Raw genomic sequence first — 72,089 nt, forward strand, 5'->3', positions numbered from 1 at the left:
CATGCATTGTTATCTGTCTATTTTAAGCTTGATGTAATTTGGATATACTTTTTAGTAAAGGTTTTTAAGTATTTACTAACAAAACTTGAATTAAATCGGTGATGATGAATATGACAGTTAATGCCCCTATAAGCCGAGTCAAAAATTAAATTGCTAGAATTGTATGTACTCAAACCTATATTTGAAACAATTCAAAAAATGATAATATATAATGTTATATGTTTACTACCTGACGTTGTGGTATGGCATTGCCAGGTGTTTATTTTCGACTTATGCGTTTGAACGTCACTTTGGTATCACTTATCTTTCTTCTATTGTAGGTTTATTCTTTCCATTTATTGGATTGGAGTTTAAGAATGGCGGAAGTTATGTATGGCAATCTGGAAATACAACAGAATCCAACATGTTTGATAACTGGGCAAATAAAGTATTCCCTGAAGGAGGGAGTTGTGTATATATAGATTCTAGACCGAATACATACAAATGGCGTGACCGTTCTGAAGATTCTTGCAATTACACTAAAAATTTCAATTATATATGTGAATCAAGGTATGATTTGATTATTATCTATTAAGTGACTAGAAAACAACTTTCTTTCATTGTTTCTCGGGAAGAGAAAATTAAGTTCTTCCTACGAATTTGCACAATGAGTAAACAAATTTAATATCAGGTTAAGCGTGTACCCAACAAGCCTTTTATAAATTATATCAGCGGTTTTAATTGGATAAGCATTTAAACTACGACTATTAAAAACGGATTTTACAAACGCTCTCAGATTAACAACAGACGACAATAGTAGACACTTATTATTAATGACGTGATGACGATAAAGATTTTAAAAAATAATATTAAAGAATATCTTGCTATAGTTACTTATTGTAAAGACTTCCGTCAAAATATAACTGAAATTTCATAGACATTCTGATTTTACATTTCATTTCGAGATAAAAACAAATCTATTCAACGTTCTCAAATTAATGAATATAATGCTTCATACCAGAAATGACATCATCAAACATTCTCGACAATACGACTGACGGCATAAAATTTCAATTTCCTAATCTGAGGGAAATTGGAAAAGGCTTGCAAACTTTTAATATCACTAAACAAAATTGGAATTATTTCGTTTTGATTTTTTGTTTGTTATCTGTGTCTATTTGTTGTATTCCGTTAAGTCAGGGCAAGAGAATACCAACATCGATAAAGAACTTTTTCCCTTCTCACTACATAGAATTAAAAACGACCAATATATTTGCACCCCAAATAATATTTTCAATATTCAGGTAGTAATTATAAATTCTTGGTTAATATGAGAGAACAATTAATTATACATATAAAATGAATACTTTGTAAGAGGATTACTTATGGTTTTATGTATAAACATGATAGATAAATAATTACATTAGATGAATGTTTCACTATAATACATAATTCTGGTTGGCTAACTGCACATCACATGTTATTCCTTAAGCAATTGCACAACTCAATAACATTTGTCATTCATGATTACACGAGGTCCCACAATAAAGTGCTAAAAATATGTAATTATACGTATCTAATGCTTCTTTTAGTAACTTGCTTCATTCTAAAAAATATACGCATGTTCAATGCCTTTACAACCCTATTACATCCCAATGAGGAACAAAGTAAAGCATTCAATTCTTAAATAAATAGAAAATGATAATTGCAACAATGATTATAGGAGTCGTTTACTTTGTAAGCCATGGGGTTGTAAGTCATCTTCGATATCAATTTTGTCTGTCCCTCTGGTCTCTTTCGACCCTCTTTTGTCTCGTTTGCATTTATCAGTGACAAATGATTGATTGATTGTTGGTTGCTTAACGTCCAATGGCAAATATTTCATGCATATTCAGGACGAGAACAAGTTCACAATAAATACAATAGGTAGATTGATACAATAGAGGCCATTCAGGGACTATGGTCGGAGAAATTGTGACTACCACCGAAAAAGGAGGGTATATGGATAGGGACGGAAATTTGGCGTTTCAACAGGCCACCTACGGACCCCTCAAAGAGTTGTTGCAAGGGTTCTTAACGTGCACAGAGCGTGGCACTCTCTTTACACAAGACATCGGATTTAACGTCCCCCTTCTGACCGGACGTGACTGCGAACTTGATACATCCCGCACAGCCAAACGGACGCCCCACTTCGGCAAGCGTTTTACTGCCGGTCGGGAGAAGACCAGGCGACCATATTTCTATACCCCAGTCACCCTTGGGGTTCAGTGACAAATATGATTATGGTATAATGTCAGAACTGCAAATAAGATCCATCGGGAAAGGATTTTGATATTAATAAATTAGGTTTAAAATTGAAGTGGGAAATGACAAAAGTGTAAATATATGCTTGTTTTAGTAGAGCACATAGAACTACTCATATATACTAATAACATTAACAATATCAGTGTGTCAAATATTACTTTCAACTAGTTAAAAAAAAATGTCAATAAACACCTATGTTAAAATGGGGACTTTTAGTGTCTTGTGGTTTACAATACAACACAAGATAATACACTGTGTTTAAATATGTACACTTGACCATGTATTAACCATTTCAATGAATACATTAAGTCAATACTGTTAACAGTTAATCTGCTCTAGATGTGATATTATTGACATTAAATGTATGGAATACTATAGCTTATTGTTTACTTATAACTCATTTCCGATTTGTACTTACCATGACAACAATGAAACGACAAGAAGAAACTTATCGCTTTAATAAAATCTTAAACAAGAGTGCATGTAGCTTTTATGTCTGCCAAACATAACTCCGTTCGAGTATTTGCAAATACACATTGTCGGGATAGTTGAATCAACGGAACTATCAGTCTTATCACTGTATTGTTTAACTAATCAAAAATGAAATAGGAATTTGAAGGTAACACCCAAGTAGATTCTAGATGGTCTTTGTAAAAAAACAATAATAAATGTCTACCTGTGCGAATTTCAAACGCGCATTTTTAAACCAGTAATGAAACCTTCTATCATTATGGGTAGACTTTACATAGATAAATTCAGCCGTATAAGAAAAGCAAAATGAGAATGTTAAATTAATGTATGCCTTTTTGTGCTTCTTTGTTACATTTGTTGTTTATGTAGAGATATTAAGATGATAACACAATATTGACTGTTGTACCCCTATTTTTGACATTTTTACTCTTTGAGTATGTTTGTTTTGTTCATGCATCGTTGACAATTTAATGGAATTTGATGCGACTGTCATATAAGTGAGAGGTTTAGCTAGCTATAAAACCAGGTTCAATCCACCATTTTCTACATTAGAAAATGCCTGTACCAAGTCAGGAATATGACAGTTGTTACCCATTCGTTTGATGTGTTTGGACTTTTGATATTGCCTTTTGATTTTTGATTTTTCTTTTTGAATTTTCCTCGGAGTTCGGTATTTTTGTGTTTTTACTTTTTAGTTATATATAATGAATTCTTTGATTCGTCGTTTTTACGTGATGACGGCTGACAAATTGGACCTCGTAATTTTAGTATTATAGATAATAAAGTACACTGCTATCACCACATATAACTGTTTTACCCAGGTTTTTATTATAAAAAGTGGTAAATTCAGAAAATGTTAATATTGTCGCCTATGGCAGAATAAATAGTACCGTTTTCCCTTCAACTGTGAAATATTCAGTACTTTTCCTGACATTTGACAATCGATTGTTTGAATATTATGAGTTTTAGTTTGATTAAACATGCCATAGGAGACAATTCAATCTGATTAATTGTTCTTCCTTGAAATTAGCATTTTTGAAATGCTTATTTATTTAAAGTACATATTGCATTGTGAATTTTCGCATATTTAATATCTAGTATCAAAAGAAATCATCCACTTGCATATAACGATTAACACTATAAAAGTAAAGCCTCATTTAACTCTTATGTATCAAAACAAAATATATTCGTCGAGGCTCCGAACTTACAGTGTGCATAACTTTAAACCCTTCCTTATACACATAATCAAGTATACAAACATCAATAACTGAATATTTTTTCCTGCTTAATCGTGCTTTCGTTCTTTTGTCCGTAATCAAAAACAAAATGTTAAATACCGAAATGCACGGTTAATTTAAAAGGAGAACTTCAGAAAAATTGGCAAATCAAACGTTATAATTCATAAATTTGTTCTTCGTAAGCTGTATTAAGGAAGTTTTAGAATTCGAAGTCAATATACGTTCTGTACAAAGCCGAGAGGGTCACGAAGGGAAAATATTCGAAACTTATGAGTCCTTCTTCTTTGCCTTGCAATTATACTACTTCTTTGCCTTGCAATACTTATAATATAAAAAAGAAGATGTGATATGATTGTCAATGAAACAGCTCTCCACAAGAGACCAATTGACACAGAAAATAATATTTAAAGGTTACTGTACGACCTTCAACAATGAGTAAAGCCCGTACCACAAAGTCAGTTATAAAAAGCCCCGAAATGACAACGTAGAATAATTAAAATATCATAAGTCTATCTGCTTACCCTTCCGATGTAAATGATGTCGTCCCGAGTTTAGGTGGGATTTCGTATCATTCACTTATCATTTTTCTTAACTTCATTTTGACTTGCAAGTCTTGAATTTATCTATCCTGTCTCATGCATCAGATACGTATTTGTTTCTACCAACCAATTTACAACATGGAACAAATGCATTCAATAAACAATGTATATGTGTTTTTATTTTATCCTCCTGTTTCTTATTGTTTTTTTACTTTACCTTTTCCGACTCAGAACCAAATTTCACAGAGTTTGCTGTTTTCCCATTAAAAAGGGGGTTCAGGATACCAAGTAAATAATTGTGTTTGCGAAACGCAAATGTTGTTAACTAGTGTATTGCTCTAATAAACAAAATATATTATATGCTGACGACGATATTTTTTAAACTTCATTTGCGGTTACAAGACATCTGCAGCAGAACTTCAACTGTAAAATAATTATCAAAGGTACCAGTCGTATAATTTAATACGCCAGACGAGAGGTTCGTCTACATAAGACGCTCAGATAAAAAAAAGTTTTGATTTTATACAACTTCCTCATTGAGACCATTATCATTTTAATTATACTTCCTTGAAATTAACATTTTTGAAATGCTTATATACTTATAGTGCATATTGCATTGTGCATTTTCGCATATCTAATATTTTAGTATCAATAGAAAGCATTCACTCGAATTTAAAAAATAACACTCTAAAAGTAAAGCTTCATTAAACTATGTATTATAACAACATTGTATTCGTTGAGGCGTCGAACTAACAGTGTGCATAACTTTAAACCCAATCAAGTATTAAAACATCGATGACTGCGGACTCGTCCTCCTTAACTCGTGTTTATACTTATATAGCCTAAAGATTTTCAGGTTGAGAAAGGACATATATCGTCCTGTTAACGTTCTTGCAAAATAATTCATTTTAAATTTGAATAGAGACGAGAGTTTTTGAAAACAAAAATAATAAAATCAGTAAAAATTGGCAAACAAAATTACGTTAAACTTGACAATCAACTAAAATAAACAAAGAGCTCTTTTCTATATATATCCAACTCGTTTTTATCCAACGCAGTCATAGGTTTGAACGTAGTTTTCAATTTAGACTCGTTTATATATATATTATCATACACATGTAGGTATTTCAACTAAACTTCATATCTCTGATACGTCAAATATAAAACCATGAGTCCAAACACACATTTTAAAGCATATAGTAAACAAAACAACAACAAAAACACAAGAAGAGTCCAATATCCTCAGTGCTCAAGTTTAAAACCTGCTGATTTTGGTAAATTATGTATTCTGTTCCCAAACAACACTTTGAATATTTACTTGATTCTATCAAATAATAGTATGTTTAAAAGCAGGAGTGCCCAGTGGTGAAGTTTAAAGTATCATTTCGTAAATTTTACGGACGTCATGACCGTTATGAAATATCCGTGCACAGATGATAAGGGATATGTGCCGATTAATGTAGCTTTCTTCTCATTGCATTCGATATACAGTAATTAAACTTCTTACCGAGATTGTGCTACCATAAAAGCATCACGACAAGTGAAAAGAGTGGCGAAAATATTAGAGGGACACTCAAACTCATAGATCAAAAATAAACCTACAACGGCATGGCTTTAAAAGAAAATCGACAAACCAACGAATAATAACACACAAAACGCAACACATAAAACCTACAAATGAGCAACCCGAACCCCACCAAAACATGGGGTCGATCTCAAGGCTCCGAAAGGGTAAACATATTTTACTGTGCGCAAATATTGATCAATTTAAATCCCATTTTTTAAGTAAACACTTTGGTGTTGATATCGTTTGTTTTATTAAAACCATTTATACATAAAGATCTATACTGTTTTGTAAACCACTATGGAAGCACACGCTTTGAATTATAAAATGTGTGTACGCCAACCTGTCCATGTCGCAATTTTTGATTCAATCGCTGTCCAGTTTGACTATCTCACAAAATAATAAAAAATAAATATAATCGTGCAGTTCGATTCCAACTCTACGATTATATAATGTGACAGTTTGAAAGAGATCATGTGTACTTACACAATTCCGTAATAGTTTACCTTTCGTTTGATTTTTCAATAATACAAATACTTCATACGGATAGTTTCAATTGGTTGTTTTGAAGCCATGTTTTAATTGGTTCTTAGAGTTACATAAAATGCAGCGATTGAAAAATTCTATTTTAGAAATTATCGAGTCAGGAAATGAAGGAATCTTCTCGTATTTGATCATTTGTTTCTGGATGTATTATAATTGTAAAATATTTACTAATTAATATACCTGTAATCGTTATATGTCACTTAATAATTCAAACAATGCTAAATGTTTCTAGATTGATATTTGCTGGCATTTTACTTGCCGATTTTGTTGTCACAAATCTAAACAAACGAGTTAAAGCAGGAAAAAGGAATAGATCGTTCGACAACAGACGTAAAACAGGCAACGTATTAAGGCAGTTCACAAATACCAATGCATTTAGTTGTTTAGCTTTGTGTTCAGAAGACATTGATTGTAGATCTGTTGCGTATAATTCTAATGATGGGAGATGCCAGGAGTTCAATAGGGATTTTACGAATCAGCCTATTGTAGGAATATATCAAGTCGGATGGAGACATTTTGACGTTTCAAAAGGTATGTTTATATGGTTACATATTATTAAAACGGTATAAATCATGTTCATCGCATTGAATTGTCTTTAGATGGGAGTCTAACATATTTACAGTATTTCGTATAATCTTACATTGAAGTGGAATCCACAGAACTATCGCAATTAACATGTTCTTTCTGGAAGACTGCCTTCAAATTGTCATCCTAAACTGTGTATGTCTGATTATTGTAAATTATTGCGAAAATTAAGACAGGGTTACAAATAAAAATCCCATTTTGAAATTTTCATATGAATTAAAAAGGATTTAACCAAATATCACAACATTTCAGTTCGTATTACAATATAAAATGACAAAATCGCAATAATAAATGCACGGAATAGTTACTGAACTTGCAGGAGTTTGCATGTTGTACAGTTGTGATTGTCAACATATAAAGAACTTTATACACGTGTATCAATTTTGCTTGCAATGATTGCAAATTGACATTTTAACCTCTTTGTCACATTTGTAACAAAATATTGTTATTCTGACTAGATTAAAATTTGAAATGTATGTCACTATGAATAAAGGCAACAGTGGTATACCGATGTTCAAAACTCATAAATCGATAGAAAAAAACAAATCCGTGTCACAAACCAAAACCGAGGGAAACGCATTAAATATAAGAGGAGAATGACGACACATCATTTTAAAAAATGTAACACACACAGAAACGAACTAAGCTTTAGACAAAATCCGATGAGAATAACAAATAGAACATCAAAACTAAATACATAAATTTAAGATAGAAAAGTACCGTGACACGTCTTATAATAATGTGAAATCACACTCAAATATGTGAGGTAACAAACGACACAAAAAAAACATAACGTTAAAATGTAACACACACAGAAACGAACTATGTGAGAGCTTCGTAAATGTTGTACATGTAAGTAATGAAATCAATGACTAAATGATGTGTAACACATTCAATTGTAAAAGATGTTCGTGCTGTTTCGATTTTCGATACACATTACAGAAATATCAAATGTCAGGATATTTAGTGAATCGCTATTGTAATCAATTCCAAGTCATTACTATCAGTTTGGCATTTTATCTTTTATCTTGTGTATATATTACCACCAACTCATGTACGTCGTTTGTCTACCTACGAAAGCTTTTGATAAATTGTTATTTTTTCTCTTAGTTATGGCTTTCTAATTTTTTACATCTGAGCTGCATAGTTTTGTGTGGACGTAGCGCGCGTCTGGCTTATACAAATATTTTTTAACCTGTTACCTTTTGACGGCTATTATTCGTTTGTTTCTCTGTCCTATATTTTCTCCAAAATATCTGTTTATTTATTGTAACTCTGTCGTATAGTGTTGTCATTGTAGTGTTATATAAATTTACACTGCCATTAAAGCGGGAGGTTTGGCATGTCACAAAACCAGATTCAACCACCAATCTGTTCATAAAATGCCCTGTACCAAGTCGTTTCTTTGTGTGTTGTATTTCGGTGTTGTGTCTCTGTTGTGTCGTAGTTCTTTTATATTTGATACGTTTCACTCATTTGTAGTTTGTAACCCGGATTTGTTTTTTCTCCATTGATTGATGAATTTTGAACAACAGTATACTACTAATTAGTATCCAGGACACGATTGTAACCAAAAGATGAATGTACTCATCGTTTGTGACACCTGACAGCACAATATGTCCGTGTAACCTATTTACGTAATGCTTATCGAAACCTTAAAAACATTTAAAAAAAAGCTATGATACCTTTTCAGGGGCTGCATGCAAGGATAGACCAAATACTGCAAGGGATTGTGATGACGTACAGTCCCAGGGTTATACATGTAGTGGTGTGTATACAATCTCACTACGGCCAGGAAGTTCACTTCCTGTTTGGTGTGATCTCCAAACAGCCGGTGGTCGCTGGACTGTAAGTTAGTCGTTGTAACAATCAAATAATATTTATACTGTTTTAAATATGTCCTAAACGTGGTTACCAAACCACTGGTCATACTGTTTTAAACATGTCCTCCACGTGGCTACCAATCCACTGATTATACCGTTTTAAACATGTTCTCCACGTGGCTACCAATCCACTGATCATACCGTTTTAAACATGTCCTCCAAGTGGCTACCTATCCACAGATTATACCGTTTTAAACATGTTCTCCACGTGGCTACCAATCCACTGATCATACCGTTTTAAACATGTCCTCCAAGTGGCAACCTTTCCACGGATTATACCGTTTTAAACATGTTCTCCACGTGGCTACCAATCCACTGATCATACTGTTTTAAACATGTCCTCCACGTTTATACCAATCCACTGATCATACTATTTTAAACATGTCCTCCACGTGGCTACCAATCCACTGATCATTCCGGTTTAAACATGTCCCCCACGTGGCTACCAATTCAATGGTCATACTGGTTTAAACATGTCCTCCACGTTGCTACCAATCCACTGATCGTACTGTTTTAAAAACTACAGATTTTCTTATCCCAGGCATAGATACCTTAACCGTATTTGGCACAACTTTTTTTGGAATTTGGATACTCAATGGTCTTCAACTTAGTTCTTGTTAGGCTTTATAAATATTTTGATATAAGCGTCACTGATAAGTCTTATGTAGACGAAACACGCGTCTGGCGTACTAAATTATAATCATCGTACCTTTGAGAACTATTTTATTATCAAAGTTTATAGATTACTCAACAAGTTGCAACCTGACAACATACATGTTATAAAAAGTACTGTATATGCTTTTGGTTTGCATTGTTCTCTTTTATATTTGTTTTGAAGATATTCCAGCACAGAAGAGACGGATCTGTAAATTTTGATATGAATTGGTCAAGTTATAAAGATGGTTTTGGAAATCCTTACACTGAAGTTTGGCTAGGTCTGTTAATTTGTTTATGTTTATTATGACTTAATCATTATTCTGACACTAATCCAAGTTATAAATATTTCAATAAACTGTATTTTTATATATAGATAGGTATAACAAGATACTGTGTATGTGCCACTGAAACAACTATCAGTCCCAATTAGTAAAAATTAACCTATAGAGTTTAAATTACGGTTTTCAATACTTCACAACTTAACATTGGCAATCATACCATATCTTCTTTTTTATATCAGGTTCCACACGTAGGACCATTTCAAACACATGTTGTTTTCTAAAATTATCCCTAGCATTGCAACACATCTATCGCAGAGTTCAGTTTAAAGTGTACAGTGATAACTTGTTTACATCAAAATCTCTAAGACGGATGGTTAAAACGATACAACAAATTGATGTTTATGAAAAAATGAAAGAGAAACATTTACTTTCAAAAAGACAAATACAAAACTTGAAACAGTGAAACACATGGCTACTTAATGCATCGCTCGTAACACCTTTGTTTTATCTGGTGAGTGTTTCCGGTAAAAATATATTATTGAGTTATGTTTACAAACTGTAGCACGTGTGTTGTCCATGATTAAAAACCAGACAACAACTATTCACCATTGACCGACAGTCAAGAACACATACATCTACAAGTTTTCGTTAAACCATTAACAAATATATACATCTTAATAGTTTATAAAAAGAACAACACATACGTATATAAATTGATGTTTGCTACTACCAACGCAGGTGACTCCACCTTTTTTTCTACACTACAGTTTGTTGATATATTGTAGTTTAAAGCATTATCGTAATTATCTTATTTAGGAAATGACAATTTATACACGCTAACTTCGTCTCGTAAAACTGAGCTGTTAATTTTAATGGAGGCGTGGGATGGAGTGTGGAAATATGCCAGTTATTCTGAGTTCTATATCAATTCTGAGTTTGATAAATACCGTTTAAGAGTTTCGGGTTTCAATGGAACAGCAGGTATATTTACAACCGTTATTATTGTAATACCTTTTTTATATTACAAACAATTCTATTGTGTTACACCTTATCAAGTGACATGGAATAAATCAGTTAATTTTCATTTAATTGCAAGAAAGGACGAATAACCCTTTAACTTTACAGCAGCGGTGAACAACCCTATTGACCGGCAAATAACCTTTTGAGTTTCTAAATTTGCATTCGAGTTATCTTTAATAAAAAATGACGTCACAGAAGAAATTGAATAAAATGACAGCGTTAATGTTACACTAGAAGATGATGAAATAAGGCTTTGAATATGAATTATAGAATAGAGTGCCATCAGCCGGTGTAATTTCTTATGAACAGTCCTTTTCAGGACCATCAATATCGACTTCGAAACATTTTGTATTTTCAAACGTCAGTTTGTATTGGTTATATACAGAATATAGTAAGTGTTCAAAAAACCCTTTCACTGTTAGGTATACTAAAACAATTTAGGCTCCTCAGAATCGATAAATATCTAATATTGTCAACCCTTAAAAGTTCTTTTACTTCGGGTTGCCTTTATTTACAATCTGGAATTTTTATTGATATACACATGATAAATCAACACATTACTGAATAATTGATATTAACGCTATTTAGTATCCCATTAGATTTTCTATGATGACTATTTTTTTAATACACAAATTCTTGCAATGTATCTGAAATTAATCAAGTAATATCCCCAAGAATGAAAAAATCTAAGATTTATGCGCAACTTTTATGTCAGTATTGTTTGTTACACTTTTGAAATATATGATAATAGACATGACATGAACTTGTTTTAATTATTTCAGGTGATAGTCTGGTGTACATGATGACATCGCCACAAGGAGGCCATCAGTTCAGTACTCGTGATCGCGATAATGATGCATGGGCTGGTAGTTGTAATCCTTTTCATCACAGAGGCGGATTCTGGTTTAATGGGTGTGGAGCATCAGACCTAAACGGGCTTTATTATAGTTCAGCTGTAGATTTGGCCGCATCATGTAACTGGTACACGTTTTCAAATAATCGACAGTCACTTAAGACAATTTTTATGATGGTCAGAAAAGTATGAATATAGTTCTGTTTTATTTTTCTTCATTCGGTCTGGGTATGTTATCTGTCGCCCTGCAGGCAAATTGTCAGAGTTGTCAGAGTCCAAATTACCAAAACGTTTTGAGGAAAGCCAGAATAATTGAAGACAATTAATGTGATGTCAAAAGTGCGACTTTTTTATTGACTATTATCAAATACAATGGTTTGATGCTGTTGCATGTTTACTATCAGACAATTCTCAAAAGGTCAAATTACATATATTCTTAAACTCATTAGCGTGTATTATTCGTTCTTATGTTATACTCTTAATCCACTGTCCCAGGTAAGGGGAGGTTTGGGATCCCGCTAACATGTTTAACTCCGCCACATTTTGTATGTATGTACCTGTCCAAAGTCAGGAGCCTGTTATTCAGTGGATGTCGTTTGTTTATGTGTTGCATATTTGTTTTTGTATAAATTAGGCCGTTATTTTGTTTTCGTTTGAATCGTTTTACATTGTCATTTCGAGGCATTTTATAGCTGACTATGCGGAATGGGCTTTGATCATTGAAGGCTGTACAGAGTCCCATAGTTAATAATTTATGTGTAATTTTGGTCTCTTGTGGAGAGTTGTCTTATTTGCAGTCATCGTCCTGAATATGAATGAAATATTTGCCACTGGACGTTAAGCAACCAACAATCAATCAATCATATTTGCAGTCATACCACATCTTCTTTTTTTATATTTATCTTAAATTGTGAACAGTTATATTTAGAAAATGGCATTTTAGTAAAAAGGATGCATGTGTGTTCTCAAATAAAACTGGCAGTACCTTTAAGTTGCCAAAATGCTATACGTTTTTTTTTTTTTAATTTATATAGTTCCATTTGATTTTTTTAAAGACATGACAGAGTTTAAATCTGATTTCATGCTAGTTAACCGTTAGCTTACCATGAATACTGTAAGGATGTTTGTTGTACTTTTTCCAATAAAAATTAAAGAAATATATAGGTTTCTCCATTACTGCTATTACTAATAGATTCCATAGACTCGGTTATCAAATTTGTCGACATGTCACTTATAATCTCACATCTCAAACATCATGACATGCATGTCTCTCCTACTTTATAGAAATTAGGGTGAACGTCGCCGTCGGATTAGAAAGACACGGATAATAGGGCTGATTATCGGACATGCCTTTGAATCGGCTCACGTAAAACCAAACATGAATATTCTCTTTTGAATTGTTTTACATTGTCATTTTGGGGCCTTTTATAGCTGACTATGCAGTATGAGCTTGATTCATTGTTGAAGGCCGTACGATGACCTCTAACTGTTAATTTTGAGTCATTTTGATCTCTTGTTGAGGGTTGTCTCATTGGAACCACATATTCGGATTTATACGCCCGTCTTTGAAACGGGACGTATGATAGTATACCGTTTTCCGTCCGTCGTCCACACTTCGGACAATAAGTCAAAAACACTTTCACCAATTTCCATGAAACTTAAGTGAATTGTGTATATCTATTGACGTAAGCTCCCTTTCGTTTTTTTTAATTTCAGATTTTAAGTTTTGGATTTATGGGGCTTTATTCATAAAAAGGGGGGATTTCAACACTCCGGACAATAACTCAAAACGCCTTTCACCAATGTCCATGAAACTTTGGTGAATTGTTTATATCTATTGATGTGAGCTCCCTTTCAATTTTTATAAATTTCAGATTTTACGCATACGTGTTATGAATTTTTATGCTTAAAAAAGGGGGTATTTTCCAATTTTGGGACAATAACTAAACAGTAAACACTTTTACAAAATGTTGTGTGTTTAAAAAGAGCAACGGGCGTATCATGCGCTAAAGCGCAGCCCTTTATTATATGATATTATCGAACGCTGAAACACTTTTGACTTACCATGACAAAAATGAAACGAAAAGAAGAAACTTTTCTCTTTAATCAAATCTTAAACAATAGTGTATGTAGCTTTTATTTCTGCCAAACATAACTCCGTTCGAGTATTTGCAAATACACATTGTCGGGATAGTTGAATCAACGGAACTGTCAGTCTTACAAATCACTGTATTGTTTAACTAATCAAAAATGAAATCGGAATTTGAAGGTAACACCCATTTAGATCCTAGATGGTCTTTGTAAAAAAAACAATATGTTCTGATATGATGTTAACGGAAAGTTTAAGGGCAAAGGAGAATACACATTATATTTTCAATAAAGGAATAAAAAATACGTGTATCAAAATGAAAACATATTATAGAAAAAAGCTACTAGAATCGAAGTAAAATGATACATTGGACATATTTTTCAATAAATCATACATATTATATTATATAATCAAAAATTGGTCGAGTGCAAATCATTTTATAATATTTCGCATTAAACATGTTTAAAACAAAAGCGCAGTAAAAGTTCAAAAACCAAGCAAAATTATTTGAATTCATTGTTGAATCACTTCAGTTATCGCTATTTCTTTAGTTGACAATGTTGTGTGTTGTGTTGTTAATTTGTCTTTTGTCGTTTGTCAGGTAATTTTGTTATGACATTGAAAATTTCTTTTTGACTATTGATGGAATTGAGAATAGAAAAAGAATGTGTCAAATAAACAACAACCAACAAATTGGTAATATAAGACAAACAATGGTCAGAGGCACCTAACCAAACAATGTCAGATCCTATTTATGAGTCTTTAATCCAGTGTTGTTACGTTTTAATGTATATCATTTACGCGAAGATGTGGCACGATTGAAAATGGAACAAATAGAAACAGGAAACCAAAATGACACAAACATTAATAACTATAGGTCAAAGTTTGAACTTCAACAATGAATAAAGCTCTTACCGCATGGTAAGCTATAAAAATCCCCGAAATGACTATGTTAAATAATTCAAACGTGACTATCAACAAAAGACCAAATGACACAGAAATAACAACCATTGACTACATCCTATTTGTATTTCGTTCCTTGTTTGTTTACATACATCAAGCTATTAGTTCTTGTTTGAATTGTTTTATGTTTGTCATTTCGGGTCCTTTCATAGCTGGCTATGCGGTTTAGGTTTTGTTTATTGTTGAAGACCATACGTTGATCCATATTTCTTTACTTGTATGTCATTTGGTCTTTATTTGAGAGCTTTTTAATAGGCAATTGTAACAAGTCTTCATTTTTTTGTATTTGCCGATTTTCCCCACATGTTCAAGAACTCGAGTGGTTAAGTCAAGGAGACCAGATGCATGGAATAAGCCTAAAATACAGTGATAAAAAGAAATCATATTTTATTAACATCAAGATTCACTTTTACTATGTGACAGGAACATTTTTTCTTTATCAAACGAGAGAAGGGAGGTCCTAATTTGAATTTCAAACCCTACAGATCCATGGAAACAAACGAAAAACGATGAGACTGTCATTAAAGTGAGAGGGTTAGCGCTATAGAACCAGGTTTAATCCTGCATTTTCTACAATTTGAAAATGTCTGTACCAAGTCAGGAATGTGACAGTTTTTGTCCATTCGTTTTGTTATTTGATTTTGCCATGTGATTATGGGCTTTCCAAATTGATTTTCCTCTTAAGTTCAGTATTTTTGTGATTATATTTTGTATACACAAAACCGAATTTAAAATAAAAGATATCAAAATGATTGCACACAAAGCAGGGATGCTATCATGTGTTCTGGAAAAGTAGGTTGTTCGTATTCTACATATGGCAACAGTTATGTTTTATTTGTCTTATGCATAATAATAAAGAAAATTATAACAGCTATAATACCTAGAAATGTTGCGTTATGTAGAGTCTGCTATTCGAGTATCTAAAGTGAATAAATACATTCATTATAGAAACCAGGATAAAAATTTAATATTTACGCCAGCCACGCGTTTTGTCTACAAAAGACTAATCGTTGACGATCGAATAAAAAATGTCATACAGGCCAACTAAAGTACGAAATTGAAGAGCATTGAGAACCAAAAATTCCTAAACGTTTTGCCAAAGACAGCATAGGTTATCTATTCCTGAGGTAGAAAAGCCCTAGAATTTTCAAAATTCAAAACAGTAAATTTATAATACTGAACATACCAATGATAACTCAAGTCAACACAGAAGTGCCGACTAGACCTTCGGATCCTATATTCTGTAGGGCGCGTCATTAATAGCTTTGTCGACATAGGTGATTGTAATTTGATCGCAAACATTAAGGTTTAAACTGTGGAGTACGTTTATCTAAAGACTCCAATACAATGGGCATACGAATCAATGTCTTTAGTTGAATTATTTTAATATGTATTTTTAACATGATATTTTTTCAATTTTGATTTCGGGAATTGACGACTATCCAGTATGGATTTTACTCCTTGTTAAAGCGCATATGGATCCTATAATTGTAAATTTTTGTGTCAGTTGGTCTCTTTAGGAGAGTGGTCTCATTGGCAACTATATCCTATCTTCTATTTATATGGAATACTTTCGAAGTTTATAGTACGTTGCAAGGGTAAAAGGGGCACAAGTGTAATATCACTTAACACCCAAAGCCCCTTGAGTGTGGGTTCATAATTATAACCCCCCTTCGAAGTGGGATCATAAATATGAGGAGGTTATAAAATAATTTGTTTCTTTTTACATAGAAGAGAGATTTTTTAAATATTTTGAGGTGTAAATGTAAGCACTTTATACATGTTCACTTTTAAACACTCTAATAATACACTGATGCAATGCGAACCTCCTCACCCTATTTTGAATAACTGTCACTCCTTATAGATTTACACTTCAAAACATCAGATACTTAAACAGATGTTCTTACAAACAAAAAGAGATAACTCTGTCTAGTTGCAATGTCAAAAAAGTAAAATCACAAAAACAAAAATCGATACGGAAAGTCCATAATCACATGGCAAAATCAAATAACAAAACGCATCAAAAACGAATGGACAAGAACTGTTATATTCCTAGTTGGGACAGGCATTTTCAAATGCAGAAAATGGTTGATAAAACCTGGTTTTATAGCGCTAACCCTCTCACTTTAATGACAGTCTAATCAAATTCCGTTATATTAACATTGATGCGTTAAATAAACAAACGTAATTTCAAAAGAAAGGAGGAGTATTAGTAAATTTTTAAAGAATCCAACTTATCTAGCAAATGATGCACGCTTCATTGTTTATGAATGAATATCGTATCAATTGGGAGATATATACCCCGTATGCAGGTGCTGCTGGAATGTTGCTACTTAGAAATGGAAAGTTCACAATTGGAAAGCTGAAATCATCTCTTTTGTCGTAAAGTTTTGTCTTCAACCGACCATCATTGTCAATTTCTAGATGTAAGTCAAGATATGAAGCCGACCTAACTGTATCTGTAGTATCCTTTATCTCCAATTCGATAGATGCGATCCACATAGTCACCAAATTTTGAATTTGTTTAGTGAAAGAACGTCATCTATATAGCGGAAAGTAGAGTTAAAGGATATTGCTAACTTCTTATCTTTCTTCCTAAGAAGTTCCGTTGTAACAATTTTTTCCTTGGCTAAAAGTTGCCGTCAAATCCACAGTTAACCAGGCGTAACTAAGGAGGAACAACCATTTTGAAATAATTGAATCAACAAATGTTCGAATACTACTATATAATCGAAAATAAAACAACACCTACCTCGAGTTCGCCGTTTTAATGTTATTTTATCCGAACTTGAAGCGTACAGGTAACGTAATAACCTCTAGTTTGTAAGTTAATAAAATAATACGATTCAAGGTTACATTTTGACGGTGTAAAATTGTTAATATTATTTTAACGAACTATTTTCAATGGATATTATTGTTTACCTTCTAAAAAAACCAGTAAAAAACGTGGTTCAATCTTATCAATATTCGAGGGGAAAAAAACATGTGTGAAAATATGTGGTAAAATAATGTAACAAAAAACAGTTGTTTCTACTTGAATATTTGAAATTAATAACAATCAAATTAAAAACACTTTAAAGTATGTTCTGTACATTTAAATTGTCTGAAATTATAAAAAAAGATTAATGTTTTCATGACGTTTTTTATTTAATTGCATTTTACAAATGAGTTTGAAAAAAAAAAACACAGATGTAAATTGATATTTTAAATCTGAATATATTTACATTACATTTCACCTAAAAAATCATAAGTTAGGTGTGGAGGTCCACCTCCTCATGATGGTTTTGTGAGGTGTTCTGAGGAAGACCTTCTCCTGGCCACCTTTTGCCTCCTCTTATGACAAGAATGGTTATGACAGTGATTGTTACCCCAGCCACGATAAGAAAAACTCAATAGTTTTTGTGTTAAAAATTAAAAAAACTGTGAGTAGGAGAAAGTGGATGAATGAACAACTATAACCCCTATATAAGTCTATGGAGCTATATGGAATGTATGGAATTAATCCTCAAACCTAAAATTATCATCAATAAAACAATTAATGTCATCAATCAATCATTATAACTACGTGGTGTTTCCTTTTGGTATTTCCTTATGAACATTCACCTTATATTATTAACCAATGATTGTAAAAATTGATTTCATCATCAATCAATCGTCATAACCGTGTGCCACTAAAAAATAAAAATAAATTAAAAATCAAATCAAATAAATTGTTTGTGATTTTGTATAATTTCAAGTAAGTGAAATTGATTTTGAAATAAAATCACAACTGCAAAATTACAAGACATATAAAAAAATTCTACGGAAAATTGTATATTCATATTATGCTAAAGAAGTTCTAGATATATGTAGGAAAATATATAAATCAAGATGTATTGGATGTCAATACAATCACCTGAGTCAACACTATCATGACTGTTTATCAACTTCAACATATCATATATTTCTATATCATTTCGAAGAGGCCGTAAAAGAAGTTAATTATGAAAGTATACCAGAAATATTTTACAACTGTTTAAAGTCAAAAGGCATTCCTCTGCTTTTTGTTGAAAAGTTCAGTAATTCATTTGACTGGAATTGGTGGAAGCAAAATGGCGACCTGAGAGATAGATTTGTAGATAAGATTCGAAAAACAGCACATACAATATCTGTTGTTGATTTTTGAATTATGACGACTGTAGAAAATATCATCAAGGGAATATATGACAATGCATCTGAACCTTCAGCTTTTTCAGGAGCTCAGAAAATCTATTTAGCATTGAAACAGAATGGGAGGGATAAGGTTGGAATTCATAAAATTCGAAAATGGTTGCAGACTCAGGATTATTATAGCTTAATGAAACCCGTTCGAAGACATTTTAAAAGAGCCAAAGTTGTTGTGTCTGGTCGTAATGAACAACTCGATATATACTGACCGACTTTAGAAACGCAACACTAGATTATTTTTGTGTTATTTTTGAATGATTGTGTCCAAGTCAAAAGCGATGACTGCATGTTACAAACGGCAAAATAATTGTCAGAAAGGTCAACAAATTCTGTCTGACAAGTTTTGGGTTCTGTTTTACACCTTCTGGTATTGCATTTGTTCAACCCATTAATTGGTTTTGGCAATTATGCTGTTTGAACTTGAGGGCTTTTAAGGTTTTCTTTCAGTCAATTATGTGGAAATTCAGTAGATGTAAAACATTTATGGCATGAAACTGTACTCAAATGCAGTCAGCAATTGGATAAGCAGTTGACGTTGTGGCCGTAAACATGTCTGGCAAATGACGTTGCGTAATCAAATTCTGTTGACGTTTCATCGTCACTAAACGTTTATCTGTTAATTGATGGTCAGCAACAAATTATGTCTACTTGTATCGTTGTCGGAAGGATAGTGAGACGAGTTTCTGAAGTCATACAGTATGGTTGCAGCACGTTAATTTTTTAAAGTTTGCAGTATTCTTAAGGGGTAATTCAGTTATTTGTTTCTCAGTCTTGGTAAGATGGAGATGCAACATTTTTAAACTGGTTTAAGTGAGGCAAAGGATTGAAAGAACTGTTTCACAAAGCAAAACAACCTTTTATGGGTCCAAAATTTCGCTTTAAGAAATTCGAGCGACTTCAAAAATTCGGTTTGTTCAATAACCACAGATTTGTCAGATTTTGATTTTTTGTACGGAGAAAGAAGTATGATAAGCATGCAAAATAGTTGAAAGAAAATCAAACAAGATTTGGAAAAAAAAAAATCAACAAAATGAGTGTTACGTTTTTAAAGCCGTTCAGTATAAATTTGGCTGATATGCAGTCACTGTCGAAGAGAAACGACAATATTAAATATTTACTTGTAGCTATAGATGTTTTTAGTAGGTATGCATGGGTTAGGCCTCTCAAAGATAAGACTTCTAAGGAAGTGACAAAAGCCTTGCTTGAGATTTTGAAGCATGTTAAACCGAAGAAAATTCGTTCCGATGGAGGTGCTGAATTCCAAAATAAATTGATCAAAATTGTCTTCAGCGACAACCAAATTTACCATCACACAAGCTTGAACGAAGTGAAAGCTAATTATGTAGAACGATTCAACAAAACATTAAAAACAATGATTTATAGATACATGGCAAAGTATAGAAGTGATAGATACATTGACATCCTACAAGACTTGGTGAAATCTTATAATAAGACACCGCATAGATCCTTCGGTAATATTGCACCTAATGATGTAAATAAGAAGAATGAAGCAGCCTATGGGCCTATATGTATTTGAAACCCAACATTCAAAAGAATAAGAAAGTAAATGGAAGTAAAAGAAAATGAAAAAAAAATAATTAAACAACTATATAAATACAAAATAGGTCAGATAGTACGCATTTCTCATCAACGTGGCCCCTTTACCAGGGTGTACAATGAACAGCTCTGTCTTATGTTGAGGTAAACACCATCCTTGTCAGTCGGTTTTCCATTAATGAATTGCTTACGGTAAACATTCTCCAAGTATGAGCACCCCGTTGCAAAATAGTCTCCAAATTGGAAAAAAAGGTTTAAAGTAATCGCATAACGTAGAGTTGAATCGAGGAACAGTTATTAATCTGATTGCATCTGTTGTTGTATTTCTCATGGTCTCAGTTTTGTAGATGTTACTAGCAATCGCTAGGGTGGCGACGGAGAGAGAGAACGAGACTATCAAGCTGATAAACTTCACTCTGCTCAAACAGGAACTCCTGTATAAGGACACCTGACTAGATCTATTAGTATAATTACCAATTGTAATAGGAATGGTGGTTCCATCTAGTTCTATAGAGTTTTGTCTTGATGTCATTGTCGTTAAAAAAAAAGCAGCCTTTCCTTTTACACCGATATAAAACTTTTAAATTTGAAGAAAAATGTTGTTTTCTTTTTTTCATCAGAAAATGCACGTGGATCAGTATGTAAAAATAAACTGATACAGTTACTGAATTAATATATATATGCTCTCATTTAAATTTTAAGCTCCCAACAACTAGTATCAATCAGACAAGTCCATCTCAACCAAATTAGAGTCGAGTCATGATCCCAACAACTAGTATCAAACAGACCAGTCCATTTCACACAAATCAGAGACGAGTCATTTATGAAATTTGTACTGAAGTGGTGAAAAAGGTAAGATATTTAGTGGAAATAAACCGAATGCTAAATTATCCACCATTTTCTACACAAGGAAATGCCTGTACCCAGTCAAGAATATGACAGTTGTTTTCCATATTTGATTTTGAATTTTCCTTGGAGTTCAGTATTTTTGTTATTTTACTTTTTTTTTTGTAACATTGAAATTTTGTTTTTTCCTTTTTGCATTTAAAATTATTGTTCGTTATGCGTGAATATACACACTTGTTCATTAAAGCAATAAACTATTTCTCTCACTTTTTCAGAGTACATCATGGACGGATTTGGATAATAACATTAAAGGCATCCTTACATCTTTGTTAGGTAAGTTTGAAATTCATTGAATTTAAATTTTGCAAATTGTCAATAAAATAAAAAAAAAAAAAAAGAGACGAGACGAGACGAGTCTGATAAACCAATTTAAACAACTGATTCAAAAATACCAAACCAACAATCAAGAGCAGCTAGGCAATATTCCCCAATCGGGAGACAGTCTCCAGATCTGGAGATGTCTCCAAATTGGGAGACATGGAATTATGTTATTTGTCTCCTGATTGGGAGATTGTCACCCAATCAGGAGACCTAATATGAGGTATATAATATAAACCTGCGTTGGCGCAAAAAAGTACAAATCGGCGGCTATTTTAAATTGCATATTTGGAGACAAGAAGAAAAAAGGTGAGTAGTTTACCGTTGTTTAAAAAAGGTGCACCGTAGAATTTTTAAGTTATTCCTTCCCAAAGACACAAAAAAGGTAATTTTATACATTATTTTCTGTATCTTGTTACCTCTGCAATTATGTCTACATGTTTTTTCAATAGGAGACTTCAGTTTCTGTTCTCATTCATCGTCGGCCATTGTGTGGTATGTAATTTGAAAACCAATTCCGGATTGCTGTAAAATACGGCATGTGAGGGTGTAAACGGAAGCACTCTGAGAATGAATTGTAAAGCATTAAAAAATAAAATTTAACCTCAATATTTTTAATATCCATCCTGTATTAAATGTGATTAGTTATCCAACAGGTGCAGCATATATAACTGCAAATCAGAGGGTAAAAAGCTCAGAGTGGGGCCTGGATGTCCATTTTCATTTTATAAGTTTTTATATTCATAAACTTATTTCCAATTGCTCTATTTCTTTGAACTTCTTATAAGTCACATAACAATTACATCAATGATCATTTGAATATATGTTTTAGATTATTCCTTGTACTGAAACAATCACCACATGAAACAATAAAACAACTATATTCAGTAAAATACTGCAATTATCGGGTCCTTTTATAGCTGACTATGCGGTATGGGCTTTGCTCATTGTTGAAGGATGTATGGTGACCTATAAGTGTTAATGTTTGTGTCAGTTTGGTCTTTTGTGGATAGTTGTCTAATTGGCAATCATACCACATCTTCTTCCTTATATTCACATACCAGGTTTAATAGCAGAAAAAATAAAAACTCTACACTTCCTTACATATTTAAAACATTTTCTTACCTGAATTATTTTTTTCTGACTAGAAACCTAAAACAAATCTAATCAGTATATCATATACTATTATACTATACTGTTGAAGTCTTTGTAAAAAAAACATTGATTAATTATTGTATACTTTTTTTCCTAGAGATGGACTTTGTAGATTCTTCATCACCCCCAGCACCAGACACTAAACATGGATATGCTTTGGTATGTAAAAAAATTAATGTACAATTTATACTAAAATGTCTTCATTTTCTTTCATAATTGGCTTCCTCAGTTTCACATTCACAATGTGTTGTGAGACATGGGTTTTCCTCATTGTTGAAGGTAAAAAAGCAATAACTCATGCAAAATAAGATATTTTAATAAAAGCAAAGTACAATCCATATCTACTTTTTCAAATAGAGGAACTTATAAAAGTATCCTATGACCAAAATTTAGGAGTGACTATAGAGGTACTAGAACTATTCCAAAGTTGATTTGGTTTTTTTTATTTTAATATTTATATATTATCTTTTATCTGTATAGCTTATATATATATATATATAAATAAATGAATGTTTTTTTTAAAGGAATTTCCATTTTTGGGAGTCTGGGCAGAGGAGGAAGTGTCCACATTTGGACATATGTCTGAGAGGGTGGAAATAATTGATGAGATTGATGATGACAATGAGGATGATGCTGCTGATGATGATGATGATGATGATGATAATGATAAAGACAATATGGTAACTGACTTGTCCCCAACATACAGCATCAGAACTACACAAAGAAAGAAGAAGGTAAAAATCTTCACTATACAATATCAAATTAATTGTAATGATTGTTAAACACAACATGATATTGAATATCGTTGTGAACATTTTTATGTTTTTCTAAATAATTTGCATTTCTTTTTTATTTTATTTTTTTTATGTATTAAATACAAAAATGTATATATTATCAGTTACAGATATTTACAGGTCAAATTTGTTTTGTAGGTGATTAAGAATCATCATAAGGGACCAATACCAGAAGGGTACATTACATCAGCAAGAAAAAGACAAAAAACTTACAGCAAAAGAGTAAAGTCTCTATTCACACAGGTATTATTTTCATTTTTTTAGACAAATCTTGTCTTAGTATTTAGAGAAATAAAATGTTATAACAGCATGAAGTTTTATGTTGTTTTCCATTTTTTAATAATACATATGTAATAAGGGTCTTATAATATGGAAATCAACACTCATCATCAATTACAGCTTGACCTAAATGTTCAGTTTTCAAAAAGACTATAGTAAAATGAGATGAAGGCATCCTTTGTCTTTGTCTTTATGGTTTTATTAAAAACCTCCTCCAATAACTTTGCCTCATTTTCTGGCATTTCCTCTAAGATCATGAAAATTTGCCGCTGTATTTCCTTTTTTGTCATATTTTCAATTTTGTAATTTTCTTCCATTTCATCAGATGTTACATATATGACACTCTTACTTATGTAATCGTCATTTCCATCCAGGAATGATTGCATATACTTATCTTTCAGTCCTTCAGCAATTGCGTTGAAGTTTGCTAGGTCAGGGTTTAAACTGATTTGACCATCAACACTTCGGTGCTCTTTATTTTCCGTAACATGCATTAAATATTGATTTGCCCTCAACAATGCCCTGACAGGGATCACCTCTTCGTATCTTAAATACTTGCTCTGTTCTCTTTCAGTTTGAGTCTGGTCTTGGTTTTTAGGTTTCCCATCCACCATGTCTATTAAATTCTTCTTGACCTAAATTGAGTTAAAATTATATTTTGTAGGGTTACAGACTTCACTCCATGTGTGGAGCAAGAATTAAAATAGAAATTACAAATGAACAAGGAAAGACCAGGTCTATGTGCATGCCACCTTTTATGACTAGATCTGTCATGCAGCAGGCAGGTGAAAGTGCTATCAATGTACAAGAAATAACTGAGCCATTAGCACCAGTGGAGGGGACTCCCAAAAAGAGACCAATGTTAATCAAACAAAGCAGTAACACTAAAACAATAAAAAATCTGCCTGGGAAAAAAAAGGGCAAGGAAAATGCTCTTTCCCCAAACATGAAAAGAGTAAGGAACAAATGTAGTATTTGTAAAATTATATTCGACAGTGCTGCAGACAAGGCTTTCCAAAAAAAAAAATGGGAGAAAGCAAGCTGTATGGATAGGGTGTGATGTTGACGAATGTCACTTTTGGGCACATGCTAAGTGTGTGAAATTAGATGTGCCAACTCTGAAGAGGGTAAGAACAATTAAGTTTGTTTGCCCAGAACACAAGGAACCTTCTAGTGATGAGTAAATCAAAACCCTAATTTGTCTGCAGCACTGTCCTACACAAAGATTATATTTTTATGTTTTTTTTTTAATTGTACACATATTTACAGACTCATTATTTTAGTATTATATTTTATGATGTTATTTATTTACCTTATGTTTACATTTAAAGAATTTTATTATAGATAAATTATATTTATATTTATATATTAATTAAAGTTAACCTACTGTATTATAATAAATGAATTATTTAATTTTAAGACCATAACAGTTTCAATATTTGTTTTATTTTTGCAATTTCACTATGAAATGAATAAGTACCGCATCATCCATCATAGAAGCTTTTTTTGAAAGATTAGTTAAAATTTGGGCATCCATGTCAGAAAAAACGTTAACAATTATTTTGATTGGAAAATTATGTTTCAGTTTAATGGAAGTTATGTATCTGGCGTATAAAATTATAATCCTGGTACTTTTGATAACTATTTACACCACTGGGTCGATGCCACTGCTGGTGGACGTTTCGTCCCCGAGGGTATCACCAGCCCAGTAGTCAACACTTCGGTGTTGACATGAATATCAATTATATGGTCATTTTTATAAATTTTCTGTTTACAAAACTTTGAATTATTCGAAAAACTAAGGATTTTCTTACCCCAGGAGTAGATTACCTCAGCCGTATTTGGCACAACTTTTTGGAATTTTGGGTCCTCAATGCTCTTCAACTTTGTATTTGTTTGGCTTTTTAAATATTTTGATCTGAGCGTCACTGATGAGTCTTATGTAGACGAAACGCGCGTCTGGCGTATAAAATTATAATCCTGGTACTTTTGATAACTATTTACACCACTGGGTCGATGCCACTGCTGGTGGACGTTTCGTCCCCGAGGGTATCACCAGCCCAGTAGTCAACACTTCGGTGTTGACATGAATATCAATTATATGGTCATTTTTATAAATTTTCTGTTTACAAAACTTTGAATTATTCGAAAAACTAAGGATTTTCTTACCCCAGGAGTAGATTACCTCAGCCGTATTTGGCACAACTTTTTGGAATTTTGGGTCCTCAATGCTCTTCAACTTTGTATTTGTTTGGCTTTTTAAATATTTTGATCTGAGCGTCACTGATGAGTCTTATGTAGACGAAACGCGCGTCTGGCGTATAAAATTATAATCCTGGTACTTTTGATAACTATTTACACCACTGGGTCGATGCCACTGCTGGTGGACGTTTCGTCCCCGAGGGTATCACCAGCCCAGTAGTCAACACTTCGGTGTTGACATGAATATCAATTATATGGTCATTTTTATAAATTTTCTGTTTACAAAACTTTGAATTATTCGAAAAACTAAGGATTTTCTTACCCCAGGAGTAGATTACCTCAGCCGTATTTGGCACAACTTTTTGGAATTTTGGGTCCTCAATGCTCTTCAACTTTGTATTTGTTTGGCTTTTTAAATATTTTGATCTGAGCGTCACTGATGAGTCTTATGTAGACGAAACGCGCGTCTGGCGTATAAAATTATAATCCTGGTACTTTTGATAACTATGTACTGTAATCTTCATTATATGCATTTGTTTTATTGTTGAATAGTTATAATTGGAATATTATTATTATTAAATACAACCAAATTGTATTGTCTCATAATGAAATGTTGTGAAACCACAATTTTTTATTCAGAATCTTGGTGTGGAAATAAATAATAATAATGAAAAATCTTATTTTTTTAAAGAACATGCATTACTTTTGTATTGTACTTTATTCGTTTTCACTTGATTATAGTTATGTTACCTCGTTCATTCTATCCAAGTTTCGGAAGACCTTTAGCCACTCTTTCTCCGATGGAACACCAATTTGTTTTATCCATGCTTTAGCATCCTTGTTAATTTCCTCTAAACATGCGTCACCTCCCTGATAATGTCCAACATGTCCTATTCTGCTTAAAGTAAATGAGGATTGCAGGATTTGCATTACTTCTTCAGGCATCATACTTTCTATATATTTATTGACAGCTAGGATTCGCTGGTATCGGGGGTGATTGCGTGCATAAAGTAGAAGAGAAAGTTTGTTTCTACCTGCAATAATGGCATCTGGGTTTCCTTTTCTGCAGCCAGTTCGAAACAGCATTATTGCATGTAAGAACGTAAATACCATTTGTTGCATATAGCAATAATTAGAATTTTCAACGGTATCTGACCATACCCAATAATTCTGTACTGAAATGTCAAGTCCTGCCTCTTTGCAGTGTCTAACAAATGGGACAAGCAATTCGTCTGCAACTGCAATGTACATTATTTCCAAAATTGACCAAGTTTTATGATGATCCCCACATCTCTTAGCATAATCTAATGCTTTAGGAGAAACAAAGCCAAGTTTCATACATATATCTTTAAGAATAATCTCCCAGTTTATTTCAAAAAAAGCTTTACAAGCATTCATTTCAATATGTAGGAGACCTGGCATGGGCAATACCCAGCCAAATTCATGAGTGCTCACACTATCATGTAACATACTACATCTATGTTCTAGAAATGTGATTGATTGATTGATTGTTGGTTGCTTTACGCCGCATTAGCACAAAAAGGCTATATCGCGGCGAGAGCTAATTCGAATATTTTTACAATTTAAAGCATATTTCTAAAATAAGACAAAAGGTCCTTCAATATACTAAAATTCTTGACTAAAGCAAATTGAGTATATACAAATAAAAATCAACAGTAAAATAACGTGATAAAAATTAAAATCGATTTAAATATAATAACAATTTTATATTCTATAATAAATTCCAATTTCTTTTAAAAAAGCAACAATATTTGTAAATGGAACATTATTAAATAAATCATACATATTATTGACATTGAAATGCTTCTTACGAATATCAGCAAAGTCAATACAATTAATTAAAACATGTTTAATAGTATACTTGCAGTTGCAAGGAACACATTGTGGTTCATCTTCATTTTTTAAAAGATACTCGTGTGTTATTCTAGTATGACCAATACGGCATCTAGTAATAACACACTGATCTTTTCTGCACATAATATTATTAAAAGGTTTGCCTAAATTAGGTTTAATTTCATGCAATTTATTATCATCTTTTTTACTCCATTTATTTTTCAATATTTTAAAAACATATTCCCTAATATTAGATTTAAAATCAGTATATGGTATATCACAGTTCGATAGAGGGTCACCCAGGGCATTCTTTGCCTCAAGGTCTACAGCTGTGTTTCCAAGGATTCCAACATGACTCGGAACCCATAGAAATATTATTTTTTTCAGAAGAATTTTTAAATTCCTCATTACATATAAAATTTTCAGGATTGTTGGGTTTTTAATTTTAGTATTTCGTATAGCTTGTAAACATGAAAGTGAATCCGAACATATAATAAATTTGGATTTATCTGAAGAAGCAATAAATTTTAAAGCCAAAATTATTGCTTCTGCTTCAGCAGTAAAGATGGATGCATCAGATGGCAAACGGAGGGTTGCAGCTCTGTCCCTGAAGACAGCAGCAGAAGCAACTCTATCACCATCTTTTGATCCATCAGTATAGACAGTTGAAAAATCTAGATAATCGGCTTTAATTTCAGCATAGTGTTGCTGAATTAAAAGAGGATTTGTTTTATTTTTATTGTGTTCACGGAGATCAAATATCATTTTTGGTTTGGGAAGTTCCCATGGAGGACATTTGCAAGTTTGAACTTGAGCAACAGATTTTAAATCAAAAGAAGCTAAATGTGGTTTTAAACGTAAACCTAACGGAGGATTTTTATTTTCATGTTTTGCAAAAATATCTTCATAAATAGGATTAAAAACACAGCTGTAGGCAGGATTATCTGAATGGGCTTTTAGTTTGACAGCATATTGTAGTCCAAGCTTCAAACGTCTGTCAGTGAGTGAGTGCTCATCAGCCTCTACATACAGACTCTCAACTGGTGAGGTTTTAAATGCGCCAAGACAGAGACGCAAACCTTGGTGATGCACAGCATCGAGAATCTGTATGTAGGACTTCCTTGCAGAGCCATACACTATAGAGCCATAATCTAGTTTCGATCTAACAAGAGATCTATATAAATTAAGTAAAATGTTGCGATCAGCACCCCAGTCAGTGCTGCCGACAACTTTTAAAATATCTAAAGCTTTTAAACATCTCGCTTTTAACATTTTGATATGGGGTAGAAAGGTTAACTTTTTATCGAAAAGTAAACCAAGAAATTTGGTTTCATCAACCATTTTAATTGGGTTGCCGTACAAAGTTAGTTCTGGATCAAGATGCAATTTTCTTTTGTTACAAAAATGCATCCCGACCGTTTTTGACGTGGAAAATTTAAAACCATTTTCCGAGGCCCATTTTTCAATTCTTCCAAGACATAGTTGTAATTGTCTTTCTATGTTATTCATATTTTTGCCTCTGTAACATATTAAAAAATCATCAACGTACAATGAACCTTCAATATTACTTTTTAAAACTTCAACAAGGCTGTTAATTTTAAGACTAAATAATGTTACAGATAAAATACTGCCCTGAGGGACACCCATCTCTTGATCATACAGATCAGACATGGTCGAATTAACTCTAACATTAAATTGTCTGTTAGAGAGAAAATTAGAAATAAAATTAGGCATATTGCCTTTCAACCCCATATCAAATAAATCTTTTAAAATACCATATTTCCATGCAGTATCATAGGCCTTCTCAAGGTCGAAAAAGACCGACACCACAAACTCATTTTTCGCAAAACCATTACGGACAAATGATTCGAATCGAACAAGATGATCAAGAGTACTGCGACCCTGTCGGAATCCACACTGGATATTGGCTAATAGCCCATTGGATTCCAGGAACCAAACAAGTCGATCATTGACCATCCGTTCGAGTGTTTTACAGACACAACTGGTAAGAGCAATTGGTCGATAATTAATAGGATCCGTATGATCTTTACTTGGTTTTGGAATAGGCACGACGGTTGCAAGCTTCCAGATTGATGGTAAATCACTAGATTCCCAGATGTTATTCATGAGCTGCAAGAGAGCTTCTAGCGAGGAATCTGGCAAGTGTTTTAAGAGTTGGTAGTGAATATTATCAGGCCCACAAGCTGTATCATGGGCTTTTGACAGAGATGTTTTAAGTTCTTCAAGAGAAAATAGTTTATTATAATTTTCACCATTTTTTGATTTAAAGTTTAATTTAATTTTTTCTTTTTGTTTTTTAACTTTTTTAAAGTCTTCCCTGTAGTTGTTACAAGAAGAAGACTTTGCAAAAGTTTCACCAAGTTTGTTGGCAATATCCTTTTCAGATGTTAATAAAGTATTGCCGTCTTTCAAATGTTTTACAGTGGCTTTAGAATTTTTACCTTTTATTTTATTTACCATATTCCAAACTTTTGTCATCGGAGTGCGAGATGTAATCCCCGAGACAAATTTTTTCCAGGATGTTCGTCGGGCTTGCCTACAAGTCCGCCGTGCCTTAGCGCGAAAAATACGGAAATTACTCAAGTTTTCCGTCGTTGGTTGTTGATTGAACCGTCTTTCAGATTTTTTACGGTCACCTATGGCTTGATCACATGCGTCATCAAACCACGGTTTACTGGGATGTTTTGGATTTGCCGAGGTCTTAGGAATAGTTCTGTCAGCAATTGACGTTAGAACTGTATTAAAAGTTAAAATTGGATCTTGCACAGTCTCAAACATCTTTGACTGAAGTTCCGCTCGACAGAGATTCTCAAACAGGGACCAGTCCGCCTTGTCAAGTTTCCAACGTGGTACTCTCTGTTGGGCAGAATTAAAAAGATGTTCAAGTACTATTGGAAAATTATCACTTCCGCATAGATCATCATGAACACGCCATGAATAATCCAGAAGCAAAGAGGGATCGCATATAGTGATATCAATAGAAGAATAAGACCCGTTTCCAGGATGAAGATACGTATTAGATCCATCATTAAAAAAGCATAATCCTTCTTGAGAGACAAAGTCCTCAATGATCTTACCTTTGGCATTATGAGTCTTGCTACCCCATAATGGATTGTGGGCATTGAAGTCGCCCATAAGTATAAATGGTGAGGGTAATTGATCAGTGAGGTTTTTGAGTTTTGCTTTATCGATAATTGAATTAGGTGGAATATATATCGAACATAATGTAATTGTTTTGTCTAATGATAAACGAATTGCAACTGCTTGCAGATCCGTTGTGAGTTGGACTGTGCTATGAATGACGTTGTCCTTCACAAAAATGGATGATCCGCCTGCAGCACGTTCATCTACCTTAGAAAATGTGCTATACATGTTGTATCCTTTTAAAGATACGTTGTCACTTTCTTTTAGATGAGTTTCTTGAAGACAAAATGCAATAGGTAAAAAAGACTGAACTAGAAGTGTTAACTCGAGAAGATTTATTTTAAGACCTCGGCAATTCCATTGGATTATATTTGTCATTATTTTTTAAAAGAAGGGCGAATGCTGTCGAGTTTGCCAGCATTCTTATTTCGCTCACCCTGAGATCGTGATCTTTCGGGTGGCGGAACACTTTCAGTTTCCATTTCAGTTTCGATGATAAGTGTTGAAAATCTGTTGTGCGAGGAGAGTCGTCGATCTTCAGGACTACGCGCAGCTGGTGTTACTCCGCCTCGACCCCTACCTCGCGACCTCTAATCAGAAGACTTCTGAGAGGATGTATTTCCTGGCTTCTTTTGGACATCCTTCTTTTCTTGAGAACGAAGAGGAGATGGGGCTCTGGTAGACTGTGTACTGGACGAAGAAGATACCTTCTTGGATGCAGATGAAGGAAGACTTTTGGAGGTGGAAGAATCATCTATGTCATTGGGAAGATCCCAGACAGATTCACCGCTCCAATTGTGTATTTCTACTGTTTCTTTTTTATTTGATTTTTTTTTTCTCATTTTTTTTTGGTGATGATAGTGAGCTCTGTAGGGAAGATTGAGTTGACTGAGTACTGGTTTTGGAAGATATTGGTTTTCTTGGAATTAATATTCTATCGGTAGGTTCTGTTTCAACAGGCAGCATTTTAAAATTGTCCGCATCAATTGGCCAAGTCATGCGAGTTTGTGTATTCTCGTGACTGAATGAGCGGACAACTTTGCTGGCGTACGATGGTCTGTTTGAAACAAGGAGTTCATTCGAAACAGAAGCTATCTGTTTAGCTTCTGGGTAACTAATGTTTCTTTCTGTTTTAATTTTAATAATATTTTTTTCTTTAAGGTAAACAGGGCAGTCCCTAGACGATGAAAAATGGGATTCACCACAGTTTACACATTTAGAAGATTCAGAGTGACAGTTTGTTCCCTCGTGTCCTTCGTCAGAACACTTGAAGCATCTCTGCTTACCACGACATTGTTTGCTTCCATGACCAAACTTTTGACAAGTAAAGCATCGAATTGGGTTAGGGATAAACATGTCAACTCTGATTCCGAAGCAACCTAAAGTAATAGATGGAGGAGGAGTTGGAGTTCTAAAGGTCAAAAGATAAGTATTTAATTTGATTATATTTCCATTCTTTTTAATTTGAAATCTAATAACATTAGTTACACCTTGGCTTGAAAGTTCCTCACCGATTTCTTCCACGGTAAGGTCACCAAGGTATTGACTTCTGTCTCAAATGATCCCCTTACAGCTGTTCAAACTGTTATGAGGAGAGGCAGAAACAGGAAAGTTTGATATTGTAGACATTGTAAGTAAATTTGTTGATTGACTTTTGTTGGAACATTCAACCAACAAATTGCCAGATCTCATTTTTGAAACTTTTTTAACAGTACCAGCAACGCTTTGAATTTGTTTGTGAATTACAAAGGGCGATATTTTTGAAATTGGTTTTTCTTCTGTTCCTTTTATTACAATAAATCTGGGCCAACTGTCATCTTCCCGACAGGGCTCTGAATCATCACATTTTCTTTTCTTGTGTATTAAAGCTGATTTAGAGGGTTTGTTTTGTTGTGCCATATGAAAGGAGAAAGATTCACCATTCTTGCCATCCACCCACCTCGGAGTGCCTACAAGGGCGATGCTGTGTTTCCGTGGCGAACCGGGATCGAGTGCTAATGCTGAAAACGAGCTCCAAATATAATGTAGCTGGTCCTCAAAATCAGCACCCAAGATCCACTGCGGAAAGCACCAGATGTTCCAAGAATAGTATACTCAAGCAGAGCGTATCCATCAAGCGAAAAAGAAAGCGTACCACTTGATTGACCCATGAGCCATCGCCTTCTTCAGTTATCCAAAATATAAATAGCTTAATTTAAAATACATGTGTATATTATGAAAATTGTTACAAGAAAGCTTATTGTTGAGGATTAACTGAAGGGCTCGACATGACCAGCCGATTGATTGAACCGGGTCCATCCGACCTCCCGTTTAGATGATTTCGAAGCCAAAGCAGCTTATTGAACTATAGTCTCGTCCGTCCGGGTATTTTCTGACCGTAAGGAGTCTGGCTATAGCCCTCATCCACAAGGATCTCGTCAACCACCGACACGGGTAGCAACCCACGGCAAACGGGTTGGAGAGCCTATTTTATTTAAAACATCGGGCATCTCACGATGTTCGGATCACTTTAGTCTGGTCTCTACCCTTCGACCTGTCCAGCATGGGTAACCCTATCAGGAGACGAAGCTCCAGCTGGCATAGCTCTTGGGGTCACTGAGACACGCAAGCCCTCCGACCACGGCAAGGATAGCGATCCACCGGAGGGTCTAGAAATGTGTCATGTCCATATATGCTTTCTTTGCATCTTGTACAGTGTAAGACATTAAAAATCAATTTATCAACAACTGTATAAATTCCACCATCACATTCTATAAATAGCCACTTTCTGTCATTTCCATTATATTGTTCCAAACCAGCTCTTTGGCCCATATTGAAAAGAATTTCAGATATACTTTCAAAGCTGTTTGGGTTTAACATGTCTGGCTCACCTGTTTTTACTTTATATTGATTTTCTTCAGTTTTTATGCTCGCAAAGTGCTTGTAAGGATGGATTTTTACTTCATTTGGAATAAGATCTTCCAATTCTGGTTTCTCCAGTATTAAGTTTCCTCTGCAGTTGGTGCATTTCCTACTTTTGATTTCATTCTCAGCTCCACAACTTATACATGTTTTCTCTTTCTGACTTTCTTCCTTCCTAAAGATAACCTTATCAATAAAATCAGAATATACTTCATTGTTCTGACACTGATCTGCATTTACAAATGACAGTCTTTCTTTGATAAATGCATTTCTACTCTTTCTAAAAAAATCAACATCTTTCTGTTCTTCACACATAAACTTATGTTTCTGTATTTCTGTTGGATCTTTAAAAAGCCAATTGTTTGGAGAATATTGTTCCTCATTTTGTATTTTATTATTAGGATCAATACTAATATAAATGTGACTAGTGACAATGCTCATCGGCACTTTATTTTCGGCTCTTATTTTGTAGGTTTTACCAATAAGTTGTTCATTGTCAAACACTGACCTTACAATACCAGTTGGGACCTCAATTGGAGATGAGGCTTGATCTAACATCCATTTTGACATATAATCGTAACTACCGGATGGATTAAGTTTAGAAAAGTAGGATACCAAGTTCTTACTTCTAGATAGGGAATAAATTAGAATATTCTCCTGAAAAGATAATGGTAAAACTAGCTTAGAGTTACGGCATCCATAGATATACTCAACTGCCTTTGCTACTTTGAATGATGTATCTCCTTCATTTACAGGGTTTCCAAATAGAAGTTTAATCAAATTAACCAATTCAGGAGGTCTATGGGCTAACCATTTATCAGGGTTGTAGGAAAGAAGCTTGTCTATTGAGCTTTTATTTTGTTCATTGTACAATGCTGATATGTCACTCTTAATCAAAGTGTCAAGCATGCTTCCAATATGGATACATTCACTCATAAGGGATTCTCTGCTTGTTGATTGCTCTACTTGGCTTTCAGGACTCTCACTGACTTTGCAAGAGTCATCAGAGATGTTCTCTAAATTAACAATACATGAAGCACCTGTAGCTTTGCTGGAATCAACAGGGCTGCTGTTCTCTAAATCATCAATGCAGGCATGGCAAATAAATTTCGTTTGATTACTCCTTTTCCATCAGAAGTTTCATTGTGGAATTTTTTATTTTTTTACAAACGGGTATATTGAAGAGTGGTGAGCCATCATTAGAGGTTTCATGTAAAACTGATCCACATCTTTTCAAAAATTTACCTCCTTCATTTCTATCTTGTTTAGTAAAACGGGTTTTTGGTGGCATGGTTCTAGTAAAACCTACAAATGAACCCACACTATAAACTTCTCTTATACATGTAATTTAGCATTACTGTAGCTTGTAAGCAACATCTTTTAAAATAATAAAATTTGATGCAACTGTCATACAAGGGAGAGGTTTAGCTAGCTATAAAGCCAGGTTTAATTTTTCATTTTCTACATAAGAAAATGCCTGCACCAAGTCAGGAATATGACAGTTGTCCTCCATTTATTTGGTGTGTTTTATCTTTTCCTCTGTGTTCATTATTTTTGTGATTTTACTTTTCAGTAATAAAAAAGACAACATTAACATTACAAAAGAAATACTGTATGGGTAAGCACATACTTAGAAATCCCAACACAATTGGTTGTTAAATGATTTTCAATGAATTAACATTAAATTAGTGGTCCATCATCTTAAACTGACCTAATCACTAACAGATTCATGTAATTGTAAATTAAGGGAAAGTTTCAGAATAAATAGACCATGAATGATGGTGAATTTATCAAACGCAATCTATGGCTTCAAAATCCTGGCTAGACGTCTAATATGGTGTTGCATTTGAATGTAATTAGTCCAGTAAAGTTGTAAATTTGGATAATGGTTGATGAGGTATTGTCTAGGTTCTTCCTCTATTGAATTTCTAAATTATACAAATCATCTATTAACTGTAGACTAATCTACTATCAATAAACTTTACATACATGTACTTCTATTGTAGTTATGAAGACTTTTTCCTGCTGTTCAAAAACTCCATATTGTACAACAACATTTTTTCCCGCTTATAAAAATGTCTCTAAATTGGGAGACAATTACTTCCCCCTATTTTCAATGTCTCTAAATTGGGAGACAATTATTTCCTTCTATTTTTAATGTCTCTAAATTGGGAGACAATTATTTCCTCCTATATTTAATGTCTCTAAATTGGGAGACAATTATTTCCCCCTATTTTTAATGTCTCTAAATTGGGAGACATTTTTTCCCCGCTTTTTAATGTCTTTAAATTGGGAGACAATCCAACTAAAAATTGGGAGACACTACTTAAACGTCTCCAGATTGGGAGACATATATTTCCCGCTCTTTTAGAACTCTAATTTGGGGACATTGAATCTGTTTCTAAAACAAGAAGCTTCCTGTAATATTTGACATAAAGAAATGAACAATTCAATTTATCTGGATGAGATCAAATCAGTACGGCATGCTAGAGGATGGGACAGAGAAAACACTGTTCCTGTAGCATTCATTTCCACTGTAAATGGGTAAGTAAAAATGTTATTTCATTGTTATGAGACATGTACAAAATGTATACTGATCATAGATAGAAAATAAAGCTTGTTAATATACAAAAACAAAGAGAAATAGAATCCATACATCTTTATTAACCATGTCTTTGCTTGTGTCATCATTGGGAATGGCTTTTTGTTGTTTTGTTGATAACTCTAAACAGTTCATCCAACTGTTACTTTTAATGAATGATTCTTTCCATATCTGATTTCTTACTATCATGACTATCTTTTGTCTTTAAATTGTATACTGCACTTTTCATATATATCTATCTAGTTATATAATGCCAGGTCACAATCCTTTTAGTAAATTACATATCACCTTCTTTATTTCTAGGTATCATGCATATAAAAGAAAACCTCTGCCTGGAAGATCCTTTGTTATGAAGTGTATTCCTGAGCCAACAAATCGATTTGACAGAAATGCTGTGAAGGTGGTGGCTCCTAGTGTTGGTGACATTGTTCCTGACATAATAAATATGGAAACAAGATCTTATCCCAACCAGCAATATGTGCATCAAATATTAGATCAAACCATTGGTCATGTCCCAAAATTTATTTGTAAAATTATAAGTCATTCAATCAGTTTGCACAGGACTCCGAGGCATGCCATATTCTTGATGACCTAGAGGGTTAGTTGCTGTAAATTCATCAAAAAACAAAGTAACCTGTAAAGCTTTATCGTCATCACGAAACAGGGGATTTGAATTGTATAAATATCCATCACAATAATCTCTCAATACACCATCATTTGATTTATGACTATTGATTACGTAGGAAAAAACATCATCATAAGATAATAAATTTCTCAGCGTCTCTAAAATTGGTACATATTGGTATGTATCATTACAATTTCTGTTTGCTTTAAACTCCAAATGTTGCACAAAGTTAAAAAAATGCTTAGCAAATTTATTCAATTTATACTCAGAATCTAAACTACTTAAAGCATCTTCAACATCAGTTTGCTGTTCTAAAATTCTTTTAATTTCATGTATTTGAAGATTGTCAACATGATCCCTCATCAATTCACTAAAAGATTGTGAGACCTGAGCTTGATGGTGACAAATCATAGAAACAAACTCATTAACTACAACTGGTATCACAACTGAAGGCAACTTATACTTTTCTCTTAGCATTAATAAAAATGAACCTAGTCTTTTATGAAAATTAATTGTTATATCTGCATCAGCAGCAGTATTAACATTTTCATAATGCATAACATTGTCCTCAAAATCATCCTCATCATTATATTCAACTAGAGATTCTAATATCGTATCATTTCTGCTTTTTTCTTTGTACTTTGATAAATTTTCTTCATGAAATGTCTTATGCTTTCTTTTAACATGTTTTAGCAGGGAATCTAAATTACTGTAAGCCCTTTCACAATTATCAGCAGGACAGGACAATGAAAATTCATGCTCATGACTATGGACAAATCGGTAATGACTTATTAGCTTAAAACATTGTCTACTTTGAAAAGGACACTTTGAACATAAAAACATAATGAAGCATAAAAAAGTGTGGTCCTTTTTATCATTTACATGGTAAAGTTTTACTGATCATTTACTTACACATGTACATGTAAATCTAAGGAGCACACTTGTATAACAAATGTTGAGGTATGTAGACTTTTTTTTCAATTTCTATTTTCAGTCAAACTAGCTATAGGCTTATCTGAAAAGAAAAGAAAATCCATGTCAGGCAGGTACAATTTGTACATTTGTTCTCCTAAAAAGTACATATACAGTACTAACACTAGTACTTCACTTCCTGCTTCTGACCTAAGTTTTTTTCTGAAATATTCCAACTTTTTAGTTGTTTCTTTTAAAGTACAAGTCCATGTAACAGTATACATGTACATGAGCAGCATTAAATTACAGACAACAAATAATTATAATGGATATTTTTCAAATATACAACACAAGTTCACTTCTCAGCAGAAGAACTGGCTCAAGACAGCAGATGCATCTTTCCAATCCAACAGGAACGAAGATTCCTTGTGTTGTAACGTTTATACAATATTATAAGTTGTGTCAGTTTGAATTGTGCATATATAATTTTAAAAAGTAAAGGTTTGCTGAAGTAATTTTTTGGTCCTTTATTTTCAAATGTACATGTAATTTTTCTTCAATTTTGTTTCCAATATTTTTGTTCTTCCGACCATGCACTGATCTAAATTACACTTACCAAAATTTTGCCAATTCAATCTGTTTCTTTCTATTTTTAACTAACTGATATTCTTGAAATCTTATGTACAATGGATCATTCATATAGGTCAACTTTGTCTTTAGGTCAGGTTTTTCAATTTTTTTGATTACTGGTGGAATAGCTTGGCCATGGTTAGTAGAGGATTTTTCAGAATCAACACTTTTCTGAGGTGGGTGGCTAATTGTCTGGGAACAGGTGTCAACTGTTCGGTCTGTTTCTGAAGACGAACTTGGAGCAAAGCAGCACGATGATCTTGCACATAAACAATAGCCTGAAATATTCTTAGACTCCTTTTTCTTTTGTCGATTTTGTTCCCTCTTCTTTCTTCTGTACTTTCCCTTAGAATTTAACGAATGTTCCCCATATAATTGCTGTAAATAAAATACTTGTTTAAGTATATATAATTGTAATTCTTTTATATATACACCTTTTCGCTATTTATCTGCCATTACTGGATATCACACAGGTTTTTGTTAAATGTTGACATCATAAAACAAAATATATGACGCAACAAATTGACAATGGAAAAGTGATTGTTGTTTTATGAAAATTTCTAACATCCAGGTGTTTTCTACAGGTACCCCAAAACAGCAGATGGAAAAAATCAGTATAGACTATAGTCCTAGGGTAACTTGTACAGGGTAAGAGTACTACAAGTTACAGCAGGTACTCCCCCCTCCAAAAAAAATAACCAAAAAAAATAACAAAAAAATCATTATTATCATTGGCAGTTCAAGAACTTTTTGTAAAGGGTGGGGTTTAGCTCACTTACTGACCTAAGGGGGAGTTGGGCTTCAGTGATTCACTTTAATATATATGAGCAACCAATTTCACAACAAAAGTCTCCCCCTTTTTTCCTAGATCCGCGTGTGTTAGTCCCTCCAATACGCAATCATGTACACATTTGATATAGCAATGTTACCGAAAAGTTGAATTCATGAATGAAATTCATACCGATTTAATTTATCCAAAACATAATCATGAATGATATAGCTGTTTGTTGTCTTTTTCATAGTCAAGATCGGTTGCATGGGCGCAGCCATGTTTATTTCAGAACGAGGCTATTGTTACAAGTCAAATCGTAATTCTGCCTTATTTTATTTTTATTGAATAACAAAACTTCCGCTTAGGGTAACCCGTCTTTCTGGTCTGCGGTTCGTAGCGGAAGCAAACAGAACAGAACAATAATACTACTGGTAACCCGTCCTTCTGGTCTGCAGTTATCAAAGATAAACAATTAACAACACGACTAGTTCCACGTTCCTCCCAGGTCACGTGATCCAAGTCGTCTTGAAAATACGAAAAAAAACCACAAATACTCAATGCTTCACAAAAAACAGGGGTTCTACCGCGCTGCAAAACCCCTGTAAGTTTATGTAATATTCTCTACCAGAGTATTACACAACAACAAACGATCGGTAAAGGTTTCCCCCGAATCCTTTTCCGCGGGAAACACTGTTGAAGCGAACGTCGCCTCAAATCACAAAATAAGCAATTACTTGCAATGCACCACGCAAATAAGTGCTCGCAGCGCCAATGTTGTGATTCCGAGTAAATATGAAACTTACCCAAGAAGCTGATGATATATCAGGCGTCTTATTTCAAGGCGATTGTATCTTTTGGTAATTCTGCTACGTCTTGTAGATTATGTTTCCGGAAAGAGAGAGAGAGAGGCATCATGGGATCGTGCACTTCCGGCAGGGTCTGGCTTAATACCAACGAATACTACACTGGTAACTAGTCGTGAAAAAAAGGGGGAACGATAAAAAAAAAACACATTTAGAAATAAAAAGAAATTATTAAAACAAAGGATTTTTATGTAAAAATGCAAACATATCTGTGTTTTTGTTGTTGTTATTGTTATAGTAGGTGACTTAATTACCTCGAAACAAGAACTACAGACAAAAGATCTTTTGAAATATATTTAATAGCACTTTTTACTAATTTATCATAAAATCTACAAGTGCCAAGTACACGCTTAAAGAATCTTGTCAGATATTGGAAGAAAAATAGTATAAAATTGAAAATAATATGACGTCATAGCGGTCAGCATCGAATTTCACTATGCATGCTGAGTAAAGTTACTATGTTAATTAGTAGCGATAGTATCTACTAGGCATCTATCTGAGATTACTAGACAGACTAGTCAATCTGACTAGGTATTTTTTTTCAGTGAAACACGGATATTATAAGTTGTCCGTCACAGAGGCCTTATTTACAATCACTTTGATATTTCCGTAAAATTGTCGGGCGGTCAAAATCAAAACAATGAACGCGAATTTAGTGAATTGTTCGTGCTTTCGTGAGTTTATTCTTCTTGAAATAGTAACATTTTAATATTATGTGGGAACCTAGACTTCAATGACTACACATACAAGGTTTGGACTTGCTTATTCTTTGGAAATTCAAGTTTCAAATTTCACCCCGGCAACCTATTTTTGTAAAGACCTTGTAAGCCAATTTTCAACACGAATTTTTCAAATTTGACGTTTCAGCCATATTAGCCTGTATTTTACACTGCAATGTTAAAGGCCTCTCGCTTCGATTTTTAAAATAGCTCAGGAACCTGTATTTTTGCAACAACAGTCATGTTTCGTTTAAATGGTGTATATTGTTGTGTATATTCATTTTCTGCTCCGGCAACCTGTCTATCACTTAAATTAAAACAGACATTTTTTCAAAATTCCCTATCATTTTAATGTAATTTTCGTGACCCGTATCCGATTTGTTTAGTATAATATTCAAATAAGCAAAGTGGCGTTGATTTCTGGATATGCGGGGTTCATGTATTAAGTTATTTGAAGCAGTCGCCGTGGCAACTCCATTTAAAGAAAGAAACTTTCAGAATGAATTTATTTTTTTCTGGTTTATCACATATTTTTCCACTATTAGCAAAAATATGAACCTATTACACCAAAGGAACAGAATAAGACTGTTGATGAAGAATACAGCTCTTTTAAGTCACAATGCACAGTTAGTTTTAGAACTCCCATTCATACTCCTCTGCAAACCTCAAGTGACAGTTGTGAAAACATTGACCATAGGTATTTCAAACAGCAAAACACCAACAATCACCAAAGAAGAAAGCTGCAAAGATATTATTTGATGTACCAAAAGTACTGGAGACCGTAGTTAATTGTATGAAAGGTCCAGAATCAGACTTTTTGACCAGTTCAGAATGTGCATTAATTCAATCTTCACTGCCTTTACTTTCCAGGAAAGAACTTGCAAAATAGATTCTTGACATACCGGCAATGCAAAAGACAGTAAAGGATTTGTTGTTTGCTGAATTGTCGCAGGGCAATGTTGTTTTGCGTTCAAGAAAGCATGGAAAAATCAGTCGGCTAATGCAGAAATCGTATCGCAGATTTAATGAATTTGGTCCAAAATTCGAAGAAACTTTTAATAGAAAGGAAATCCCTCGCAAAAGCCGAAGAAGACCTGGAAACGTTTCAAAAAGAAAGTGAATAACAGAGGTAACAAGCCGCAAGGAAGAGCTCAAACTGATTGACAATTTCCTACAGGAAAAATACAAAAACTTATCAAAACCAGAACCAAATTCTAAAATTGAACATTTAATATAAATACAAATACAAATGCAATTACAAAATGCTTCACCTCAACATGATGAACTAAATCAAGCAGCTGTGAAATTACCAAAACTGGAAATAATGGGTTATAATGGAGATAAACAGAGGTTTAAAAAGTTTGGGACCAATTTGAGTAACTGTTCACAAAAACACTAAACTGTCAAAAAAAATCATACTGAAAGAGTAAATTACATGGCACAGCTCAAAGTGCTATATCTGGGTTACAGCTATCTTATGAAATTTATGATGTTGCGATAGACATTCTAAAAGATATATTTGGTGATATACAGAACGCAGTGAATGCACATTACGCTGAACTTGTAAATTTGTCGTGCGCGTCAAACCGTACATCATAAATCAGATTTCTTTACGATACGATTTAACGTAATTTGGGAAGACTTGTAGCTCTTAATCAGAATATAAATCAAGATGGTTTTATTTCAATGATAACAACCACACTTCCGGAAGCGGTGTTAGTTCAACTAGAATATTGGGAATAGCACAACTAAACTAGAGGCTCTAAAGAGCCTGTGTCGCTCACCTTGGTCTATGTGAATATTAAACAAAGGACACAGATGGATTCATGACAAAATTGTGTTTTGGTGATAGTGATGTGTTTGTAGAGATCTTACTTTACTAAACATTCTTGGTGCTTACAATTATCTGTATCTGTAATGAACTACGTCCAGTTAGTTTCAATGGAAAATTAAAGTGAAAATTTACAAATTTTAAGAAACTTGTTAAATATTGACTATAAAGGGCAATAACTCCTTAGGAGGTCAATTGACAATTTTGGTCATATTGACTTAATTGTAAATCTTACTCAGCTGAACAATATGGCTGTTTACAGTTTATCTCTATCTATAATAATATTAAAGATATTAACCAAAAACAGCAAAACCTCCTTAAAATTACCAATTCAAGGGCAGCAACCTAACAACAGGTTGTCCGATTCATCTGAAATATTTCAGGGTAGATAGATCTTGACCTGAATAACAATTTGACCGCATGTCAGATTTGCTCTAAATGCTTTGGTTTTTGAGTTGTAAGCCAAAAACTGCATTTTACCCTAATGTTCTATTTTTAGCTATGGCAGCCATCTTGGTTGGTTGGCTTGGTCGTCGGACACATTTTTTAAACTAAATACCCCAATGATGATTGTGGCCAAGTTTGGTTAAATATGCCCCAGTAGTTTCAGAGGAGAAGATTTTCTAAAAGTTTACTAAGATCTACGAAAAATGGTTAAAAATTGACTATACAGGGCAAAAACTCCTAAAGGGGTCAACTGACCATTTCGGTCATGTTGCCTTATTTGTAAATCTTACTTTGCTGAACATTATTGATGTTTACAGTTTATCTCTATCTATAATAATATTCAAGATATTAACCAAAAACAGCAAAACTTCCTTACAAATTACCAATTCAGGGGCAGCAACCTAACAACGAGTTGTCTGATTTGTCTGAAAATTTCAGGGCAGATAGATCTTGACCTAAATAACAATTTTACCCCATGTCAGATTTGCTCTAAATTTTTGGTTTTTGAGTTATAAGCCAAAAACTGCATTTTACCCCTATGTTCTATTTTTAGCCATGGCAGCCATCTTGGTTGGTTGGCTTGGTCGTCGGACACATTTTTTAAACTAAATACCCCAATGATGATTGTGGCCAAGTTTGGTTAAATTTGGCCCTGTAGTTTCAGAGAAGATTTTTGTAAAAGTTAACGACAGACGACGGACGACGACGACGGACGACGGATGCCAAGTGATGAGAAAAGCTCACTTGGCCCTTCGGGCCAGGTGAGCTAAAAAGTAGAAATCACTGTACAAACAAATCAGATACCATATTATTGATTGAGAACATATTTTCTAAGTTCATGTTATAATTGAATTTAAAGAAGATATGTTGGATTTTCATTCTTTATCTCCTTTCTGTTCCATGGGATAGATTAAATCAAAGTGATGGAAATCACTCACAGAAAGATTAGAAGAGTAGTTCGAATTATTTCATCTTAATGTATGGAAGGGGGGGGAATGAATTGCACTATTGCTGAAAATTGCATTAACAGCAGGTCTTTAGAAGGAAACTTGCTTTTCCAGTTTGAGGATAAAAAGTAAAATCACAAAAATACTGAACTCAGAGGAAAATCAATTTGGAAAGTCCATAATCATAATCCATAAAATGAGCTAAAATTGAATAATAAGGGTCTCTTAATTTGTACAATTTTAGTTAATCTGCAGTTTATACATTGGTGGATGCCAGTTCTGAACATGTTTCAAAAAATAAAAAAAAATGAAAATCAAAAATTCTTCTATTAAATTTTACCAACTATCCTTGTAAGACATAAATCTAGGCCAACAGCCAAAAACTTTAAAGTGTCTACAGAAATAATGTTAATATGTTGTTTTCGGGCATTTTGTAAGTTGAAACATAGGTTATATGACATTGAAGATTAACAGTTTTTGAGTGCCTTTTGATCAATTTTAGAAGTATTTTTCAACACAGGGCATTGGAAATGTACTTTATCAGTGTAAACAAATTACAAAACTTATTTTATTGAAATGTGGATCCCTTCTTGATAGCAAAAATATATATTCACCTTTAATTAAGAACGTTGTGGATTGGTTCCAGTAAGGTTATTTCGGACCTTAACGTCACATGAACGTTGTAAGAACGTTTAAATGAAACGTTACAATTTTAACGTTGTGTGGAAGTGTCAGTTTGGTTATGTTACAAACAATACATGGTAGAAATGTTTAATATTAGTTACTTTTTAACGTTACTTTACTAACATTCTTAAAACGTTCGAATAATGTTTTTTTTAAATAATCTTTCCATAAAAATAATAAATATCAAATGTATTTAATAGAAAAAAATGCAAGTAAGATGTTTTCAGTCTTCCATGTCAATCAAACCATTATTTTGTTGCAGAAAGTCAATGCTGAGGGTTTTTAAAACTCAAACTCACCGACACTGTATTAAGAACAAAATTTGTTTTTATTCCTTAAAAATATAGATTGCTCGATTGAAAGTTAAAATTCCTTATTCTCATTATTTATTATAACTTTTTTCATTCAACATTAATTTGTGAAACATGATTATCAATTATATACAGAATGATATTTACAGCCATTATGTTAATGAAGCATATTCTGATAAGATTGACCTATATAATTATGTTGACCAGATGTTATACAAATTTCAAAGATAGACGCTATGGTAATTAAGGTTATAGAAAGTGTAATGGAATAGTCACTTTTGAGACTATTTCCTGTCGTGTATTTGTAAAAAAGCAGTGATAACAATTAAAACAAAAGAGAAAATCGCATCATCTAAAGAGAAAGAAACATGTAAGTTGATTGTTACTTTACAAATTCTGATATACGTATATGATTATGAATGACAATTAATACATGTTTTTTTTAACCACAAATAAAACTTATTTCTTTCCTGAAATCTTTGTTAAATGTGAAGATTTCATTTATAACCCTTATCAATGGAAAAGTATATTTTCGAATTTTCCTTGCTACATACAGTTTCATAATGTTGTTTAATTATGTTTAGTTCATACAAATTAAAAAGAATTGGAAACAATGCACAATAAATACTTAAGTAGCATAATAGCAATCCTTAATCCCACATCGAATTCGAAGATTGCAAATATAAATGCATAATTGAAATGTTAAATATTATTATACCGATAATGCTGTTGTATTTAGATTTGACTTCATATTTTTTTCACTAGAATTATTCGTTTAGTTAGAACATTTTTCTTACATGTTTCTGTTTCCTGTATCCATATCTACCCTCAATTTTCCGGCTAAAATTATCTAGCACAGTGAAGTCTAACAATCTAAATACATGTTGGAAGATATAGTATGAGTGTGTTATCCCCATGGCATCGCCTTGTATAGTCTAGTTTTAAAAAAAGAGGTTTTTTTAGGATTTATTATTTTCATGAGAAGTACACAGTTCCAAATGGTGAAGTTGAAATCATCCCTTCGTAAATTTTACGGAAGCCATCACGAATTGGTTGACCGTTATGGAATACCGTTTCACAAATGATATCGGATATGTTCCTTACGTCGTAACTACAATCCCCTTCCCTTTCATGAATGTGACCTACCGAATTAAACTATTTACCGGATTTGTAATCACATTAGCAGCACGACGGGTGCCACATGTGGAGCAGGATCTGCTTACCCTTCCGGAGCACCTGAGATCACCCCTAGTTTGTGGTGGGGTTCGTGTTGTTTATTTTTTAGTTTTCTATGTTGTATCGTGTGTACTATTGTTTTTTTCTGTTTGTCTTTTTCATTTTTAGCCGTGGCGTTGTCAATTTGTTTTCGCCCCTATTTGAGTACTCATTTGTTCATTTCTTTATTACAGGGACAGTGAAATAATTTTTATGAAGATTTGCTACACTGGATAAGAATTAAACTAAAGACTGATTCAGAAAAAGTGCCACAAGAAAGTGTAGCAGAAAACAAAAGGAACACACTTGTGAATACAACCCATGTTAGATTACAAAACTATGAAATAACAGTATAAACCTAATGAAGTGAAATAACAGAACTAGGAAATACATGTATGAACCTGATGCAGTGAATTACATTTACAGAAATGAAACATGAATATACTTTATAATTTTCATTCTGGATCTTAAACTTTTAAGAATTTGCTCCTTGTCTAGATTAAATAAATTATGTGTTGGAATTTATATCTTTGTATTAATTATTTAAGAAAAATAGGTAACATAGATGTGTTGATTTAATTCATTCAAATATGGGTACAATTCCTGGTGAGAATGATTGATTGTTTGTTATTTGCTAAAACGTCCATTGGCAAAATGTTCACGCATGTTCAGGAAGATGGAGAAAAAAATAACGTTGAGCAAATAAATGAAGATACGTTGGGCCATTGTTGTGCCAACATACAAATGGTGTTTGGGACTAGGCTAAATTTGGGTTCCAGATTGGTAACACATGATTATATTTAGGTTCCAGATTGGTTACACAAGGTTCTATAAAGGTTCAAGATTGGTTATAAAAGGTTCCATCAAGGTTCCTGTTTGGTTACACAAGGTTCTACTTAGGTTCCAGGTTGGTTTTCCATAACGTTATATCATAACGTTCTTTCATCTTAACTGGTAGTCCACTCTTTTACAATACAACAATGTTACATCGCAACGTTCTCACCACGAAACAGAAAAGTTCCTGGAACATTTCCTTAACATTTTAGTGTTTTGTGGATGAACAGTAAATTGTATGTTAGAAACAGTAAAAAAATATTGCTAGTTTGCTGACTCATTGCCGAATACCATTACCTCACGATTTTCTAGGTTTATCATTAAAATGTTTTTATTTGAGACCAATTTACAATCAACTGATGATTGTATTTTCCCTCTAATGTAATATTTTTTCCATTCAATGGTTTTTATCTCTTAAACATGTTAAAAGGTTCACACCCCATAATGTCTGCTGTTGGTTCTTGGCTCAGTTCTTGCCAGCGCTAACTTTTTAATTTCTTTTTTGTGAGACACCTCCTTTAATCTTGGCTTTTTGCCAGGTGGTTCTTAGTTTATACAGTTAGCAGTTAAGTCTTCATCAATCTGGGATAGTTCCTCATCTGACTGTGACTGTTCCTTATTTCAAAATTGAATATGGTGTCCTCTGTCAAATTTGAGAAAACTGAACTATCTCTGGCATCACATATCTCGTGTCTGTAAACCCTTTTTGTTCCTCCATCAGCCATAGATTGTATTATGTATTGCCTAACAGCTTTTTGTTCCATGAAGTGGTCTGTTATTTCATAAGATAATTATAATTTATAATCTACTAAGAGTCAAATTTTCAACGGCGATACAGTGTATCTATTCGTTTTGACAGCAGACGATGAGTCATCGAACATGTGCATTTACATGGGAGGTTTGCTAAATGGACGGAACAGCCATAACAAAGATACTGGTTGCAGCATTGATAGGCATTTTCATATTAAATAACCTTTTAAAAACTACTAGAGGGCAATTATATAACGTTTTATGTCAATAACTAATAGATTTTATGTAAGCAGTTGAAATAAAGCAAGTTATTTTATTAAATTATTGTATGCAGATGACGGAAATCTTTAGTTTTATTCTAAGTTCATTTGCCTTTCCCTTTGGAGAGCCCCTGCACTAGATAATGTGTGTCAGTATTAACACTTCACGTCACACTTGACACATTCTTCATAAGCAACACGATCGATATTTATGAAAACAAGATTTTATTTTGGATTTTATCAATTTTTAACAGTTATTAGGACATTTGGACAATTTATATAATTCTTATTATTGAAGAACTACCAGGTCATATTTGTAATTGCAGTCGTGTGACTTATTATTGTTTAGTTCAATGCAATATTAATCAAAGAAGCAGAGCGTCATCGCCATCTTGCAAATTTATTGTGTACGAACATTGATTTGCAATCGTATGCACATCAAACATATTTGAAGATTTTTTTCTATCCGTTAATTGAATAAACAATGTTTCTATTTTTATGAACATTTTCTTATTCAACGTATAGCGTTTACTTCCGATCTAATAATTTACGGCATTAATAAGTCGAAACTTTTACAAACTTTGTTGGGAGCTGTTTTGCGGTGCACCTTCATTGGGGGGAGATACGTTAAAGAGTTAGTTATTTTTCATCGTTCTAAATATTGACATTGTCAAAAGCGTGAATTTCAGATTACGCCAGGTCCGAAAGTTTTAATATTAGGGAGGACACAGCTTTATTTCTCGTCTAACACAAGCATTAACATACGACCCGAAGTTATCACCGGACTTTAATTTAGCTCAATACAGCGTGAGTTGTTATGGTATTCGTGGAGGTACAGTGGAAAGACTGAAAAACAATGAAGATTTAAATGCTCACATACAGCAATTTCAGCCCTCGGTAATTATTTTACAGATAGGAGGAAACGATTTACGTGATCCAAGTTTGGAACCAGAGACATTAACATGTAAAATTGTGGATTTGATGTCTGATATTCAACTACACTACAGCTTTGTAAATAAGATTGGTGTATGTGAACTTTTTACGAGGACTCGGATGGCAGGAAACATTTTTGGAACCAATTACGGCTGATGAATAGCCCATTGCAAATATTTGCTTCCGACGGCGTACATGTGTCGGCATTGGGAATGCAAAAATATTATAGAAGTTTACGTCTGGCAATTTTGCATGCTATAGAGTCTATGTGTAGAGTAAATGTTTCTCTTCATCTAATATGCTCGTTGAGGTTAGTTTTACCAATTCTGCACGAACAGAGAATACTAACAAATATGACAGTTGTGAATGTTGTCTTACAAAATGTATTTATTGTACTTTCAAATATTTTACATCCAGGTTAAATTGTGCATGTTATAACAACATATTGATTCAAATAACAAATGCATATTTTTGATGAAATAATTGTTTATTCAAATTTGATTTTAAAGAATAAATAATTATTATATGTATTATTTAATGATTTTAAATTTAATATTCATCTAGTTTCTATATTTACAGTTTTTGAGAGTTTTTATACAACAGTACAAGTTTGTATATTGTTCGTAAATATTGCGAAGAAGCTGTGTCACCTTTAAATTTGTTACATCAGGTAATCATTACATTTTAATCATTAAGCTTGAATGGACTCAACAATCAGTAAACAAGTCTAATCATGCTTATTGAATGAACTGGTTTAAATACTGGTATAACAAGTCTATCCTCGATTTATAAATACTTCTTTAAAGACCACCAAATAAGCTTGTATTAGTCGTCATGATTGATTGATTGTTGGTTGCTTAATGTCCAGTGGCAAATAGTTCATGCATATTCAGGACGAGAACAAGTTCGCAATACCTACAATACGTAGGTTGATACTGTCATAGGGTGAAACTTTGCAATATTTATTCTTATCTCGGATCAGTATTTAATTGCCTTCATTAATTTCCTATAGTAAAAGAGTGTTAAGTATTTGTAAATTTATTGCTTTAGTGAACTTTAGCAGACCGTCTGATTTAATGTATGATGCAGCTGTGTTTTAACTGTGTCATTTATAATTAGAAGCCATAGAATTTATGTCTCTGTTTGTTTATATTCTGCCCCTTTAGTTGTGTGGTCTGGGGAGGTATGACGATTTTATGTGTGAGAAAGTGATGAAAGAAGTGAAGGCCTTCACGTGAATAAAACTTGGTAAATGGTGAGATGCGGGAGAGTGGAGAATAGTTATGAAAGTGAATGGATGTGGCTAGATAGGAAACAATGTAAATTAATTGAACTATATATATTTGAACTGTTAATAATAAATTTGTATATATCTGAACACAGTCTTAAAAGCCAATGCCTTAGAACAGCTCCGTGACAATACAATAGAGGCCATTTGGGATGGTGGGTGAAATTTGGACTGCCACTGGAAAATGAGTGTATAATGGATAGTGACAGAAATTGTGCCTTACAACAGGCCACCAACGAACCCCTCAAAGTCATCAGAGTATCACATACATGTATAAAAGCATATATTAATTTTTACATGCAAATAGCCTCGGCTTCATATCTTGACTTACATCTAGAAATTGACAATGAGGGTCGGTTGAAGACAAAACTTTACGACAAAAGAGATGATTTCAGCTTTCCAATTGTGAACTTTCCATTTCTAAGTAGCAACATTCCAGCAGCACCTGCATACGGGGTATATATCTCTCAATTGATACGATATGATCATGATTTTCTTGATAGAGGGTAACTGCTCACAAGGAAGCTATTAAACCAAGAGTTCCAAATGGTGAAGTTGAAATCATCCCTTCGTAAATTTTACGGACGCCATCACGAGTTGGTTGACTGTTATGGAATAACCGTTTCACAAATAATATCGGAAATGTCCTCAATGCTCTTCAACTTTGTATTTGTTTGGTTTTATAACTATGTTGATCTGAGCGTCACTGATGAGTCTAATGTAGACGAAACGCGCGTCTGGCGTATAAAATTATAATCCTGGTACTTTTGATAACTATATGTTCCTTACGTCGTAACTACAATCGCCTTCCCTTTCATGAGTTCGACCTACCGAATTAGACTATTTACCGGATTTGTAATCCCATAAGCAACACGACGGGTGTCGCATGTGGAGCAGGATCTGCCTACCCTTCCGGAGCACCTGAGATCACCCCTAGTTTTTGGTGGGGTTCGTGTTGTTTATTCTTTAGTTTTCTATGTTGTGTCATGTGTACTATTGATTTTCTGTTTGTCTTTTTCATTTTTAGCCATGGCGTTGTCAGTTTGTTTTAAATTTACGAGTTTGACTGTCCCTTTGGTATCTTTCGTCCCTCTTTTATTAGTGTATAGATGTTGATTATGACGATAGAATCAATAAATGTTATTTATAGACCATGTATTTGGTCGTGACCTTGGTTTTGGTCAATAGCTGTTTTTCATAGACCATGTATTTGGTCAATAGTAATTGATTGAAGATTATGTGTATTATTATAAACCATGTATTTGGTCGTGGCCATGGTTTTGGCTAACCACTAGTATGTTAAGATTATGTATTTGGTGAAATGAAAATTGATTTTATAACATGTATATTATATTAGAGAAAGGATTTGGTCGTGACCATGGGTTTGGTCAATAGCTGTTTTTCATAGACCATGTATTTGGTCAATAGAAAATTGATTTTAGATCATGTATATTATTATAGACCATGTATTTGGTCGTGGACATGGTTTCGGCTAATAACTATTATTTTTAGATAGATATATGAAGATATGGTGTGAGTGCCAATGAGACAACTCTCCATCCAAATAACAATTTATAAAAAGGTAAACCATTATCCATGTATTTAGTCAAATGAAAATTGATTTTAGATCATGTATATTATTATAGAGTATGTACTTGGTTGTAACCATGGTTTTGGTCAATGCCTGTTATTTTTTAAACCATGTTTTTTTGCCATTAGAAACTGATTATATCATGAATGTTATTATAGACAATGTATTTGGTCATGGCCAAGGTTTTGGTCAATAGGACCATGTATTTGGTCAGTACAGTTTTATATATATCATGGATATGGTCAAATGATTTTAATTATAGGCCATGCATTTGATCTAGCAATAAACCATGTTAATTTGCTCAATGGAAATTGATGATTGATTAGATATTTGCCTTTTTTGGCCAAATGAGTTTAAAACAGGGATTTGGTCAAAAACTAATTGATGGTACAGTTTTGATCATGGATAATTCATTACAAACCAAAGGTTTGGTCAATATAGTAATTAAATGTATCAATGACTATTATGTGTTTCAATAAATCTGTATATAGACATATACTTAATTCACCCCAAAGGTGACTGGGGTATAGAAACATGGTCACTTGGTCTTCTCCCGATTTGCAGTAAAACGCTTGTCGAAGTGGGGTGTCCGTTAAGCTGTGCAGGATGTATCAAGTTCGCAGTCACGTCCGGTCAGAAGGGGGACGTTAAATCCGATGCCTCGTGTAAAGGGAGTGCCACGCTCTTTGCACGTTAAGAACCCTTGCAACAACTCTTTGAGGGGTCTTTAGATGGCCTGTTGTACGGCAAAATTTCTGTCCCTGTTCAATATACCCTCCTTTTCCGGTGGCAGTCCCAATTTCTCCGACCATCATCCCAGATGGCCTCTATTGTATCGACCTACCTATTGTATTCACTGTGAACTTGTTCTCGTCCTGCATATGCATGAAATACTTGCCACTGGACGTTAAGCAACCAACAATCAATCCTATACTTTATTTACTAATTTTGAAAGTATCTTGTATATTAACATGATGCCCCCTAAAAGGAAGCCTAGTTAGAGGCAAGCCAAATAGCAGAAAAAGGACCAGACACAAGAGGATGCAATGACAGCTGCAATCTCAGCAGCTGTGACTGCCAAAGAGCTTGAAAATCTGACGGAGAATGGCATATTTCCTCAACCTAGTGAGACAAGACCCCACCATATTGAGATGGATGTCATCGAACAGGAAGAAAGAACAGGTGAACCCACACACAAACTGCTAGCTTTTCAAGCGAAAATGTGTCTAATTTTGGCACCTGCAATACTCAAAACATAGTTCAAATTCCTGAAGCTTGGTTGCAGGTTTTGATCAGGTTCACCATGCTTCAACTACCTTTAAACCAATAGGTAGACCTCAATATACTAAGATAAATTCTTAACTTCAGGAAAACATTAAATTAAGGCGTTTATTGATATGTCAGACATACTAGTTGACCACCATCCTGCTGAACTGGATTTTCATTTAGCTGTTCAGAACAAGAGGGTGGGCCTGACATCAGGAAAGAAAAAGAGATATGTTAACATTGAAAGTTGGAGAGATGCATTTAGGATATTCTCTTCTGTAATTAGGAAGTTTAACCCCAATCACCCTACTTTAGCCATTTATATGAATTTGACTCGCCAAATTCAAAAGGATGGTGGCGACTGGTATTTTTACGATGTTAATTTTAGGCAATTAATGCAAAAAGATGACACACTTTCTTCGAGTTACGTCGATAAACTTTGACATACAAGATCCCTTAATAGATTTATTTTCAAACAAATAGTACAAACACAATGAAAAGGACTCAAACAAACAATAATGCAAAGCCCTTTCCAAACAGCGCCCCTCGTAAAACATGCCACAGATTTAATGGAGGCGAATTTATGATGGAACTTGTGAATACTCTCATATCTGCAGTATCTGTTTCAAAGGTCATTCTAAGTCCCAATGCTACAAGAATAAAACAACAAACAGATCAAATGAGAATGGACAGTCCAGAAATTTTGAAATCACAGCCAACTTACAACGACCTGCAGCTACTGCAACCAAACCTAAACAAATGTAAACTACCTACTCATATAGAGACAGATAGATTGAAATTTCATTTACAAGATTATGACTCAGAAAAAAAACACTTTATCTTTTAAACGGTTTTAAAAATGGTTTACGATTGGAACATAATGGACCTAGATCACAGTTTAATTGCTCTAACCTTAAAACAGCTAAAAGCAATTATTTAATAGTACAAGAAAAAAATAACAAAGAAGTTTATTGTCAAAGAGTAATGGGCCCCTGTTTAGAAAAACCTTTTTTGAATTTGAGGGTTCACCATTAGGTCTTGTTTCTAATAAGTCTAAATCAGCTTGGCGATTAATTTATCAATTGTCGTATCCAGACAAAAAGTCTAATTCGGTAAATGCTGGTATTTCCGACGAATCTGCTGCAGTACATTATGCAAGCATAAAAGAAGCCATTAATGAAATCAAACAGTTGCGTAGCCACAAATATCAAGTTTTCCTATCCAAAACCGACGTTGGGTCGGCCTTTAGAATCCTTCCAGTAAATCCGTCAGACTATGAATTATTAGGTTTTAAATGGAATAATAAGTTGTACTTTGATTGTTGCCTCCCAATGGGATATCGGACCAGTTGTAAAATATTTGAAGAGTTCAGTACTGCGTTAGAATGAATAGCATTGACGAAATTAGGTATCACTTCAATGATGCATATCTTGAATGATTTTCTAATCATTGGGAAATCGAAAGAGAATGCAATGTCCAAACTCAAGGCGTTCGTCAATTTATGCGAAGACTTGGGGGTACCCTTATCAGCAGAAAAGAATAAACTCCCTTCTCAAATTATGGATTTTGTGGGAATAACAATGGATGTAAATAAACAAGAAGCTTGTTTGGCTCCGGATAAGATAACAAAATGTCTACATCTGGATAAGTTCTCAAATATGAAACGTTGTACTTTAAAAGAACTGCAATCAATTATTGGGGTCTTGATTATCCTCCTAAATATAGTTTGCACAATAATAAAGTACTTTACATATAAATCAATACATTCTGATGAATAAAATAAAATTATTAACAAAATATATATACTAAAACAACTCAATTCTTTAACAAATCATGATAAATGGAGGAAAGATTAAATATTCATTCTGTGCATGTACAATTCGACATAGTAGTTACTATGAACATGTGTCAGCCATTCTTTACAAACGTGCACATTACCAAAGTTAATTCCAACAGATATTACTAAAACATCTTTACCACAGACGTGACATGTTCCACGAGGCCAGAAATTACATGGTGAAAAAGCTGATAACATCGTTGTGCGGGGTTATGACCATGAGGATCCCCGACGAGCTACAAAGGCATTAAAGTCCTATTCCTGGGAACGAAGCTATCAATGTAAATGACTTATTAGTCAGGGTTAAAGATATGGACATCTTGTTTGACACCGTGGTAACAGAACACAGGGCAGAATTAGTTCAAACTGAATTTGGAAATTCCCTAAAGTAAGCAACAAAAAATGGCAAGCCACTACCTCCTTAACATTAAGGGATAATAATTCATTTCCAGAATTGCCATCGAAAAATGTCATGATTAACAATTTTGAAACTATCCTCATGAAAAATCAGTTAAAACACAGTATGACTACTTGAAGGTTACACTACTGGAAAGTAAAGAAATTGAGGAAGGAACACGTCTTCAATCAAATGATCTTAATGGCATAACATTTGACGTGATCGCATCACAGCATCACAAGCAGGAGAAATGGCAAAGCGAAGAGCCGATGGGGCTTAACTTGCTGAACGCTTGCAGTCAACTAGACATGTTCAGACAGCAGCTATGAAACGTGGTATAGAATGTGAGGTTACTGCAGCACAAGCCTATAGGAAGGTGATGAATGGCAATGTCAACTTATATCCATGTGGTGTGATTGTAAATCCCTGGTGTCACTGCCTTGTAGCTACCCCAGACAGAAAAGTAAATACACCTGATAGAAATCAGTCACATGCTTTATTGGAAATAATATGTCCAAACACTAACTAATTATCAAGCGTCAAATGTCGTCATTTAATAGACGGGGAGCTAAGTTTGGAGAGAAAAAAATGATAATTATCATTATCAAATACAGATGCAAGTGGCCGTTACAGTTTTAAGTTTAAGTTTAAGTTACAGGATTAGACTGGAGTGACTTATTTGTGTAGCCTGAAAATGATTCACAGTTGGAAACATTTTATTTTGATAGTGAATTTGGGAAGCTACAAAAGACACACTTGATTAGTTTTTCAACACTTATTTACTAAGACTTTAATTTACCGACTCGGTATTGATAAAAAGTAATTTGATCTTGATATATAAATCCGACACTGAATACTGTCACGTTGTCATAGTTTGAGTGACAGTGATTCCGACTCGGACCACGTTAATTTTGATGATGAACTTAACGATGAGCGCATTCTAAAGCATTTCGCGTCTGAAGAAGAAGTAGATGCTTCTTTTTCTGGGTTTTCGATACAAATATGATGAGGCAAACAAGCCAGTGAATGTATATTATCGAAAAACATAAAAACCATGAAAAACTCTACGGAGAGGAGACCAAAATGGGTTACCATTGCTTCCAAATTCAAACCTGCCGGAACTGATGGCCTCTTTTCACCTTTTAGATATGAATGTTTTGAAAAAAGAACAATTCTATCTGGTCAATGTATTCCACGCAAGAAACCGGAATATGGTGCGAGAAAGTCTGTCTTTTTATTCAGAATATGCAGATAAACAAATACCGTCTTACTTTACATTCTAGAAAGAGGTGTATTTGGCGACTGAATTCGTTCAATCCATATGACAAAAGTGCACTTTGAAAATTCTGTGGATAGCACTGATCCCGTGCCATCCGATGCAAGACAGCGTCCAGTGTTTGGAACAGGAAACATCGGAAGTAATTTATCAGTGTGGTGTATTACACGTGTCTAAACCAAGTTTTTTTTATTTAATAATTTTAACATTATAGAATGTAATGAGGGCTAAAGGTTAGATACAGGTAGTTAGTTCCAAAGTGTATGAGTGTCACTCAATAATCTAAGTATTCTTTCTATTGTGTTGGATTAATTGTTTTTATTACTTTTATTCCGAATGGTTGATTGATTATTTGTTGCTTAACGTCCAGTGGCAAATATTTCAAGCATATTCAGGACGAGAACAAGTTAACAATAAATACAATAGGTAGGTTGTTATAATACAGGATGATGGTCGGGGAAATCTGGACTGCCATTGGAAAATGAGGGTATATTGAATAGAGTCAGAAATTGCAACAGGCCACCTACGGACCCCTCAAAGAGTTGTTGCAAGGGTTCTTAACGTGCAAAGAGCGTGGCACTCTCTTTACACGAGACATCGGATTTAACGTCCCCCTTCTGACCGGACGTGACTGCGAACTTGATACATCCCGCACAGCCAAACGGACGCCTCACTTCGGCAAGCGTTTTACTGTCGGTCGGGAGAAAAACACGTGACCATATTTCTATACCCCAGTAACCTTATTCCGAATGGTGTTTCGGATATCAATTTAGGTCACACCACTCGGACCAAGGCCGTTTATCCTCGTCAGGTGCTCTGGCCAATATTTAGATTGTTTATATGATCTATTAATGTGCTTGTATTTTACAAAGAATGCGATTATCTTAAAGAGCTACAAAGATATCCCAATGATGAATTACCTACAATATGCAATCATTGCAAAAGCAACATTCGCCAACAGATGTGGTCGTTGGTAATGCTATGCATTTCGTCGTCTATACTGATTGCCAGCTGCAACTTTCAGCAACTCAAAACTCAATTGATGCCAATCCAAATCACCCCATTTCGACATGGGATTTGGCGATATATGTAGATTTGATAGGTCAAATTCAGAAGGATTGTGAGGATTGGTACTTTTACAACGTTAATTTCAGACAGGCATTGGAACATGATCATGCAATGTGTTGATCAAATCCGTCATACTACTCCACTGGTAATATCCACTGAATAGAACAACAAAATACTACACATCAGTTTACTGCTGAAGAAAAGAACACAACAATAATATTTCACGCAGCTATCACAATGGAAAACCCTTTCAGAACAACGTCCCTTGTGGGACATGCCACAGATATAACGTGGGGCGTACCTGTGATGGATACTGTGGATGCCTACACCTATTGAAAGTGATCGTCTGGAATCTTATCTGGTCATGATCCTATTAAATGTAGTTACCTGTTGAAAAATTCATGTATTTGATTATTAAAATATATTACTCAACACAACGATAAATATGCATTTATTCTCTTTTTTCCATTTATACTTGCACAGGTTTTATTAAAATTTATACCGTTTACACTAGTATTGATACGCTTTTTCGATATCTCATTCCACATGAATATATTAATGATACAATATTATGATTTTCAATTCATGTACATGTATTTCATAATTTATTTTATTTGAGGTCATCGATGAAAATCCTTCTATAGTAGTAGACCGATCTTTTGACATCAGTGCTAAGATTGCATGCAGACATACATGCCCCAGAGCCAAACAGACTATGCTAATATAGCCTTCAACGTACTTGTAACAAGGTAACAGCTAGTTTGACATCAATATCTTGACTTTCAGGTATGCATTTTATGTACTTGTTAAAGTATAACATTAGTATGACCAAAAGATTGGGTTTACGTTAATTGTACAGCGACAGAGTATTAATATAGATATGTTTGTTTGTGTGTGTTGTTTATATTACATTTATATTTTTATTACCTCGACCAGTAGCTCCAGATTTCTACAAGAAAGATGGTATCGTGGGTAACAACAGGCATCTCATCTTCTACACTGATCACCAGCTGAAACTTTTGGCAAAGGCAAAGACGTGGTACATTGACGGTACCTTCCGTATCGTGAACACTCCATGGATCCTGATGTATTTGATCATTAAGATTCCTATCCGGTATATTCATATTCAAGTTGTTAGTGATTTATAAGTTAGTAATTATTACCTATTGATAAGTATAAGTTTCTTCACAAAATATGAATGTTACAACAGTGGGAAAAGACATACGGCATACAGGCAGTTCAACTTCTAGCACCATGTATACTTTGGAGCTGCGAATTGTTGAATCTGTTGAGATCATTTCTGTTTCCTTAATGAAATCAGTCACGGAGGTAGCAGGAGTTAAACAGATACGAACCGAGCAGACGTTTTCCTTCACTGGGTGTGATGAACCACAAAACATTGATTGGAATGACTTTTTCCGGTATATGCAAGACCAAATATATAAACATTTAATTAACCAAAATAGGACAACCGTGCCAAAGCCAGATATGTAGAAGAGCTATAATTAATAAAAACACATCAAATTTAACTTTTGTAATCTATGAACATTTGTGATTTTTTTTTTTTTTTATTATTTTGTTGTTTAAAATTTGTTATAAGTATTTGTTATTATGCTTTCATACATGTATTTCTTTGTTATTAAAATTGTGAGTGAGCATCAGTGGTGCTAAACCTGGTGCCTATTGTTGAATTCCTGTCCATAATGTGCTTCTTAAATTTAAACTGTGCTAAAGAACTTTTCATTCTAGATATACATATATGTGTGTGGTGCTAAAACTTTATAGTACAAGAACAATCAGTCCATTTTTGTTCTTCATGTTATCATGGTTATTAATATCGATTCACTCGTTTGAACTTTTTTTAATCATGTATGTTGATATTTTTTTTTATATATGTGCAGTCTAGTACATTTTTGGTATTATGACTTATAGGTATTTACATGTATGTCTGAAGGTTTTTTTAACGTGTTTTGTTATTATTATACTGAACAGTGGAAGTTTTTCAAAAGGGGACGGCTATGAAATGAACATTTATAGGGTGTGGAAACTTGGTGTTTTAGGGCCCTCATATTCAGGGCCGACCATCTATGACTTAGTATTTCATGGTGCTTTATGGACCTAAATTATGGAGCCTGTAAGCCCAAATAATACCTGGTACACGGTAGCCGGCCCATAAGCCTATATTGCAAGTAAATGTATATACGGGAGTGATAATTGTGATACAGTAGAGCTGACGATAGAGAACGAGAGTAGATGATTGCTAATGGAACTTGATTGTGTATTCTGTATAAACTGTATATTCCGTTATTACTGTGTATTTTGTTTAAGGATACTTTAATACACTGTTGAACTTTACCACAGCGACTTTGTGTTTATTTGAGTTACTTTAGTAGTCAGAAAAAGGTCCAAGCAACAAAATAATCCCTTATTTTGTTCGCAAATGATCCACTCGGGTCACGAACTATCTGTTGACAACACCACCGGGAATGTCCCCCGAAAATCGTTACATTCCTATCTTTTTAAAGATCTTTGATCTGGTTGTTCTGGGTCAACGATACGGCCAATATGTCTGCGAAGTCGGTAACGATGAGGATTACAACAGAGGAAAAAGACATACTGCATATAGGGAGTTCACCTTGTGGCACCATGGATACTTGGGAACTGGCAACAGGAGATTTATTCCATCATGTTGTGTATCGAGGATCAGGGATAAATACCCTAATCCATTCGGGCAATGGGGGAATTTTTGCGTTACATACCTTTCTTTTAAAAGACTGTGATCTGGTTGTCCTTGGTCAGGTGGTATTTGTGGTAGCCCAACGATACGGCCAAGATGTATGTGGAGTCGGGGACGATGAGGATTACAACAGAGGGAAAAGACATACTGCATACAGGCAGTTTACCTTGTGGCACCATGGATACTTGGGAACTGGAAACAGAGAGTTATACCATCATGTTGTGTTTGGAGATATCAGGGATAAATACCCTGATCCATTCGGGCAATACAGGAGTTTCATGAGTGGGCGACTTGGCTAGACAATTGAAAAAGATATAACTGAACGTATGTGTTCCCTTTTTATCGTCCCGAAATACCTGGCCAGTGGACAATAATGCCTTCTTTTAAAAATTAGAGGGTTCTATATTATTTGGGTGTGACACTTTCCTTGAACTTATTTTTGGCTTAATAGCCACCATTTCTGCATTTAATTTGGTGTATCCCAATGTTTGGGAGAAAAACTGTAATTCTCCGTCTGAAAGATGGTGATAACGTAAATTAAAGAATTGTATCTGTTCTGACAGACATAAATAGAGAATCTCAGTCTTTTGAAATAAAATCTTTAATTGTCACTACCCATTAGCTATTCAAAGGGCAAGGTGAAATATGCAAATATTGATCCTTTAGCCAACGAAAAAGCATGGTAAGAGACTAACATGTGCAGAGAACAAAAATCTACCAATAATGCTCAATATAAATATTGTAATACTATTAATACACTAAAAAGACAAAAATATCTGATTACAACTTTTTGTTATTAAATAAATTAAATACTGATTGAACTAATTGGTTTTTGAAGCACATATAAATTAACCGCAATCACAGTAAAATATCGATTGCCTGGTTGGAATAGGTCAAGAAACAGAACAAGTTTCATATACCACATGCTCTGAATGAGTGTGAATTCGAGATACCGGGGCGAATTATCACACCGATGGTAATTGTCGGGAGACCAATACAGTGTACGAATGTTTAGGGCGAGTTTGCGAGTAAAGTTGTGCCTTAAAATATTCTTAAAAAAAATTGGCCGCCCGCGCGTAGTCTATTACGCGTATTCCATCATATGTTATAAGTTACGCGTTATTCATTACGCGTAGTGCATACGTATTCATTTACATATATAAATGTTCATGTTACCGAAAACGTGTATTAATTTCATAAAAAGTTCGGTAAAATGTTTTGCTGTTGGTGTACCATATTGCATACTCATGTGTGTCATTGTATGTTCAAACGTTCATTATATTGTTCAATTTTCTTTTTTTACAGATGCTGTTTTCATGGTTGTCGTGTATGCTACCCAAAAGATAGATCGGAAACGAAACATCCACTTACTAAACAATCCATGGAGGAGTTATATGTCGTTACAAAAAGAGAATCGACTATTCGAGATCTTGGATACAGATATCGTCATATATGGGAGTTCGAATTTAGACGAAATATTGAATTCTGCTACAGGAAGAACTCGAGTTCGTGAAAAGTAACGAGGCAAATAGAACAGCGACATATATAACAAATGAATTTATAAAATAAATCTTTTATCAAACGATAAATTAATGTATTGCTATAGTTAATGTGGTTCTTTGGAGAAAAACAATTGTATATAAATGATGCCAATTCAAAATGTGAGGCAATACTATATAACTGATACCTTTTCGTCATCTCATTATTTATACTATCATTATAATTGAGTCTTAAACAATAACTTGCACATGAAAATGGTTTCGTTTTCAATATTTGTGTTTAGTTTAGAATGACATAGGCGTTTTAAAGGCAATGCTGCCCACAACCACTTTATCAGATTGTGCCAGCCTTCTATCAGGACTGTCTGAACTGCCACTGGAATATGTATATTGGAAAGGGACAGAATGATTGCCTTGCAACTGGCCACCTACTAACCTCTCATTGAGTGGTTGCAAGGGTTCTTTAAGTGCAAAGCCAGACATTAGTAGTACTTTTGCTAATCAATAATCATTTTTGTACCCAGTGATAATAGTTTGAACTGGACTTGTTTGATATAGAATATTAATCTATTGCAATAAAAAAAATCATAATATCTAATAAAATTTGTAGATTTAGCTAACTAAGTCCTTATATTTGTATAAAGTAACATTCGTTTATAGTGGAAAATTGTTTTAACGTTGAATAAGCTACAATTAAAAATTGCTTGCTGGTCCCTTACTGTGATTACCATTAGATAACGCTGGCTCATTTCCCAATCAATCTATCATCAAGGGAAGGTAAATAATTCAATTTTCTCAACTAAAAGGGACATATTTTACCAAAAAGTTTCTAATATAATCGTTGAAGTTACAAAATTTCAAAAACATGAACATAATTTAATATTTTTATTAAATAATAATTCATACACAATCCTAAAATTGACTTCCTCTTTCATCTCAGACAGTTTGAACTAAAATAAGTTAAGTGGCGTTATTATTGATATGCAAAGAGCTTGGCACTCTCCCAATACGGGGTATAGTATTTAACGTTCCCATTCTGACCGGAAGTGACTGCGAACTTGAATACCGCACAGTTAAACGGATATCCCTCTTCATCAAGCGTTTAAATACCGGTCGGGCGAAGACTAGGTGAACATACTTTGTTACCCCAGTCACCATTGACTAGGAAGAAATCCAGTGAGTAATGATCAGTCATGATATAATCAACTAATTAAAGAATACTGCAGGAATAGATTATCAACACATGTTGATGAATAAAATAAATTTGATGTTAGTAGTATATTGAAGTATTGTAATTTCATTCTTTTAAAAATGCCTGAAACGAGTGACTGCAAAAAGTCCTAGATAAGCAATACTAACACATAATTATTGATCAATCCTTAAAAATTCTAGTTTTCTTTAGAAAGATGTAGACTATTGGTAATATAACTGTGTCGTTGAACTAAGTGAATTTTACTCAGAACTAACAACGACAAAATTATTTTCAATCTACCTGCGTCGAATCCATAAATTATAAATGTTTACACTTACACTATCCGTACAGATTTTACATGATGTTGGACCTTCTGCAATTACATTTAAGTGCTTTTGATCACCTGGAAATACATATTTCAGTTTGGATTAATGAAATAAGAATTGTCTCTGCACTAAATTATTGGTCAATGAGTCACTCAGATATCTGATAAAAACTTTGATGTTATGTGTACAATGTGTAATATTATATTATTGATTAGTCGAGGTTGATAAATATCTTAACCGAGTCTGACGAGAAACTTTTCTAAATGCTCATTGCTTAACTTACAATTCATCCGGATTTAAAATATTGATATATCACCTCCAAAACTGTGCGTTTGTTTCACCCATCACCAAAACACAATTTTGTCATGAATCCATCTGCTTCCTTTGTTTATTATTCACATATACCAAGGTGAGCGACACAGGCTCTTTAGAACCTCTAGTTTATATTTAAATGGCTTATATAGACCATTTATTGGTATTTTCAATGGTCTAGATGCAGGGGTGTGGCCGCTCAGCCTCGTTTTGAAATGTAAATTTTGCAATGTCATTGGACTTTCAACCTGGTTAATTTAAAGTGACAGAGCTGCAATATGTAAGATCCGTGTAAGCGCTCATAGACTGATGATTGAAAGAGGGAGACATCTAAATATTCCCAGAAATGAGAGATACTGCTCTGTTTGTAATTCTGGTCAAATTGAAAATGAAAAACATTTTATTTTACATTGTGAAAAATACCCAACTAAAAGGGACATATTTTACCAAAAAAGTTTCCAATATAATCGTTGAACTTATAAATTTCAAAAACATGAACATAATTTAATCTTTTTATTAAATAATAATTCATACACAATCCTAAAATTGACTTCCTCTTTCATACCAGACAGTTTGAACTAAAATAAGCTAAGTGGCGTTATTACTGATATGCAGAGAGCTTGGCACTCTCCCAATACGGGGTATTGTATTTGAATGTAGGAAAAAAAGTCACAGGAAAAGAGTCACAATATATATTTTTTGTATGAAATAGTCAAATGGTCTGCACATACATGTAATAACAGGATAAACATTCCCAATTTGTATTTTTTATGGAAATGGTCACAAGGCCGCACATATATATGAATATATTGGGAAACATTCCCAATAGATATTTTGTTTGGAAATGGACATTTTTTATTTCATTTTATACGACTAGCTTTGGAAATTTAGATATAAATCGCAAAACATTTAAATGGAACATGTACATGCTAGTGTACTTTTGTAACATGTTTTCAGGGATTTGTTGTAATTATTTTTGTTTTATATCTCTTATGAAAGAGATGTGAGTTTAACAGCAACAATTTCCTTCAATTTGAATACAAGTTAAAAGTGCAGTATATAACTTGACCACATGTTTTTTTATTTTGATAAAGATAAGTATTCTGTAATTTCGTGTTAAACAAACAACTCATTGCCATTAATAATTTATCATAGCTTAGTATCTATATATAGGGACTGTTGATATTGATGTGTGGCTTCTTGTGGCACCTTCCCCCTTTGAAGACCTTTCATTTCCTGTCTTCGTAGGAAGCCACATCAATGAAACACAACTTATGCTCAATATCAAATAAAAGGACACAATTACTTTTCCCTGTTTGTTAAAAGGTCAATTTTGAAAGAAACATTATTTATTCCTATACATTTTTATAAGTATAGATATAATTCCTTTATAGTAAAAATTAACCACTAACATTACTTAAATAAGTAATCCAATACAAATATATTAAGACTTGTTTCAATGCATTCAAAAACTCTAGTTTAATTATCTATTACATTCATGTACATAGTGACTTTTTCACATGCATTCCAACATATTTCTGACATATTAGTTTACTTAAACAAATTGTGACTTTTTTTCCTATTGTGACTATTTTTCCTGTGACTTTTTTCCGTTTATCATAGTATTTCACGTTTCCATTCTGATCGGACGTGACTGCGAACTTGAACACCGCACAGTCAAACGGATGTACCTCTTCGGCAAGCGTTTAAATACCGGTCGGGAGAAGACTAAGTGAACATACTTTGTTACCCCAGTCACCCTTGACTAAGAAGAAATCCAGTGAGAAATGATATAATCAACTAAATTAAGAATATTGCAGGAATTTATTATCAACACATGTTGATGAATAAAATAAATTTGATGTTAGTAGTATATTGGAGTATTGTATTTACATTCTTTTAAAAATGCAAGAAACAAGTGACTGCTAAAAGTCCTAGATATAAAATAATAACACATAATTATTGACCAATCCTTGTAAATTCTAGTTTTCTTTAGAAAGATGTAGACTATTGGTAAACTAACTGTGTCGTTAAACTAAGTGAATTACAACTCAGAACTAACAACGACAAAATTATTTTCATTCTACCTGCGTCGTATTCATAAATTATTACCGTATCGGTCTGATTAGTCAGAGGCTAAACGTCAGGTTCGGGTAAATCTGTTTACGGTATTTCTGTAATTTCATTGGTTATAAATACTATCTAATGGCTGCTTCGTGGCTGTTTCCGGAATGATTCTGGGGGAAATGAAGGTCATTTTAACGTCTGATTGGCTATTAATGAGTGGCATGCATTATATGTCCCAAGCGTCCGTAATTGGGGTCGGATTGAAATCATGATACTAGATTATAGGTTCATATTATGATAAAGTGTTCATTTGCTGTAGTGGTTAGTTATGATGATAACTCACGACAAACTGTCAATTTGGTGTAGATTATATAATCATGTGACAATGTGATGATTTAATCTTGAAATTATGTTGCTATTTTGGTAAGAAACTGTACATTTATGTATTATTGCTATTCTCTAAAAATAGAACAGTAATGTGTATAATTTACACTTTACACTGCGTATTAAAACGGTTAAATGATTGAGATACTTTTGTATAAGATTTCTTCGTATAAAGCTTGAATTTGAAATAGTAAATACACAAAACGTATGCTCTATGTATAAAAGTAATAACCATTTATTTTTCATTGCTTTGACATATTGATTAGAAAATATTAATATCACGGAATTTACCGAAGATGTAATTTCGTTTCCAGCACTTTCATCGCTTCATTGATTTCTGGTGTAAATAAACAAACCCGACGATACTGATTAGAAGAATTCAAAAATTACAAGGTGAGCAATATGTGCAAAGCAGAGTTCGCGAAAAGTGTCAGTCCTCAGGATTTCACCACCAAAATTTTGCATAGGACTGACACAATTTAAGTATTTTTCAATAGATTAAAAGTGAGGACCAGCAGATTTTTTTCAAGGACCACCAGGGGAAAAAAGATTTTGCGAACTCTGGCAAAGAAGCCTACACCAAGCATCACGGTATTGTTATTGGCAAGGGTTTCAGTGCACTATAGGATACTATAGTGTCAGCTGTTGCAAATTATATAATTGAGCGTTTTACATTAATGCACAGCCTATATAATTTTGACAATGTCAATGACCCCCAAGGCAATCATTTATACGATCCTTCGAACCCAAAAAACTTGCAACACAGCTAACTCCCAAAAAGATGTTTGCATGTGGGGTAGACAGTTTGATGATCTTTAATGTACTCGTACATGATGATTTATTCTTTGGAGTTGTCATGAGGCTGATTTAGAAGGGGGCCAGGGGGCATGTCATCCTTTTCTGGGAAATTTGGTGGGCCTGCACTTAGGAAAAATTTCTGGATCCGCCACTGGTTGTTGGACCATAATAGTCCCAGTATGGGCACTGGTGATCAGCAGTCATTATAAAAAAGAAGATGTGGTACATGTATGTCTATGATTGCCAATGAGACAACTGTCTACAAGAGATCAAAATGACAGACATTAACAACTATAGGTCACCGTACGGCCTTCAACAATCATCAAAGCCTATACAACATAGTCAGCTACAAAAGGCCCCGATATGACATGTAAAACAATTCAAACTAGAAAACCAACGGCCTTATTTATATTAAAAAAATTAACGAAAAACAAATATGTAACACATTAACAAATGACAATCACTGAATTATAGTCTCCTGACTTTGGACAGACACATACATAAATAATGTGGCGGGGTAAAACATGTTAGCGGGATTCCGATCCTCCCCCTAATCTTGGACAGTGGTACATGTATAACAGTTCAATATAAAAATCAGTCAAAAAAGGCTTAACTCATCAGATTGCCCATAAATATATCAAAAGCACTGAAAATTTCATTTGATATGTCTGATTTTAATTTATTCACATCATCAGATCTTACACTTAGTATATTTTTTCATGATGAACATTACTATTTGGTTGATTATGTAGGAAATCACTGAAACATGACTGGAGAAGTTGCCACCTCCCCCACCCCTACTTACATGTATTGTCCCAGCTGACCTGAGAATTTGTCCCTCTATAACCATTAAAGTCATACAACAATTACTTATCCATTGTGGCATCATATATTTTGTATTAAAACATCAAATTTTTACATGGAATATTTGTAATGTACATGTACAGTTTGTAATGGCGGACATATACATATACATACATTTGTATTGTAGCAATGAGGTGTATTCAAAGCAAAATAATTAAAAATAAATCAACTCAATGGATAGAAGCATACTGGTAAGTCAAATTTTTTTTTCACACAGCATCTGCATAGAGTAATGAGATGTAAATCAGGAGATCAATCACTGGTTTTAGAAGTCAAGAATTTTTATATTTTACTTATTTGGGTAGATACATGTAACACAACATTTATCTTGTCATAATACCTGTACGCTCAGTGTTCTTCATGAAAACTATCCCACTGATTTTAAATCATTATAGGAAAGCACAGTGTATAAGCAAACATTTCAGAAGGCAAAGAGTCTATTATAGGCTGACTTCAATAGTCTGTAAATTATCTGAAAAAGCTTAGTTCTTGTCAACTTTCTTATTATTTCAAACATTTTAATAGATCTAGGTCTCCCAAATTTGGTGTATTTGTATTAGATTTTTTCAAAGTCATTTTCATTTATTTTTCAACCTAGCCCAGAAATATGTTTAATATAGCTTATTTAGAAAAAGGCCACCTGGCTCACCTCTAACAAAGGCTATATTTATTGTCAATGCAAACATTTTACCTGTTCAACACCAAATGCTGTCAAGCTTATAAGGGCCCCTGGCCATGGCTCTTTTTTTCATAATTCATCTTACATGTACATCTCCATTGAATTTGTTTACTTATTTATTCTATGGTCTATCTATGCATATCTATCTATATACCACATTTTCATAGTCCAACAAAAATGTTTAAAATGTATACATTTTACTTTTTTCTAGCTTCTCATGTGATAGCCGTACCTTTTTGGTCACTATTTATGTGTTGCGTTTAAATATGAATTGTAACACTTTACAGTGACTGAACAGGTAAAACAAATACTTCTCAAGAAACAGAAGAGAAGACTACTTGGAACAGCACCAGACTACATGTATGTATGAATAAAAACTCAGATCAGAATAGCATGAAGGATATTATATGTCCTTGTGAATAAGCAAGGAAAGCTTTTAATAATAGTGCCTATCTTTAATTTACTAGATTTTTTATTCATTATCTGTGCAAATTTCAGCATAATTTGTCATAAATTAAATGTTTATCTAACTTTACTCAAACTTTAGTGGTGGATCCAGAAATTTTCATAATCGGAACACACTGACTTCCTAAGAAGGGGCCAACTTCAGTCATGCTTCAGTGATGCCCTATAAAAACAACAAAAAATTTCCTACAAAAGGGGTGGCCCAGGCCCCTAGAAAAACCCTCTTACTCAACCTCTGACTTTAATTTAATATGACAAGACTGTTTCATTCACCAAAATACTGGTGCGTTTCTGTGATAAATATCATGCACAATTTTATAAATGAGAGGGGAAAGAAGATCCCCATGTGGTGTACCTGCACATGACAACTGCCCAATTTTTTTTTATCACAACTAATCATGCTGATACTGGCATTACCAGAGAGTACCAGTACACATCAAATTAAAAATCACAAATAACTGATACCTATTATCAGATATTACAGAATTAAATATGTTTTAAATTTATTACAAACAAATGTGTTCTCAATCTTGTAGATAGATATAACTGGATCTCATATACATGTAAGTACCAAAGTCAACTGTCTATCATGTCTATCCAAGTCACAATTTATAAAAGTAATCTATTAAAGGTTGTAGTTTGGTCTTCAACGCAAAGCTTGGTTCACACCAACAGCAATTTTATATAGTCCATATCAATCATGACAATGGCGTTTGGGGTTAAACATGTTTTCGTAGGTAAATAATATTGCCATGGAACTTTTTTCATGAGAGTGTTATAGTCTATAGAGTATTACTTCCTGTTTGGTGGAATAGTGAAATAGAAGTCAATATGTTCTTGTTCAAACTTTTGTCGCTTTGAAGGTGTCATGATTGTCATCCTCAGCTTAAGCAATCATGTGTTACTGTAATTTGAATTTCACAATGACTGAGCGACTTTTTTCGAAGCACTGGTCAACTCCACCATAGCGAATCACAAGACTTTGACAATCAGTAAATTATGGCGAAAAATATGTTCTTAAGTAAAGAATTGTCGCATAAAAATTAAATAATAGAGTACACAGGAAATGGTGAAGTTCACATAGTCTAGTATGATTAATCATTTTAAAAAAAACAAGCAAAAGGGTGGGGGGATGGGGAGTACGCCCTCTACGCCCCCCTCTGGATCCGCCACTACCTTCTGTTGTTGTCCATTTTGTCAAGTAGTAATCCTCAAAAGTATGTTTACGTTATATGCTATTTTATCAAGTTGATTATAGACACAGAATACATTTTATTATAATATCATTCCCCATTTCCATTCTCAATTTTATTAAGTCTCCTTCCATTATAACACAGGTCCACCAATAATACAACAAAAAATGACATATTAGTAGAAAAAAGCGCTATGTTTTCATATTGCTTGAAGTGCAATATTCCAAAAAAATAAACTACTCACAAACCACTGATCTCAATATAATCAGCTAAAATACGGCAAGCTTTTTAGAAAAGCTATTACTTGTTAATGTTTACACTTGCACTATTCGTACATATTTTACATGATGCCACCTTCTGCAATTAATTTAAGTGCTTCAATCTTCTGGAAATACATGTTTCAGTTTGGATTTATGATCTGCACTAAATTATTGGTCAATGAGTCACTCAGATATCTGATAAAAACTTTGATGTTATGTGTACACTGTGTATTACTATATCATTGATTAGTACGGTTGATAAATATCTTAACCGAGATTGACGGTTATACATAACAAAGAAACTTTTTTAGTTGCACATTGTTTCATTTACAATTCATCCGGATTTAAAATATTGATATATCACCTCCAATTTCTATGCTTTTGTTTCACCAGATGTTACATATTTCGGATAAGAACAAAGCAATTTACATTAAATCATTGATTATTAGGAAAAAAACGTTGTTATTGTGTGTACATTGTGATTTGTTAGTCGGTTGGTTACATATTGTAGTAGCGAGTGTATGTTACAGTCGACTGTTTATAACGGTGTAATTGAGCTATTGAATTACTATGTTTAGACGCCTTCACGTAAAACTACTGTGTCGTTGTAATTATTTATGTTGTCTCTGTTTTGAATTCCTTGCCGACTTATTTATTCAGAGTTATTAATGAGCGGGACACGTGATGTTTAGATTTCAATTCACCACGAACCCCTTCCTATTGGATAGACATGTAAGAGGAGGATCCGTTACGGTGTCTATACGTCATTATTCAGTGTTGACTAAAAACACGTATGAAATCCACAACCAATAAAAGTTTAAAATCAAGAATAATTCATAAACCTCTAGGATTTCAAGACAAAGACGAATGAACAAACAACTTAAGTTCAAGAAACTATTTGAGTAGTGTAGTATCACTGAACACCCAAAGCCCCTTGAGTGTGGGT

At 33.6% G+C, this 72,089-nt stretch overlaps 1 protein-coding gene across 1 annotated transcript; it reads left to right on the plus strand.

The window, feature by feature from the left end:
* The first annotated feature begins 22,898 nt into the window (after positions 1-22,898).
* On the plus strand, positions 22,899-25,671 carry LOC134719660 (uncharacterized). Its single transcript, XM_063582635.1, has 4 exons — positions 22,899-23,273; positions 23,639-23,848; positions 24,047-24,151; positions 24,852-25,671. The coding sequence occupies exons 1-4, from the start codon at positions 23,214-23,216 to the stop codon at positions 25,245-25,247; spliced, it is 771 nt and encodes a 256-aa protein (XP_063438705.1). The 5' UTR covers positions 22,899-23,213; the 3' UTR covers positions 25,248-25,671.
* Positions 25,672-72,089: the final 46,418 nt, after the last annotated feature.

This window comes from Mytilus trossulus, chromosome 5 (genome assembly GCF_036588685.1).
Source record: "Mytilus trossulus isolate FHL-02 chromosome 5, PNRI_Mtr1.1.1.hap1, whole genome shotgun sequence".
Lineage (NCBI taxonomy): Eukaryota > Metazoa > Mollusca > Bivalvia > Mytilida > Mytilidae > Mytilus > Mytilus trossulus.

Coding starts and splice junctions, on each gene's coding strand:
- LOC134719660 (XM_063582635.1), top strand. CDS start 23,214: ATGGACTTTGTAGATTCTTCATCACCCCCAGCACCAGACACTAAACAT. Junction 23,274..23,638: donor CTAAACATGGATATGCTTTG/GTATGTAAAAAA, acceptor TTTTTTTTAAAG/GAATTTCCATTTTTGGGAGT. Junction 23,849..24,046: donor CTACACAAAGAAAGAAGAAG/GTAAAAATCTTC, acceptor TTTGTTTTGTAG/GTGATTAAGAATCATCATAA.